We start from the raw sequence: 69,117 nt of genomic DNA on the forward strand, positions 1-69,117 counted from the left end.
TCTACATGTTGAGATGTATTCTAATATGTAACTTCACACTCCCTGTAACAAAGTATTTTAGGAGCCACCCCCAAAAGGCGTTTTTGTAGAGTTTCTTCTAATACAAAGCAAATACTTGAAAACGGAACTGTGAGTTCCGGAAACATGAACATCATACAGATAAGGGAGTCTCAAAAACAACATTCAGATCAGTGGCTTCCTAAACCATCTTGGTCACAAGTTCTCCTTAAAACAGGAAGCATTTTTTAGCTCATTCAGACCAGAATCAAGTATTTCTCCATGACCAGCCTTGCCAGTTTCTGGACCATGAGACAGGGGTATTTAAGACTGCTCCCAGGTAAGTTGAATTATGACAATGACAAGAGACAGATAATGGTAGCAAATCTTCTCAGCCTTTAACTTGATTTCTGGCTTCTCTATAAATAACAGCAGGGATGATATTTTTTTGAGATGTTCACTCTTTTTTTTTTCTTTTTTCTGTGGGTTGTGGGCCTTGAATTCTGGGCCTGGGCGCTGTCCTTCAGTGCTTCAGCTCAAGATGAGTGCTCTACCACCTGAGCCACAGCACCACTTCTGGTTTTCTGGTGTTCATTGGAGATGAGTCTCATGGGGGCTTTCCTGCCCGATGGCTTTGAACTGTGATACTCAGATCTCAGCCTCCTGAGTAGCTAGGATCGCAAGTGTGAGCCACAGGTGCTGGGCAGATGTTCATTCTCATGTTAAGTTCTCCAACAGGAAAGTCATTTTTTCCCAGTATCTGTAGTCATCATCCTGATTTGGGACTGGAGTTCTTCAAGGTGTGTCAAGATGTCAAGCCAGACAGGAGCTGATACTTGACCTCTAATACTCTAATCCAAAAGCCATCTGAAGGCAGATGCCAGTGGCTCCTGCCTGTTATTCCAACTACTCTGGAAGCTGAGAACTGAGAATCGTGGTTCAAAGCCAACCCAGGTGGGAAAGTCCGTGAGACTCTTTTATCTCCAACTGGCCAACAAAAAGCCAGAAATGGAGCTGTGGTTCAAGTGGTAGAGTACCAGCCTTGAGTGGAAAAGTTCAAGTGGAAGTGAGTGGCTCTGAGTTCAAATCCTAGCGCCAGCCATAAAAAATACTTTGAAATATTCATATGCATTGTGCTCTGGGGGAGAAAAAAATCTCATCAATATGTTTAGTGTTCATTTCCTTTAATAGTGAGAATAGTAATAATTTACAATGAGGAGCCTGTCAGCAGCTGAGGCATATATCTTAGGCACTTGTCTCTTCGGCTGTAACCTGTTTCTTGGTATTTATGAATATATTTTGTATTTATGAATATAACTTGGTATTTATAAATATAACTTCCTGTCTGATGTGTATATTATGAATATAACTTGGTACTTATGAATATAACTTCCTATCTGATGTGTAAAACATGACTTTTTTTCCAAAGCTGGGAACACTTTGAACAGCACTGAATAGTGTAGAAAAGACTTGTTTTATTGGTCCTGGGGCCTGAACTCTGGGTCTGGGCGCTGTCTCTCAGCTTTTCAGCTCAAAGCTGGTGCTCTACCACTGAAAGGAGTCACTTCAGATTTTCTGAGTGGTTTATTGGAGATAAGAGTCTCATGGACTTTTCTGCCCGGCCTGGCTTTGAACCCTGATCCTCAGATCTCAGCCTCCTGAGTAGCCTCCTGAGTAGCTAGGATTAAAGGCCTGAGCCACCAGCTTCAGGCTTTAAATAGTGTAAAAATTTAAAACAAATTCAGTGCTGTCAGCTTCTTCAAGAGGTAGGTGTGTGTGTGTGTGTGTGTGTGTGTGTGTGTGTGTGTGTGTGTGTGTGTGTGTGTGTGTGTGTTTGCTTTAGTTTGCTTTAGTTTGCTGTTGAGACAGCTCAAGCAATCCTTGTGGCTCAGCCTCCCAAACAGCAGGGACTAGAGGCACACCCTGCCACACCCAACTAGGGCACATTCTAAGTGTGTATGGGCACCATGCACAGGGACAAAGGAACGTGACTGTACATGCAGACATAGACATTAGAATTCACTTTTTCCTGTAACTCAGCCACCATCCCAGAGAGCCAGATGGTATGGAGAGCAATGGTAGAATCTGGATCCAGATTCCTAGGTTCAAATCCTGGCTTTGTCTCTTCTCAGTGACATTGATACTCATGAGCTCTCCTCTCCTTGAGCTTTGATTTGCCCTTATGTAAAATAGGGGTGATAATAGCACTATTATCTTATTTCTTATTTCTTCTGGCAGAAACTGGGGACCAGGGAGAGGGGACATAAATCAATTCATATGTTCCAAAGCTTGGCATAGTTGTATATTACATGTCCCATAGTGTTTAAAACATGATTATGTGTCCTGCTGCAATGATTCATGCTGCCTGTCAGAGGAGGCAGAGAACAGGAGGATCGTAATTTGAGGCCGCATCAGGCAAGAAGTATGTGAGGTAGTAAGGAGACCAGTCCCAGTTGCCTATAGAGTGTACCCATCCTTCTGTCCTCCTACTCTGTCTGTCTGTCTGTCTCTGTCTCTCCCTCTGTTTTCTAACCTGCTCAGTCCCTTTACTGCATCTCTCTGTTGAATGGAGACCAGACAGGACCTGCCCTGGGCAGGGGCCAACCACCCCCAGGCCCAGCATCAGGAACAGAGGGGCACAGCCCCTCCGCAGCCCATCACGGGAACTTCCCCTCTGCGGTCTGAAGGCACGGGGAGCTGGGCTGGTGGCAATTTGAGGAAATGCCCGGTCCGGGGCCTCTGTTCTTCCCTGAAGACCAGGCACTGCCTGGCCCGGGCTGCTCCTGCCCTGGTACAGGAAGGAGATGGCATCACCCCGCTCCTTGCCCGTGGCGCAGAATGAGGATGGGGTGGCCAGGCCCCCTGTCCCTGTCCTGAAGGGACCCCAAGAGTGCCGTGGCCATGGGCTCGCAGAGGCGCCCATGGGACAAACCCTGGAGCTGACATAATGCAAGCCTCGGAGCGTGGTCGGCACCCCCACCCCTCAAAGCCACCCGACCCCTCCCCCGCTCCGTTGCAGTGCTGTGCACGGTGCTGAGTCTGTGTGGAGCTGCAGCCCAGGAGGCAGGAGGTGAGTCTGCAGGGAGCACTGGAGGCTGGGGGCAGCGTCCTCCCCGCGCCCCTCAGCCCAGGGAGGACACAGGGCCGCCCCCTCTTCCCCCCCTCCCCTGGGCCCTCCCCCGGGATGGCGCTGGCCCCGCCCCTGCCCTGGCTCCTCACCTGGTCCCCCTCCCTGCCTCAGGCTGTGCCAGGTGGTGTCCTCCGAACTCCAAGTGTCTCAGTGCCGACACCTGCCGCTGTGATGCGGGATTCAGTTCAGTCGAGGAGCTCATCACCAGCCCTGACGGCAGCTGTGACGGTACAGAGGCCTGGGGTGCTGGGCACACTGGGGGGGTCTAGTCCTGTGAGAGTGGGGGACATGGGTCACAGTTGGGGTCCATCACTGAAGGAGAGAAAAGAAGGGGAGAAACAAGAAATCAATGTGCATGGCTTCCTGTGGAGAAAGGACCTGGGTGGCCAGGAGTCTGTGCGTCCATCTGCCCTCGGACTAGGAGAGGGAGGTGCTGAGCCTCCAGCCCATCCCCTACCCTGTCACTGTCCACTGTGCCTAAATCCTGCGTGTCACCCTGAGAATTCAGGGTAAAGCTGACTGATCAGCCTTGAGGAATGGCCTGCTCCCCGTGCAGCCCAGCTTCAGAGCGCAGCCCAAGATTCTTTCAAAAGCAAGATCAGCCCCAGTGCTGGGGGTCAGGCTGGGGATGGGGGAGTCTCCCTCCTGAGAGAACTCAGGTGACCTTTGGCCTGTGTGTTGCAGACATCAACGAGTGTGCGCCACCTTTGAGGACGTACTGTGGGAACTTTGCAGACTGCGAGAACACAGAAGGGAGCTACTACTGCACGTGCAGCCCAGGATATGCACTCGAGTCTGGGGACAAAATATTCAGGAACGAGAGTGAGAACACGTGTCAAGGTGAGACCCCACCCTCCTCCCCATCACCAAGGAATGGCTGTAAAAGCGCCTAGAGCGTGAGCCGGGCTGGACAGGTGCGCGCGCACCTGTGCACAAACGTCTAGCTGCAAGGCGGTGCCAAGGTCAGGACCCCACTCTCTGAAAACACCGTGGACATGTGAGATGTGTTAAGATCCTTGGATGGTGTGCTGAGACACAGAGACAGAAACAATGGAGAAAACTCCTATCTTGTCAAGATTTTAAAACTACAGTGTTAAGCTGGTAGAGCTTGGCTAGTGCTGGGCGCCTGGGTAGTGGGCGTGGGTTCAGTGGGCGTGGTTGTGGGCGGAGCTACGTGGTGGGGCGTGGCTCCATCTTGGACCACCTGTCTGGAAGGCACAATGTCTTTTGCTTTGTTTGGCCCCTTTTGTGCGAGGGAGTTGAGGGTGAACGCTGGGGCCTTGTGCGAGGGAGGCAAGCGCTCCAGCTAATGAGTCATGATGAGTCACACCTCAGCCAATGAGCTGCGGCCGTCACCAGGCCACACCCCACCCCTGAGCCACGCCCCACCGCCGGCCACGCCCCGGGGTTCTTAGTCTGTAGACCAGGTGGGCACCGTTGAGGCTGAGAGAGGCAGACTGCCTGGCTGCGGCGGTGCCAGAGGGTCGGGCAGGCTCTGACTCTCACGCCTTGTCCTCAGACGTGAACGAATGCACCTCCGGCCACCACAGCTGCCACAGCTCCGCCCATTGCCTCAACAAAGCCGGCGGGTACGAGTGCCGCTGCCGACGCGGCTGGAGGCCGATCCCGGGATCCCCCGAAGGCCCAACGCACACCCAGTGTGAAGGTCCGCAGCTTGCAGACTCTGCCACTCCCAGGCACCGGCGGGGGCCACGCCCACCGCTTAGCCACACCCTGAATGGCCACACCCACTGGCTAGATACCACTGTCTGGTCACGCCCACTGTTGGGCGTGCCTACACTTTGCCACGCCCCTCTTCATCTCGCCTCTGACTTTCCTGCCTACGCTTAGCCACGCCCACGGCTGGAGAGTCCACGGTTGGCCACGCCCCTCGCTTTGCGGCGCCCGCTTGGCCACGCCCCGTGCGCCCTGGCTGGACCTGGAGTCCCAGTCCGCTGATGACTGACATGGGACGCGATTCCAGACGCCCCACGGCCCTACGCACGCTCATCGGCGTCCGCCCGAGCCCCTGGCCCTCCGCCTCCGCGGCTGACCACCTGGAATTCCCGCGGGGCGGGGACGGGGTCTGAGCCATTCCTGTCTCCCCAGATGTGGACGAGTGCCGCTCCGGACAGCACCAGTGCCACAGCTCCGCCGTCTGCGTCAACACCGTGGGGTCCTACAGGTGCCGCTGCCCCCCGGGCTGGAGGCCGCTGCCGGGGCCCTCCGGGGACCCGAGGAGGACCGCGTGCACAGGTGCCCGAGCCCCGCCCCGCCCTCTCCCCAGCCCCGCCCTCTCCCCGCCCCGCCCTCTCCCCGCCCGCTCCCCGCCCCGCCCGCTCCCCGCCCCGCCCGCTCCCCGCCCCGCCCTCTCCCCACCCCGCCCCGCCCTCTCCCCGCCCCGCCCTCTCCCCACCCCGCCCCGCCCTCTCCCCGCCCCGCCCTCTCCCCACCCCGCTCCGCCCGCTCCCCGCCCCGCCCGCTCCCCGCCCCACCCCGCCCGCTCCCCAGCCCCGCCCCGCCCGCTCCCCGCCCCGCCCGCTCCCAGCGCCCCGCCCCGCCCTCCCCCAGCCCCGCCCACCGAGACCATTCTGTCCCCGCAGGGGTCGTCTTCCCTGCCTGGACGGCGCCCCCCGGAATCCACAGCCCGGTGAGGGGCGCAGCGGGGCCGGGGTGGGGTGAGGCCCCTCGGCCGCCCCACGCACCCCGCGCGGGCCGGGCTCTGAGCGCCCCCTCTGCCCCCCAGGCTCTGGCCGCCTTCTTGGGGGAGATGCAGAATCTGACCAGAGACTTCCAGCCACACACAGCCCGGGACACAGCGGACGCCATCCAGGTGAGCGGGGCGCGGGGGAGGCCAGGGCAGCTGCGATCTGACAGAGGAGAGGCCGCGGGGCGGCGGGGTCCTGCCGCCTGTGGAAGGACAGACAGACACACACACACACGCACATACACCAAGTGTACTCACTAGTTTCTCTCTTGCTCTCAACCTGGGCACAGCTTCCATCCGCTCTGGATTATCTTCGGGTCTCTGGGCCCGTGGCCGGGTGGTTTAGCTTCTCCATGCCGTCTCTCTGGCCTGTGGTCACGTTGCCTCTGCCCTCCATCCTCCAGAGCGTCCTGGGGAGTCTGGATGAGCTGCTGGAGACCCCTGGGGACCTGCAGACCCTGCCTCGCTCACAGCAGCACTGTGCGGCCACTCAGCTGCTCCTGGACCTGGAAAACACACTGAGAGGCCTGGGCCAGACCCTGCCGGAGGGGTCACTCACCTTCCTGGGTCCTGCAGGCACAGGTGCGGGCCCCACCCCCACCACAGACGAGTGCCTGACGGCCCTCAAGTCTCTAACAAATGCAGGATGTTTGTTGAAGGTTTTGGTGCATGATTAAGGTTGTAAGACTTAGTACTGTTGTGATATCTTGTAGAATCATTGCAATACTTTTCCCTCCTGCTGTCTTTTGTAAAGAAAGTTAGAAAGGATTCAGGTCAGTGTGCGTGTGCACACACACAGTTGCAAGACTTGAACTCAGGGGCTGGGCACAGTCACAGACTTCCAGCTTTTTGGCAGATAATTGGAGATAAGAATCTCACAGATTTTCCTGCCCAAGCTGGCTTCCAACTTCAGATCCTCAGATCTCAACTTCCTGAGTAGCTGGGGTTACAGGCATGAGCAATTGGTGCTGAGCAGTCTTTTTTTTAACATTTCTACTTTCTCCTGTGTCAGTTCTGGAAGTGTGTGTGTCCTGAGGAATTTGTCTGTTGAACCTGAGATTGTCAAACACTTGCTGTGTAAATGCTATTATTATTTTAAGCCTTTGCAAATGACAATCTCACCTACATTACACACAATATATGTACTATTGTTCTGTGACTATATACGTGACATAGAATATATACATTATATATAACACCATACATACATTATACATTATATGCATCATATATATGCATTATATATACACATGCATGCACATATTTGTCCTCATCTAACTCTGCTTGTGTTATTTCCATCTTCACAGAACTGACCCTGGAGTTGCAGGTTCCAGGTGACAGGCAAGTCACCTTGAGTCAGAATCAGACAAAGATGCAGCTGACCTGGGATCTGGCCCAGAAGCCCAGTCACCCAGGTAATGGCCAACATGGTATCCATGGCACTGAGGCCTCCTGGTAGGAAAAGATGTCATTGAAAACAGAGTTAAAGCCGGGCGCTGGTGGCTCACGCCTGTAATCCTAGCTACTCAGGAGGCTGAGATCTGAGGATCGCGGTTCAAAGCCAGCCCGGGCAAGAGAGACCGTGAGACTCCTATCTCCAATAAACCACCAGAAAACCGGAAGTGGCGCTGTAGCTCAAGTGGTAGAGCACTCGCCTTGAGCTGAAGAGCTGAGGAACAGCGCCCAGGCCCAGAGTTCAAGCCCCACGACGGACAAAAAAAAAAACGAGTTAAGCGGGGAGACAGTGGCTCAAGCCTGTAATCCTAGCCAGTCAGGAAGCTGAGATCTGAGGATGGCGGTTCAAAGCCAGCCCAGGCAGGAAAGGCCGTGAAACTCTTATCTCCAATAAACCACCAGAAAACTGGAAGTGGTGCTGTGACTCAAGTGGTAGAGCTCTAGCCTGAGCTGAAGAGCTGAGGGACAGTGCCCAGGCCCAGAGTTCATATCCCACAATCGGGGGGGGGGGGTGGAAGGGGGGGAACAGCTCTGGCAGGAAAGACTGCAAGACTCTTATCTCCACGTAACCACTCAAAAACAAGAAGTGGAGCTGTGTCTCAAAATGATTGGGTTCAGGGCTGGGAAGAAAAAAGCCGGAAGTGGCACTGTGGCTCAAGTGGTAGAGTGCTAGCCTTGAGCTGAAGAGCTGAGGGACAGTGCCCAGGCCTAGAGTTCAGGCCCCATGACCGGACCAAAAAAATACAAAATCAGGTGCAGTGGCTCATACCTATAATCTCAGCCACTCAGAAGGCTAAGATCTGAAGATTGCATTCAAAGCCAGCCTGCAAAGGAAAGCCCATGAGACTGATTTCCAATTAACTACCCCAGTAAAAGCATACACAATTTAATGGAGCATGGGAGAGGGGTGAGGCCACGGGAGGAAGGGTCCATCTGAGGAGGAGGCACCCCAAGCTCATCCTTGCGTTTGGCCCACAGGCCCCGCCATGGTGGGTCTCATCTCCATTCCCAAGATGGACAAGCTGCTGGCTGAGGCTCCGCTGGTCCTCGAGTCAGAGCAGGAGGCAACTGCTGAGACAAACTGGGGCCCACACCTGACAGCAGTCCTGCTCTCCGATGTCATCACAGCCTTCCTGAGCCACCGGGACACGCAGAACCTCAGCTCCCCGGTGACCTTCACCTTCTCCCACCGTGTGAGCTCCGGTGGACGGGCGATGGGCAGGGAAGAGCCTGAGTTCAGGACACACCCTGGTTGTGCATCTTGGCTTTGGGGCCCCCCACCCCAAGAGCCAGCCCTTCCCAGGCCAGCCTGGGCCTTCATCTCTGAGCCCGTGTCTCTCGCCCCTGTCCTGTCCCTGCAGCCGGTGAGCGCTGGGCCGCGGCGTGGGGTGCTCTGCGTGTCCTGGCTCAGTGGTCGGGGTGAGTGTGGACACTGGGTCACCGCGGGCTGCGAGACGGTGGACACCAGAAACTCCAGCACCACCTGCAGCTGCTCCCACCTGAGCAGCTTTGCCGTACTCATGGCCCACAATGGCAGGCAGGTGAGACCATGCGCAGCCTCCGCTGTCGCCGGCAGACCGGCACCCAGGGAGCTGTGGAAGTGAAACAAGTGCTCAGGGAGGAGCCGCGCGCGCTGCTGGATGCTCAGGAGGCTGAGATCTGAGGATCATGGTTCAAAGCCAGCCTAGCAGGAAAGGCCTTGAAGTTCTTTTCTCCAATGAACCGCCAAAAGGCAGACGTGGAGCTGTAGCTCAAGGGCTAGAGCGCCAGCCTTGAGCACAAAAGCTCAGGGACAGTGCCCTGGCCCTGAGTTCAAGCCCAGGACTGGCAAACACACACACACACACACACACACACACACACACACACACTTAAACTCGAGGCTGGGTGCAGTGGCTCAAGCCTGTCATTCTGTTTCCCTGGGAGGAATCAGGTAGCCACGGTGGCAGTTCGAGGCCAGCGCAGGCAAAATGTTATGAGGCTCCATCTCAACCAATGGTTGGGTGCAGTGGCACACGCCTGGCCTGTTTTCCTGGCTACAGGGGAACCAAAATAGTGGGGCAAGGACAGGGGCGTGTGCCTGTCATGCCCAGTGTCCCAGAGAAGCACAGATAGGATGATTGCCTAGCAGACCCGACCTTGAAAACAACCAATGCACCCATGTAACTTGTGAGCAGGGACGGGAGGGGAAATTGGCTGGAAAATAATGGAAGGGGTGACATCGTTCCAGAAAAGGAAATGCACTCATTACCTGGCGTCTAAAATGGTAGCCCCTCTGCACCCCACATTCATAGTAACAATGAAATTATTTTTTTAAAAAATTTAACCAATGCAAAAATGAGCTGCGGACCTGACTCATGGCAGGGGCGGGGCTCATGGCAGGGGCGGGGCTCGTGATGTGGGGCGGGGCTCATGGCAGGGGTGTGGCTCATGGCAGGGGCGGGGCTCGTGATGTGGGGCGGGGCTCATGGCAGGGGCGTGGCTCATGGCAGGGGTGTGGCTCATGGCAGGGACGGGGCTCTTGGCAGGGGCGGGGCTCGTGATGTGGGGCGTGGCTCATGGCAGGGGTGTGGCTCATGGCAGGGACGGGGCTCTTGGCAGGGGCGGGGCTCGTGATGTGGGGCGGGGCTCATGGCAGGGGCGGGGCTCGTGACGTGGGGCGGGGCTCCTGGTGAGGGTGAGGCTGGAGGAAGGGGCAGGGCTCCACAGTAGATGGGCGTGGCTCTGTGGTAGGGGGCGTGGTCCTGTGGTGTGATTTTGGGGAGGGGCGTGGCCAAGGTGGTAGACCAGCTGCCTAGGAGGAGCGCCAGGCCCTGTGTTAAATGCTCACTGCAGCAAAATATGAGTAAGAATCTCTTGTAATCTAAAACTCCAAGCCTGGTCACACTTAGCCATCAAGTTCACAAATTTCCCTGGGCCCTTCTTTCTATAACGTGCTAAGCCAAATACTAATGGGTCTGGGTGTGGGGGGCGGTCACTGACCCCAAGCGGAGGCAGTGACCACCGCCTCTGCTCCGCCCCCCCCAGGAGGCCGACCCCGCCCTGGCCCTCCTCACCCAAGTGGGGCTCGGCCTCTCCCTGCTCTGCCTCCTCCTGGCGGCCCTCACCTTCCTCCTGTGCAGGGCCATCCGCAACCTCAGCACCACCCTGCACCTGCAGCTCTCCATCTGCCTCTTCCTCGCCCACCTCCTCTTCCTCACCGCCATCCACCGCACCGAGCCCAAGGTACCCACCGTGCCCCTCGGCCCCCAGCCCCTGCCCCGCCCAAGGCCGCCCGGAGCCAGGCTGCCGCCTTGGACTGTGAAATGAAATGGCACTGAGAAAGTAGACCGGCATGGCGGCTCACACTGATCCTGGACACTCGGGGGGCAGAGTTTGGCGGGACTGTGATTCCAGGTCAGCCCAGATAAACGGGGGAAAGTCCGTAGAACCCCACTTCAGCAGAGGAGGCTGGGCACGCAGGGTGGTGCGCGCCTGTAACGCAGCTTTGATGGGCCGCACACACAGGAGGATCGCAGTCTGGGCGGGGCCAGCCTTAAAACAGTGAGAAAAAGGTGTTCCACACGTAGCTAGAGCGGAGTGGGTTAGAGGTGAGGCTCGAGTCGTAGCGCACCTGCCCAGCACCTGCCCAGCACGGCAGAACTCTGAGTCCAACCCCCAGTCTGGGCACAGGAGGGGAAGGGCGGGGGGGGGGTCTGCAGTGGGTCACGCTGGGCCCTGCAAGGTTCTCTGGGAAGGGCAGGGGGGGGTCTGCAGTGGGTCACGCTGGGCCCTGCAAGGTTCTCTGGGTGTCTTCTCCCCCCCCCCCCCCCGCAGGTGCTCTGCGCCGTCATCGCCGGCGCCCTGCACTACCTCTACCTGGCGGCCTTCACCTGGATGCTGCTGGAGGCGCTGCACCTGCTCCTCGCCGCCCGCCACCTGACGGTGCCGCACTCCTCCGCCAGGAGCAGAGGCTTCCGAGCGCTCGTGCTCCCCGTGGGCTACGGGCTCCCCGCCGTCGCGGTGGCCGCGGCCGCGGCGGCCCGGCCTCGGCTCTACGGCACGCCTGCCCGGTGAGCGCCGCCACCGCCCGCCCCAGCCCTTCCGGCCGCGCGGAACCAACGCGGATGCCGCGCGTTTACTCCAGAGCTTGGCGGGCAAACAGGGATTCTGCTCGTAGGGATGAATTCCGTGCAGCAAAGATGCAGTGGAGCTGCGCACAGGTGACCCAGCCTGTAGTCCCGGCTACTCAGGAGACTGAGGGCTGAGGGCTGTGGTTTAAAGCCGGCCTGAGTAGGAAAATCCAGTGAGACCCTTAGCCCCAATGATCCACCAAAACGTCAGAAGTGATGCTGTGGCTCAAGTGGTAGAGGGCTAGTCTTGAGGAAAAGCAGCTCAGGGACAGTGCCCAGGCCCTGAGTTCAAGCACCAGGACTGCACGCACACGCACACACACACAGAGTTACATGTCTGTGTTCTACTTTGGCCATGTTTATCTCAGGACCATTGACTTATTTGCCATCTCAAACTAAGTATGACATCCAAGAGAGATGTCACCTCTGCTTGATGGTTCACTGAGTCCTCGCAGAGGTGACATGTGTGGGACATAAACCACGTGTACTTTCTTCCCCATTAGGTCTTTACAGAAAGTCACAGAAGAGACACACTAGTATTGAGGAAGGAAGAGGAAGGAAGGGAGGGAGGGGAAAGGAAGGAGGGAGGAGAAGAGGAAGAGGGAGGGAAGGTAAGGGAAAGGAATGAAAGAGGGAAGGAATGGAGAAAGGGATGGAGGGAGGGGGGAAAATAAAGGAGAGGAGGGAAAAGGGAGAGAAGGAGGGAAGGAGGGAGAGGAGAAAAGGAGGGATGAGAAAGGAAGTTTAAAATGGAGGGGCTGGGAAGGTGGCTCCGTGGTAGAATGCTTGCCTAGCATGCATGAAGCCCTGGGTTCCATTCCTCAGCACCACAGACACAGAAAAAGCCAGAAGTGGTGCTATGGCTCAAGTGGTAGAGTGCTAGCCTTGAGCAAAAGCAGCTCAGGGCCAGTGCCCAGACCGTGAGTTCAAGCCCCAGGACTAGAAAATAATAACAAACATCATCATCATCATCATAATATAAAAGTAAAGGAAGGAGGGGAAAAGAAGAAAAAAGGAAGGGAAGAAGGAAGAAGGTTTTATCTGCACTGTCGGTTGTGTCTCTGTCAGCTGCTGGCTGAACACAGAGAAGGGCTTCGTGTGGGCTTTCCTCGGCCCGGTCTGCACCATCATCTCTGTGAGTGACTCCTCAGACCTCCTGATACCCATCTGGGCAGGGCGCTACGAACACCCAGGGAGCGGGAATGCCGCAGGCTGGCCCCGGGGTTGGGTTGTGTTCCTGAAACTTCCAGATTCTGATGCTTCCACTAGAGATGGAAAAGACTGCCATTTGCCATGGGTGTTGGGTGGCCTGACAGGAGATCAAATTGCTCAACTTCTACTCCTGTGGGGCTGGTGTAGGGCTGGGGTGTAGGTGAGGTCCTGGGGTTCACCCTCAGCCCTGCAAGGAAACAGAAGGGGCATTCACGGCGCTCCCCTGGTCTCCTCAAGATCAACATGGTGTGCTTTCTGCTGACCCTGTGGGCGGTGAAGAGCAGGCTCTCCACCCTCAGCCGTGACGGGTCCACCCTCTGGGACACCAGGTGAGATGACCCGCACGCGTGTGCTCCCCAAAGCCAAACCCACTGTGTGGCCCTGGTGTCCCTTTTCTGACTGGATACAAAGTTAACAAATGTGCGGGGCACTGGTGACTTCACACCTGTCATCCTGCTACTCAGGAGGCTGAGATCTGAGGATCTCAGTTCAAAGCCGGGGCCCCGGCAGGAAACTCCCCATAAGACTCTTATCTCCAATGAACCATGAGTAAACCAGAAGCGGAGCTGTGATTCAAAGGAGTGCCAGCCTTGAGCGGAAGAGCTCAGGGACAGTGCTCAGGCCCTGAATTCAAGCTCTGCAACCAAAAAAAAAAAGTCAACCTTCCATCCATGATCCCACTAACATCCATCCATGATCCCACTAACATCCAGTAGGGTGCTGCTAACACCCCCAAAACGTACTGTCCATCCCTGAACCCAGCTTGTGACGCCACCTCCCACTCAACCCTCCAGCCTACATGTGCCATTCCAGCCAACCATTCCTCCCACCAATCGAAGAAATCCTAACCAACATCAGACTCTCCCAGAATGCTTTGCTGGAACGACAGTTCGCATGTCAATGTTTAGTGATTCACTGTTTGAATGCACTGTCACCTTTATGAATGCAAGGATCTGGTCTTGCTTTCTTCTTTTGTTTTTATATTTTCTTTCTTTCTTTCTTTTTTTCTTTCTTTCTTTCTTTCTTTCTTTCTTTCTTTCTTTCTTTCTTTCTTTCTTTCTTTCTTTCTGTTTGTTTGCTGGTTGTGGGGTCTGGGCACTGTCCCTCAGCTCTTCAGCTCAAGGCTAGCACTCTACAACTTGAGCCATAGCACCACTTCCAGCTTTTTCTGCTTATGTGATGCTGAGGAATCTATCCCAGGGCCTCATGCATGCAAGGCAAGCACTTTACCACTAAGCCACCTTCCCAGCCCATTTATATATTTTCATGGTACAAAGGTTTGAACTCAGGGCCTCATGCTTCTTGGCTGGTACTCTACCACTTGAGTCAGTCCTTTTAAGCACTGGTGTTTGTGTGTGTGTGTGTGTGTGTGCACGCGCATGCACGCTGGTCCTGGGGCTTGAACTCAAGGCCTGTGGGCTGAGCCTGAGCTTTTGTGCTCAAGGCTAGAGCTCTACCACTTGAGCCACAGCTTTTACTTCTTGCTCTTTTGAGTGTGTGTGCACGAGAGCACGCAAGCACGCGTGCACAAATGTGTGGTGGTGTTAGAGATAAGGGTCTCACTGACTTTCTTGCTCAGGCTGGCTTTGAACTACGATCCTCAGATCTCAGCCTTCTGAGTAGCTTGGGATGACAGGCACGAGCCACAGGCACCCATGAAATTATGAGAACTTTACTACGTGTGAGCGTCCTCACAGGACCACAGGTGTCCCCCCAGGAAAGAGACTCACAGTGTGAAACGTCATGACAGTGACCCTCCCAGCTCAGCCTGAGCAGTCAGCCAGAGGAGGGCAGCCAGAACAACATCCGAGCGTTTGTTCTGGTGGTATCACGGCGCTCTGTCTCTCTGTCTGTCTCTGCTCTGTCTCCCTGTCCCAGGATGCTGGCATTTAAAGGAGTCGCCCAGCTCTTTATCCTGGGCTGCACATGGATCCTGGGCGTCCTGCAGGTGGGCGCGGCGGCGCGGGTCCTGGCGTACCTGTTCACCATCGCCAACAGCCTGCAGGGCATCTTCCTCTTCCTGGTCTACTGCCTGCTCAGCCAGCAGGTACCCCCATCCCCTGCCACCCCCTACCCCACCCCCACCCCATCCCACCTCTCCCTACCCCAGCCTCCTCATCTGGCAAGCGCACCCACCCACAGCATGCTCCCCTCCACAGGTCCGGGATCAATACCACAAATGGTTCCGAAGGACCAGGAAATCCAGAGAGGATTTGCATGCCCTGTCCATCCAGGCGTCACCTGATGCCTGAGCAGCCCAGCGACTCGCTGGCTGACCGGGTGGCTCAGCTCATCCACTCCCCACCCATCCCAGTGGTTTGATGGCCTTGGCCAGGCGCCCTGCGCAGACCTGCGGCCCTGAGCGCTTAGCAGGAAGAGATAAGCCGTGGGCTAAGGGAAAACAGGCAAGCAGAAGTTCAAGAGAATCCATCTCCACCAAATGGCCGAGAGCCTTCTTCGCCCAGTCATAGGAGAAAGCATGAGCAGCAGCCCAAGCGTAAAGCATGATCGTATCTCAAATATAAATAATAACCACCACACAGCCAGGCCAGTGGCTCACACCTGTAATCCTAGCTTCTCAGGAGGCTGAGATCTGAGGATCAAGGCCCAGAGTCAGCCCAGGCAGGAAAGTCTTTGAGACATTTCATCCTCAAAGAACCACCAAAAAGGTGGGAGGTAGAGGTGTCGCTCAGAGGGTAGAGTGCCAACCATGAGCAAAAAGAAGCTAGGCAAGTGTGAGCACTGACACAAAGAAAAAAAAAGGGAGGAAGGGAGGGAGGAAGGAAGGAAGGGAAAAGAAGGAAGGCAGGAAGGGGATAGAAGGAAGGAAGGGAGGGAAGGAGGGAAGGAAGGAAGCTTGAAGGGAGAAATTTGAAAGATTTGACTACATAGAAAGTTACTATATTTGAAAGTTTTTACTATGTATCAAAATTTCATATTATCCCAATACTGTACATAACTTTTTGTAGTTTAAACTAAATTTGTTACAAAGAGATTAATCTGCACCCCAGCTGGTGTTCCTCACCTGTAACACTAGATACTTGGGAGGCAGACAGGAAGATCACAGTTCAAGGCCAACCTAGGCAAAAGTTAGTAAGATGGGATCTCAAAAATCAAGCCAGGCCTGGGGTGTGGAGTAGAGCCCAAAACCTTGAGTTCAAACCCTAGTACCACAAAATAAAATAAGTATTAAAAAAAAAACAAAACAAAACAAGCCAAGCATGGTGGTGTGTACCTATGATCCCAACTATTTAAAAGAAGATAAGAGGATCTGGTCTGAGGCTGACCATGGAAAAAATACAAGACCCTATCTGGAAAAATAGACTTTAAAAAGCAAATAAATGGGGGCTGGGAAGGTGGCTCAGTGGTAGAGTGCTGGCCTTGCATACATGAGGCCCTGGGTTCGATTCCTCAGCACCACATAAGCAGAAAAACCAGAAGTGGTGGTGTGGCCGAAGTGGTAGAGCGCTAGCCTTGAGCTGAAGAGCTGAAGGACAGTGCCCAGGCCCTGAGTTCAAGACCCATGTGACCAAAAAAAAGCAAATAAATAAGCAAAAAGTCTAAAGGTGTGGCTCAGGTGATAAAGCAAAACCTAACCATCTAGTGTTGGTCCTAATGTGTTGTGTCTGATGTTTGCTAGGCAGGACTTACACACTGGGGCTCTAACATTTTGGCCACGCCCCTAACACAGGCCAAGCTCCTGATACTTTACATACACTCCTGGTGCTCAGGCCACACCTCCAATAATTGAACGACACCCCTAGCGTAAGAGCTACACCCCTACTTCTTTGGGTCACACTGCTGACCCCGCCTCAATCCTAAAATTATTATAACAAAGCAAATTAACCAATCAAATCACAAAGTGAGCTTTTTGACCTGAGTACAATCAACCTGATACATTTCACCTTTCTTTCCTTGTTTTTAAAGGGAACTTGTAAGTTAGCATTCTCTAGTCACCTATCATTTTATGGTCTTAGATATCATTTACTCAAATATTATCTTTCCAGGCTAACTAGAAAGATCTTACAAGCTACAACCTGTCTTCTCCTGGAAAATCTGAGCAGCTGTTCTTGGAGACATTAAAAGGAACATGAAGACTTCATGGTGTGTTTCAAGAAATCCATCCTGAAAAGCTAGGCAGCAGCGGCTCACACCTGTAATCCCAGCTACTCAGGAGGCTGAAATCTAGGATTGCAATCAAAGCCAGACCAGGAAAGAAAAATCCATGAGACTCTTATCTCTAATGAACCACCAAAATCCAGATGTGGAGTTGTGACTGAAGGGGTAGAGTGCCAGCCTTGAGCAAAAAAGCTAAGCAAGAGCACCAGGCCCTGAGTTCAAGCCCCAGTACCAGTGCAAAACTTTTAAATAAAAATGAAGGCCAGAGAAGACATGCATTGTGTTGCCAGTGTAAGGGCGTGACGGGGAGCATGGCTAGCGTTGTCCTTGCAGAATCCCAGGTGTCCTGTGCCTGCTGCTGTTCAACCAGCTCAGCACACAGCTGACCACTGCCACCCAACTCACCCCGGCTAAAGCCTCATCCACAGCCACACCCTGCACTGAAGCCTCTTCTACTCCCCACGATGCTGTGACCAAAAAGATTCACTTCCAAGGACGTTCCTCTCATGTGAACTGAACATAAAGACAGGTCTCACGATGGTGTTTCCATGCATCAGACAGTGGGTGAATATAGCCACCTCCTCATCCTCATACCCCTGCCTAGTCTTCAAAACCTGCCCCCTCCCCTCATTTTCTTTTTTGTTGGTCTTGGGGCCTGAACTCTGGGCCCGGGCACTGTCCCTCAGCTCTTCAGCTCAAGGTGACTGCTCTACCACTTGAGCGACAGCACCACTTGTTTTCTTCTGGTGGTTTATTGGAGCTGAGTCTCACGGACTTTTCTGCCTAGGCTGGCTTTGAACCATGATCCTCAGATCTCAGCCTCCTGGGTAGCTAAAATGGCAGGCATTAACCACCAGCGCCTGGCTGTCCTTGAGCTTTTGTGGAAGTGTCTCATGGACTTTCCTGCCTTTACTGGCTCTGAATTATGATCCTCAGATCTCAGCCTCCTGAGTAGCCAAGATTACAGGTGTGAGCCACTGACAAGGGGGGGAGCTCAAGGACAGCACTCTGGACTCAAGTTCAAACCCCCAGACCAACAAAACGTAATTTTCATTCTTCAAATATGCTGATTATGATTTGTCAGCTAGGTGAATATTTCTACTTACTCATTTGCCTCTGCTATGCCTTCAGAATTCTAGCACTGACTGAGATTATTATATATATATATATATATAATGTATGTATATATATGTATATATATATATATATACTTTTCAATTTCCTATGGAAATACTGAATTTTCAGCCTGTTTGTAGTGTTGGTAGATAGTTTTTTCAATCATAGTGGGACTTTTATTTCCATTTGTCCTTTTTTAATCATGATTTGCTAACCTCATACATGTTTCATATTTGTTAAGTATACATAATACATATGGACTTGAAAGGACTTAAAGTTTGATCATTATGTTCACAGAATTTCTCCAGCATGACTTTTCCTGTCTTCCAAGCAAACTGTGGCCACTGAAGGCTTCCTACATTGTTTACATGTATGGGGCTTTTCTCCAGCTAGAATTCTTTCATGTACGCCAATGGAACCGTGATGCCTGAAGACTTTCCCACAATATTTACATCATAAGGTTTCTCTCCGATGTGAATAGTTTCAAGTCATTGAAGGAAGGTGTGCAGTCTGAATTTATCACATTGCTTATCAGTAAGGCTTTTCTCCAGTATGATTCTTCATGCATTTGAAAAGACAAGGATAAATGAAGGACTTTGCACATTGTTCACATTCCCAGGGTTTTGCTTTGAGTTCATGTCCTTGAAGGTAATTGAGACTGAAGACTTTCCCACATCACTTGCACACATAGGGTGTTTTTTCCAATGAGCTTCTTGTGACTGAAGGAAATTGTTTTAACTTCATTGTTTACATTCACAAGAACTTTTCCATTATGTGTTGCTTTGTGCACTTGAAGATATCTGAGACCTTTGAAGGCTTTCTTACTGTGCTCATATTCGTGAAGGTTTTTCTCCAGTGTAGTTGTCTTTCATATCTTTATAGAAAACTGATGAATGAATGCCTTACTTTGTTTACATTCTGGTCTATGACATCATAGATGTCATTCTGGTCTATGATGTCATAGAGCAGAATGTAACTGTGAGATCTCAAGGCTTTACCAGTTTATGTCCATAGGGTTTTCCTTCTGGAGAGTTCTTTCATGTCTTTGGAGGGAACTGGAAGCAAGCTTTTCTACAATGTTTACAATCAGAACATTTTTCTACTATGTGGGTTCTGCCATGTATTTTTTGGGGGGAGGTGGGTGGGTTGTGGGGCCTGAATTCTGGGCGTGGGCGCTGTCCCTCAGCTCTTCAGCTCAAAGCTAGCACTCTACCACTTGAGCCACAGCACCACTTCTGGCTTTTTTTTCTGCTTATGTGGTGCTGAGGAATCGAACCCACAGCCACATGCATGCAAGGCAAGCACTCTTCCACTGAGCCACCTTCCCAGCTGCTCTGCCACATATTTGAAAGTAACTAAGACAAGCAAAGGCTTTTTCATTTTGCTTGCATTCACAGGACTTTTCTGCAATGTCATTTTGTTGACCTATTTGAAATGAGCTGGGAAAATCAGAAGCTTTCAAATACACCTTACATTCATACACTGCAGGGCGCTATGTGAGAGTAATGAAAGTTTTCCCACATTGTTTCTACATACCTTTCTCCATATTCCTCATAGTCATCTGGCTATAAGCAAAAGTTAAAAGGTCTGCCTATTAAAGGATGAATGACACATGAAAACAATTCCCACACACTGTACATTCATTTGTTTTTATTCCATAGATTTCTTGCTCATATTAAGATTGAAAGAAAATGGATCAATGACCCTGCAACATGGTTTTGAGATATTACCAAAACAGCAACATGAGCCAGGCGCTGGTGGCTCACGCCTATAATCCTAGCTACACAGGAGGCTGAGATCTGAGGATCGTGGTTCAAAGCCAGCCCGGGCAGGAGAGACCGTGAGACTCCTATCTCCAATAAACCACCAGAAAACCGGAAGTGGCTCTGTAGCTCAAGTGGTAGAGCGCTCGCCTTGAGCTGAAGAGCTGAGGGATAGCGCCCAGGCCCAGAGTTCAAGCCCCACAACTGACAAAAACAAACAAACAAACCAGCAACATGCATATATGCTGTTTCTTAGCACAGTTCCCAAACTCAGTACTATTTGACAAATTCTAAACATCTTGTTGCACTGAAGTATGTATTTCTGGTGAAATTTTGCTCATGTAATTCAATTTAAAGTTGTGCTTATTTGTTCTGTTTTTGTTTTAAAATTTCATAACACAGCTGGGCACCAGTGGCACATGCCCCTAATCCTAGCCACTCAAAAGACTTGGCTCAGAATTGTAGTTTGAAGCCAGCCAAAACCTAGAAAAGTACATGAAATTGTGTCTCCAAAGAAAATGGGGCTGGAGCTGAAAATCAACGGTTCACATCTGTAATCCTAGCTACTCAAACCACTGAGATCTGAGGATCGCAGTTGGAAATTAACCCAGGGCAAGTCTATGAGACTCTTATCCCAATTAATCACCACAGAAAAAGCTGGAAGTGGAGCTGTGGTTCAAGTGGCAGAGCACCAGCAAAAGGAGCTCAGGGACAGAGACTAGGACAAGAGTTCAAGCTACAACCTTGATAGCTCTGTCATTTCCTGCCTAGACTCTAAAGCACAAGGACATATAATAACTCAGAACAATGGAACAATGTAGATTGGGAGACCATTTGGGACCATCCTTGGGAATATAGTCCAAAGATGAAATGAGGAAAACAAGCTGGAACCATAGATTCTGGGACTAGAGATGGGGGAAGGTCTGAAGAAATAGCAATTGATTTTCCATCATAGAAAGGAGACTGAAGGGAGCCTGGCATTCTGGCCACCTTCACATAAGGGATTTTGAGTTCAAGGCCAGCCTGGGATACCTGGGGAGATCCTTGTTAGAACCATGTTAAATTAAACAATTAGACCAAGAAGAATGAAATTTAACTGGAACAAACAAGTCCCAGGTAACCTGATAAACAGGCACAGAACCTAGGAATGGGGCAAACTGGGGCCTAGCATTTGCTGAAATTTGCAAAGTAAGAATAGGGCCAAACTTGAAAGGCAGGCTCTCAGAGCCAGAAAACCTGGAAGGCAGTTTGATTTTTGGGTGTGATAAGAAATTTGGAATGTGGTTTTTGCTTCGAAGATTTATTGCTTTGCTTGTAGAGACTGTCATTGCTATTTTCACTACCTTGCTTCTCTGATGGGAAGATCTGGGATAAGGACTTTGCCTTGTCACTTATGGCCTCGGTTAGTGGAATCACTGGAATTATAATCGCCATTTTGGAATCACTAACTGCTAGCTCTGCTTTGTAACTTGCTTCTTGGCCGATCAAGAAACTACCACTGGCCACCTGCGCGTGGTGTCCCCTTCCCCCATGGATCTTGCCTTTAAATACCCTGAGCTATTTGAGTTTATTGCTGTTCTTCACTGTCTTGGCATAGTGGAGGTCAGACACCGTGGCCATTGATGCCTAGCCCTATTGCGTGTGGGTGACTCCTTTTGTCAATTATGGGTTCGAGTCCCACCGGTCCGGGGAAGCTGCGCTATTTCACCCTGTGTCAAAAGAGCCAATACAAGAAGAAGCCGCGGCAGACGGGGAGAGGCTGGGCCAGGGTCACACCCCACACCGCACCTCCCGAAAATATGAATCGTGAGGGGGAAACGAACAGCCCGGGGACCCCACGAACCCCGCCTGAGACGCCCCCCATCCTCCCACACAGCCCGGGGACCCCACGAGCCCCGCCTGAGACGCCCCCCATCCTCCACACAGCCCGGGGACCCCACGAACCCCGCCTGAGACGCCCCCCATCCTCCACACAGCCCGGGGACCCCACGAACCCCGCCTGAGACGCCCCCCATCCTCCACACAGCCCGGGGACCCCACGAACCACCTGAGACGCCCCCCATCCTCCACACAGCCCGGGGACCCCACGAGCCCCGCCTGAGACGCCCCCATCCTCCACACAGCCCGGGGACCCCACGAGCCCCGCCTGAGACGCCCCCCATCCTCCACACAGCCCGGGGACCCCACGAACCACCTGAGACGCCCCCCATCCTCCACACAGCCCGGGGGGGACCCCACGAGCCCCGCCTGAGACGCCCCCATCCTCCACACAGCCCGGGGACCCACGAGCCCCGCCTGAGACGCCCCCCGTCCTCCACACAGCCCGGGGACCCCACGAACCCCGCCTGAGACGCCCCCCATCCTCCACACAGCCCGGGGACCCCACGAGCCCCGCCTGAGACGCCCCCCATCCTCCACACAGCCCGGGGACCCCACGAATCACCTGAGACGCCCCCCATCCTCCACACAGCCCGGGGGGCCCCACGAGCCCCGCCTGAGACGCCCCCCGTCCTCCACACAGCCCGGGGGGCCCACGAGCCCCGCCTGAGACGCCCCCCGTCCTCCACACAGCCCGGGGACCCCACCAGCCCCGCCTGAGACGCCCCCCGTCCTCCACACAGCCCGGGGGGCCCCGGGCGCTGGGGCTCCGGCAGCGCCAGGCCGCGCCCGCGACGCCCCGGACCGGAAGAGACCTGAGGGGGCCCGAGGGGGCCGAGGCCCACACGCACCGCGTCTGTCTTCGGGCCGCCCCGCGTCCCCCTCACGGCACCCGCGCTCACGGCGGGCCACCTCCACCCCGGCCGCCTCCGGTTCGGACGTCAGGCGAGATGCGCAACAATGGCCGTGGGAACCACGAGGCGCTTCCGTGCTCCTTCCGGTACGCAGCCACAGCCACTTCCGGTGGGGCCTGACGGACAGCCGCTAGGGCCCGCCCCCGTTGCCGGAGCAACCGTCCTGTAGCCCGCAGGAGGCGCCAAGGGGAGCCTCGGGCTCAGCCCCCAGATACATTCGCGGTCGAACAACTTGTACTCAGGATTCTGGGTGGGACTCGGCTTCCACCGAACTCGGGGAACAGCACAGGTGAGTGAGCATTCGAGGCTTTTCCACCTGGAGTTACCCATGACGGATGCACGGTGAATGGAGGGTGAATGGTGAATCCGGCCCCGCTCCACTGGACCAAGGGGAAGGGCTGGCGTAAGGCCTGTCCCGGGCTGTGTGGCCTAGGCCCCCGAAACTCGAGATATGCCTACTTCAGTTGGGGCGGAAGGGAGAAGAGAACAGAAGAGAAAGGAGAAGAGATCAGTCGTCTGTGGCTCAAACCTATCATCCTAGCTACTTCGAAGGCTGATTCTCAGAATCGCAGTTAGAAGCCACCCAGGCAGGCATGTCTGTGAGACTCTGTAATTAAGCACCAAAAAAGCTGGAAATGGAGTTGTGGCTCAAGTCGTGGAGCTCTAGCCTTAAGCAAATTTAGAAAGAAAAGTAAAAAGTAGAGCTGGGAAGGTGGCTCAGTGGTAGAGCACTTGCCTTGCATGCATGAGGCCCAGGGTTCGATTCCTCAGCACCACATAAGCAGAAAAAGCCGGAAGTGACGCTGTGGCTCAAGTGGTAGAACACTGGCCTTGAGCTGAAGAGCTGAGGGACAGCGCCCAGGCCGAATTCGAGCCTCAGAGCCCTTCTCTTAATCTGCCCAGAACACTTTATCTGTCCTCTTATTTGAGCCTCTAGTTCATTCTGCACCGTTGACACTAGGTGGCGATCTAAGGCTGCTATACACTTGGAGACCTAGAAACTAGGCCATGCATAGGTGGGCTGCTGGTGACTTTAGTGTGACCTGAGCCAATCCAGGGAAGGCAGCCCCGCTAGTGGCCACCGTCCTGTAGCTAACTCCGATTAAGCCTATTTGACTGTCAGGGAATATATGTCATTCCTCGACACCAGCTCATTTTGAACAATTCTTTCAAGTCTTCCCTGGTTTTAGGTGGTATTACTGTTACCTTTTAGGACACTTTACTCTGCAAATGACCATGACAGTTACCGATAAGATGACCTGATGTGCACGTTGCACTACATCCTGTGTCCAAAGAATATTGAAATGCTAAATGATGAAGCTGGCGCTGGTGGGGCTTACGTCTGTAATCCTAGAGACTCAAGAAGCTGAAATCCAAGGATGGATGTTCAAAACCAGCCTGGGCAGGAAAGTGCATGAGATTCTCATCTCCAGTTAACCACTAAAGAGCCTGCCGAAGTGGAGATGTGTCTCAAGTGGCAGAGCACCAGCCTTGACGGAACAAAAAGGCTCAGGGACAGAACCCAGGTCCTGAGTTCAAGCTGAAATCAGTACCAAAGAAAATTCTCTTGCTCCACTGGGGCTTCATCAAGGTGACTGTGGGAGGGAAAGGGGGGGGAGTGGAGAAGTGGCATCATCTAGAAAGTAAGCCTAAAATGTCTTCTCACGTTCTCAAGAAGCTGTGGGAAGACAATGGTGTCTCATACTCAGACGGGGAAAAGGAAACATCTCAGGAAGAGGATGGAAGCAGATTCTGCTCAGCATGTTTCATTTATTTATTTTTTTGGTCAGTAGTGGGTCTTGAACTCTGGGCCTGGGCGCTGTCCCTCAACTCTTCAGCTCAAGGCGAATGTTCTGCCACTTGAGCCACAGCACCACTTCCAGTTTTCTGGTGGTTCGTAGGAGATGAGTCTCACAGACTTTCCTGCCCGGGCTGGCTTTGAACCACGATCCTCAGATCTCATCCTCCTGAGTAGCTAGGATGACAGGGGGGAGCCACCGGCGCCGGACCTGCTCAGCATCTTATTAGCTGTCAATCAATGGAAACTGAGTCCTCACGGTCACCTAGGGAACGGAGGGCGTGGCCACGTACGCCATAGTGCGTATTGTGTCATTGTCGCCAAGGGAACCGTGGGCGTGGCCAAATTATGCAAAGGCGCATGTTACATCACGTCCCATCCGAAAGTCACCATGCTGGTGAACGCGGGACCCCGAAGGGTTCTGGTGGGGAGCCGTGCTCCGGGCTCGGGCCTCTCCGCGTCCCCTCAGGCGCCACGGGGTGCAGTGGGCGCGGGTCGGAGGCCGTAGCCGGGACCCCGCTTCCCGTCCCATTCCGGCCCTGAGCGGCGACCCGGACCCGGCCAGCCGCGGCCCCAGATGCCTGTGATGGCGGGAGAATCGTGGAGAGCTCGCCTCAAGGCCCGACAAAAGAAAAGTTCATTCAGCCAGGAGAATCTCAGCATTTCCCATGACCCCAAGACAATGTGGTCAGGCAGATTTCATCACAAACTGGATTTCCTGGCTTCTTGCATACAATGATAAGAATAGACGGACACAAAAAGCAGATGAGGTGACGGCAACATCGTAGTGCACACCTGTAACCCAGCACTTGAGGGGGTCAGGCAGGAGGATCTTGAGTAACTCATGGCAACCAAAACAGACAGTGTTTGGCAACTCATGGATCTGAGGAGAGGACACACACATTCTCACAGACACATACACACACTAGGTGCTGATGGCTCTGGCCTGAAATCTTACTCAAGAGGCTGAGATCTGAAGATCATGGTACAAAGCCAGCCAAGAAAGAAAGTCCCTGAGACTCTATCTCCAGTAAATTACTCACAAAAAGCCAGAAGTGATGCTGTGGCTCAAGTGGCAGAATGCGAGCCTTGAGCACAAAGACGACAAAGGACAAAGCTGAGTTCAGGGCTGGGAAGGTGGCTCAGTGGTAGACTGCTTGCATGAGGCCCTGGGTTCGATTCCTCAACACCACATAAGCAGAAAAAGCTGGAAGTAGCACTGTGGCTCAAGTAGTAGAGCGCTCACCTTGAGCTGAAGAGCTGAGGCACAGCGCCCAGGCCCAGAGTTCAAGCCCCACACCTGACAAAAAAAAAAACAGTTCAAGCCCTAGGACTGAAACAACAAATCAGGTTTTGATTGGTTGTTTGGAGAGATTTAGTTTACAACAGAGGTTCACCGTGAGGCCCAGGCTGGCCTGGACCTCGTAATACTACTGCTGGGATTACAGGTGTACACCACTTTACAAGAGCTCTAAGAAGAATGTCTAATCTTTGTCAAATTTGTCAAATAATAAGCATTAGAAACATGTCTCATTTTTATTTTTACCACAACACTGTACCCAGGAGAGACTAAAGAGGCGGAGGCGCTGGCAGTCAACTCCCAGATGTGACCAAGGACAGCATGGGAGGGACAGCATGTGAATGCCACCGCTGTGGGAAAGCCTTCAAGCTCCATTCTTCCCTTAGGAGGCCCGTCAGATCTCACCCTGGACCTGATCATCTCAGGGGTTAAGTGTGGAGAGAAGCCGTACACAGGTAAGGAGTGTGGGATCGCCTTCAGTTCCTCAAGTCCTTTCAGAGACAGGAGAGCGCCCACACCGGGAGAAGCCCTACAAGCACAGCCAGCACGGGAAGGCGTTTGTGCAGCAGCGGCCCAGGCAGACCCACGAGCATGCGCACGCCGGGCGAAGCCCCAGCTGTGAGCGCTGCAGCAAGGCGCTCAGCTCTCACCAAAGGATGCACGCGGGGGAGAAGCCTTATGAGTGTGCAGTGTGGGAAAGCCTTCGGCTGTCTCAGTTCTATTCAAATCCACGCGCCAACCCACATCGGATAGAAACCCTGTGGATGTGGAGAATGTGGGAAAGCCTTTGTCTCCTGCACGAGCGTGCCAACGCACATGCTCACACACAGTGGAGACACACCTTACAAGTGTGAGGTGTGTGGGAAGGCCTTCATTCGGCCCAGTTTTCTACGCATCCACGAGCAAATTCCCACCGGAGGGAAACCTTATGGATGGCAACAATGTGGCAAAGCCTTCCGGGGTTCTGCATCTGTTCAGATCCACAAAAGAACCCACAAATGCCAGGAGTGTGGGAAAGCCTTCAGTGCGTGGCCAGCCTTTCCAGTCCACGCAAGGGCCCCCACGGGAGAGAAGTCCTATGGATGCAGAGAAAGTGGGAAAGCCTTCAGCTGCCTCAGTTCTATTCAAATCCACGCACTAACCCACACCCGATAGAAACCATACGGATGTCAACAATGTGGGAAGACTTTTCAATTATCCCCTGGCTTGGAAATCCACGAGAGAAATCACACGGGAGAAAAACCCTATGAATGCAAGCAGCATAGAAAGCCTTCATTTCTCTGGAGAATTTCAGGAGACACGTGATCACCCACACTGGAGGTGGAAGTCACCAATGGAGAATGTGGGAAAGCCTTCATGTTCCTCAGTGCGCTTTGAAAGGATGCACACTGGTGGAAAACCATACACACGTACACGGTGTGGCAAGGTGGTCAGTTGTGCGTTACATTCAGATCCACGAGAACGCACACTGGAGAGAAGCCCTATGAGTGTAAGGAGTGTGGCAAAGTGTTCATATATCCCACCAGCTTCCAAGGCCACGTGAGAATTCACACGGGGGGAAGCCCTACTCACATAAGGACATGAAAGAACTCAGAGCAGGAAGAAGCTTTTCCAGTGTTAGCAGAGGGGAAAGCCTTCACTTTGTCTACTTCCTTAAATAAACACAGGAAGTTACACACCAAACAAAGACCACTGAGTAGGGGAGCATTTTTTAATTTCTACTTGAAAATGCCCATTGTGGAGAAATGCTGTATATGTAACAGAGCCAGCACCAGTAGCTCACCCCTGTAATCCTGGAGACTAAGATCTAAGGGTCATGATTTAAAGCCAGCCCAGTCAGGAAAGTCTGTGAGACTCCTGTCTCCAATTAACCGGCATAAAACTAGGAATGGTGCTGTGGCTCAAAGTGGTGGAGCACTAGCCAGGAGCAAAAGAGCTCAGGGACAGTGCCCAAGCCTTTAGTTCAAGTCCCACAACCACCACCAACAGCAACAACAAATACACACACACACACACACACACACACACACACACACACACACACACACACACACACACACACATATAGGAAGCTAGATGCAAGGTTAATTCATATGAGATGTGTCCAAACATTGAAACACTGAAAGAAATAGAAAAGTCAAAAGATTTTTATCACTGCTTTTTTTATTTTTGCTGGTCCTGGGGCTTGAACTCAAGACCTGGGCTATGTCCTTGAGTAGCTTTTTCTCAAAGCTAGCACTCTACCATTTTGAGCCACAGCTGCAATTACAGCTTGCTTGCTTTGTTTTGGTGGTTCATTAGAGATGAGTCTCACAGACTTTCCTGCCTCGGCTGGCTTCAAACTGAGATCCTCAGATCTCAGCCTCCTGAGTAGAATTACAGGCATGAGCCACCAGTACCCAGTTCACTGATTCCTTCTCCAAATTTATCTTTCGCTTTTTTTTTTTTCTTTTTGTTGGTCGTGGGGCTTGAACTCTGGGCTTGGGCACTGTCCCTGCGCTCTTCAGCACAAGGCCAGCACTCTAGCTTGAGCCACAGCGCCATTTCCGGTTTTCTGGTGGTTTATATTGGAGATAAGTGTCTCATGGACTTTCCTGCCCTGGCTGGCTTTAAACTTCAATCCTCAGATCTCAGCCTCCTGAGTAACTAGGATTACAGGCATGAGCCACCGGCACCCAGCTTGGATTTCTTCTTACTTCAGCAAAGATTCTCCAAAGTGAGAGAATTCTGTAAATACTCCTAAACAATCATTTAAACACGTGTTGATGTATTATTAAATCAATAAGATTTTATATTTCTAGCTCAAAAGTTGGACCCATGGGCAAATTGAAATGTAATTCAATTCAATTTAAGGATGTTTGAGAGGTTGTTCTTTGTTTTGTTTGCAGTACTAGGCATCAAACCCAGGGCCTTTTACATGCAGGGTAAGTGCTGTAGAACTGAGCTACACCCCAAAGAATCAGCATAAGTGTGTTGAATGGTAACCCTTTGTACAGTTGCTTAAAGATAATTTAGAGGGAAAAGAAATCAGCATGTGAAGAACAAGAACAAGCACAGGGCAACAGACAACTCTGGGACCCATATCCCAGCGCTCTAGAAACAGAAGCAGGGCAATCACACGTTCCAGGCCAGCCTCGTCTACATAGACTATCTCAAAACACGATGTTTCAGGGAGTCTTATCCAGCAGACCCCATGTAGTGTGACAGCTAGATGAAGACACCTTCCTTAGGAATCTGGCCTTGCCCGAGGGAGGGTCCGTTTGGGGACGGTAACTGCCTAGTCTCTTCCCCATGGTCTGACCACATGCCTTACATTATTACGCTTAATAGGAATTACTTCTCCTTGTCCTGGTTCTGATGAAGGCATCAGCCGATCCCACATAAGGTGAAGGCTGTCTGCTGCCCTTTCTGGGTCACGCATTCTGCTCCCCCCAGCAAAGCAACACACATAGTCACTACAAACGCGGCTCTTAGTATTGGCATTTTAATGGCTTTTGTGAGTGGAAGCAGCTGGGGGAGGAGGGAGGCCTGCCCCTCTCCCAGCAGCCCTAGCTGTCCCTTTTCCATTGCACTTGGGCCAGAAAGGTTCGGATCTCCATGGGCTGCAGGGTGACTGAGGCAGGGTCCAGGACGGGCGGAGTGGGGTGGGCGATGGGGCCTGTGATGAACAGGAGGGAAGGGATGAGTCTGGGATGCCCCATTAGGCACCCGCCTCTGGGCTGAACACCTCCATACCGTCCAAATATGTCCTAAGCCTCACCCCACCCCAAGGACCCCCCAGTCTCCCCTATTTTAAGCTCCTCCTCTTACAGCCTGACAGACCCCAGAGATGGTAAGCACCATCCCAGAACCACACTGGCAGACTCTTAAATCCTGGGTGCACTACTAGTCTACAAGGCCTATTAGAGGAGAGGGGTAATCAGTGCTTGAGCTCAGGGCCTAGGCACTGTCCCTCAGCATTTTACTCAGGGCTAGCGTATTCTACTTGAGCCACCGCTCCACTTCTGGCTTTTGTGCTGGTAACTAGAAAAAAAAAAGTCTCCTGGACTTTGCTGCCCTGGCTGGCTTTGAACCTGGATCCTCAGATCTCAGCCTCCTGTGTGGCTAGGATTACAAGGCATGAGCCACCAAACACTTGTGACCCTTAAACCCCTAGCCTGGATCTGCTAGGTCCTACGTCCGCACCAGTATTTGGTGTCCACTTGAGCCTGGAAGCGCTGGCCCGGGGCTGGTTGGCCGCCAGCGTGGTTTCCTGCAGGTGGATGATGGTGAAGGCGGAGAACAGGTTCTGCGGGAAGCAGATGGGCCCAGTTTTCATCTCTGCCCCGTCTGGCCCCATTCCCATCTCTGCCGCACCTCCTCCCTCCTCACCTGCAAGTCCAAGGTCACAGGGGCGCTCAGGTTGCGGCGGGAGTCCTCTCCCTTGGCGAACTGGTGCTCCAAGCGCAGCAGCACCGTCTCTGGGCCCCAGCGGGCCAGTGTCAGCAGGTGCACCGAGGGCGGCAGCTCCCTGCGCAGCCCTGAGTACTGCAGGGGGCGGGCGACGTCAGGGCGGGGCCTCAGTAGAGAGGCGGGGCTCAGCTGCCCTCAGAAGTGTGACTGACAGGTCGGGGTTGGAAGGGTGTTGGGGGCGGGACTTGGTCAGAGGTGGGCGGGGCGTAGCCCAGGCACGGCCCAGACTCCACCAAAAAGTCCAGGCAGGTCTCTGAAGGGAGACACGCAGCCACACTTAGCAAAACGGGGTCCTCGCTTGGGATAAGCCCCCGCCGTGCAGGTCAGAGTCAGGTGCAAGTCAGAGGAAGGGGCGGACATGACCTGGAGGAGCCGGGGCTGGCCCAGGCCGCACAGCCTTGGGCAGGGGAGGGTAACAGGTGAGGCTGCGGCGGTGTGGGCAGGCTGGGTGCGTACCGGGTCTAGGTGGGTTGACAATGAGCTGACACAGGGCGAGGTCTGCGCAGTGTGGAGCTGACACAAAGGGGCGGGTCTGGTCCAAGGGGCTGAGACAAGGGGGCGGGGCAGCCCGTGGTCTCCCCCGGGCTTGTTGGAAGTGCCAGATGGGGTCCCACTTCAGTCCAGTCCTCCACCCGCCCTGCCTGCCCTCACCTGAGTCTGAGGGATGGCCTCAGGGTGGTAGGTGGTGCCATGACCGGAGGACAGCACTACTTGGGGGGCCAGGACCACCTCCTCAGCCAGAAGCCGGTGCCCAGCAGCTGCTCTGCCCACCCTGTCCAGAAGTACAAGGTGGCGTCCTCGAACCACCTGCCCGCTCCCCAGCTCCAGCAGCGGCTCCCCGACTCCCCGGGAATCATCCTCCAGCAGCCTTCGGTGCACCTGGGCGGAGAGTGGCCAGGACACGGTGAGCATCTCCAGGGTATCTCGGGGCCAGTAATTTGGACTTTTCAAGAGAAACAGTAGAGGAAAGAAGGTGTGCGTAGTAGTACCCATCTGTAATCCCAACACTCAGGAGGCTGAGGCAGGAGGATCTTGGTTGGGCTCTGTCTCAATTAGCAAACAAGAGAGGCAAACAAGAGGAACATCGATGGTTTGAAGCAGTCTGCACATTAAAAATCGAAGAAACTCTCATCTCCAATTAGCAAAAAGCCAAAGCAGTTCAAGTAGTAGAGCACCACCCTTGAGGGAAAGTACCAAGCACAAGCACAAGGCCCTGAGTTCAAGTCCTAGTACTGACATGAAAACAGAATATCCCAAGATCCAGCAGGAGGATAATATGGGGACAGAAGCCTGTCTTTTTTGTGTGTGTGTGAAAATACTGTACAGAGGGGTCACAATTACATGGGCAAGATAATGAGTACATTTCTTACCAACACTGTAGCCTCCTCCTTTGTTTCCCCTTCCCTTCCCTTCCCATCCTCTCCCCACCCCCCCCCACCCCCAGAAGCCTGTCTTGAATGCCATCAGCCACTCACCATGAGCTCCAGCGAGCCGTCCTGCAGGCTGCTGCCCCCCTGGGAGCGGTCAGTGAGCACCGTCAGCTGTGTGGCCCCATCCTGGGGGCAAGGAGTGAAGGACAAGGGAGAATGAAGGGCTGTCCGTCTGCTCTAGTATTAGGGAGATGCTGGGAATACAGGGAGACACACACACACTGCAGGGCGATTACATGAGGAACCGGGTACCGTGATATAAATTCGGCTGTTGACAGGATAATAGTTTCCAGCCACTGGCTCTGTCTGGTTCAGTTTCCAAGTAGGTCGATAATCCCGCCTGGGTCGGGTGATTTGGTCAAAGATGGTATCGGGCTCCTCCATTTCTCTCCTTCCCTCCCTCCTTCCTGTGATCAGCAAATTCCCACACCTCCCTGGAGGCCCAACACACCCCCTCCCCCCATCCCCCATCCCATGGGGTTCCCAGCCTCCCTACCTCCTCTCCAGGATCTCCCGGCCATTGCTGTCTGTGTAGAAGCGGCCCTTGGTGTTCAGCCGGGTGTCAAAGCGGCTGATGACCTCCTTCCCCCAGCCATCGCTGTGCCCAAAGGGATGGCAAGGTTAAGCCTGGCCGGGGCCCTTATTCCCCCACCCCAGTCCCAGCCTGGGCCACTCACTCAAGAGGGATCGGTCCCACCGTCCACTCCAACTCCAGGTGGCGCTGTCTCAGGTACAGACGAATCACCTGGGAACACCAGGCTGAAAAGTTCTGGTGTATTTCCTGCACTAAGGGCGTCTACAAAGACCAGGGAGAGAGCAAGTCAGCCTGCACTAGCTCAGGAGAGCCCTGCAAAGGCTCCCCACCCTGTTCTAAGAACCCCAGAGACCTATGTCGGAGGTCATGCTACCAACCAGCCACCTCTCTTCCCACCAGAGTCAATATTACTGTGTAGATTATTTTTTAGAGGGGGGGGTCATATATATGTAGTGTAAGGAATAGAACCCAGGGCCTCACAAATGGCAGCCAAGAGTTGTATCAAGAGTTGTGGGAATACAGCCCTAAGCCCAAGATGTCAACTACCAATGTGGTTGGATTGTTTAAGCAGCTGCACTTGGGTCTCCCCCATTCACCCCAATTTCCACCATTACATCCAATCCTGACACCTACAGATATTAAGGACAACTACTTCTTTGATTTTTAATTTATTATTGTGCCAGTCTTGGGGATTGAACCCAGGGCCTAGGTGCTCTCCCTGAGCTTTTTTCATCAAGGCTAGTGCTCTACCACTTGAGCCACAGTGCTGCTTCTGGCTTTTTGCTGGTTAACTGGAAGTAGGAATCTCACAGACTTGCCTGCCATGGCTGACTGTGAACCTCAATCCTGAGATCCCAGCTTTCTGAAGAACTAGGATTACAGGTGTGAATCACTATTTTTTTGAGCCAGTACTGGGGTTTGAACTCAGAGCCTTGCATTCTCATTTGGCTTTTTTGCTCAAGGCTGGTGCTTTTACCACTTGGGCCACAGCTCCACTTCTGGCTCTTGACTGATTTACTGGGGGTTCAAAATCTTAGGGACTTTTCTGCCCAGACTAGATTCAATCTGCAGCCCTCAGACCTCAGGCTCCTGAGTGGCTAGGATGACAGGGGTGAGGTACCAGAGCCTGGCCTGCTGGCCTCTTACACAAGCAGCTACGAACACTGGCCTTAGAGAAGACCCCTGGGTCGGACCCCATCTCTAAGAAAATGTAAACTCTCGCCACATCTGCACCCTCCCTTTGCACATCACATTTCCGGGTACCACCACACCCACCCCCTCCCAACTCCAAATGTCCACTCATCAACCCTGTCTCCAGACCTTCACCACGCGCGTCCGGGCCCAGCGGCTCACGGGCATTGGTCTCTTTTGGCTGGGTCTGAAGATGTAGGCACCAGATGCCTGCATGCTTTCCTTGTTACCTGTACTGGCGTTGTACCTGCAGCCAGAGCAGAGCAGAGCAGAGTCGGATAAAGGAACTCGGCTCTGTGTGAACCCTTCCACCGCCCGTGACCCCAGCCCGGTGGTCTTCCCTCACCAAAAGAATCCTTGGTCCACAGGAAGCCAGAGTTTCTGGTCTATATTCTCAATCTTCATCAATAACCCTGTGTCAGGGTTGAAGGTAGCCCGGATGTACTGAGCAGGGAAGGGTGGACAGTGGGAAATGTCCATCACGTGAGCCAATGGCAACTCCAACCTCCTTCACCCTGATCCTCAATCTAGTCATGGCTCTCCAGGATGAACTGGGCCCTTGCAGGTCCCCACTTCTGTGTCCCCACACCTGGTTAATCCTGCTGCAGCCACATCACACCTGTGACATGCTGAGTCCAATCAAAGCCTTCATCTGCTCCAAGCCACGGCCACCTTGAGCATCTCACACGGGAGCTGCCGACTAGGACCCTGGAGATTTTTAGGGGCCCATGGAAGTATTTTTATTTCTTTTAGAATCCAAAGGAAGCAGGGATGGGATTATAGCTCAGTAGTAGAGTAATTGCCTATCATGTGTGAGGCCTGGGGTTTGATCACTAGCAACACACACACACACACACACACACACACACAGGCCTATAATCCTAGCATTTTATGAGACTGAGGACAGGAGGATTGCAGTTCTAGGCCACCCTAGGAGATACCTAGAGCTAGGCACAGGGAGCATCTGTCATCCTAAGCCAGAGAGGATGCTGACACTGGAAGGATTGTGGTGCCAGACCCAAGCAAGGTGCAGGCCAGGTGGGAAGCAGGACCCTATCTCAAAAATAACCAGTGAAGAGCTAGAGATGCCAGCCTAGCAAGCGCAAGGCCCTGATTTCAAACTCCAGTAGATTGTGAAGTGAGGATCCAGGTTCAAAGCCAGCCAGAGCAAGAAAGTCCCATGTGACTCTTATCTCCAATTAACCGCCAAAGAGCCAGAAGTAGAGCTGTGTTTCAGGTGATAAGAGCAGTAGCCTTGAATGAAAAAGGGAAGGGACAGCACCCAGACCCTGAGTTCAAGCCCTAGAAGCAACAACACAAACACACACATATACCAAGAAAGAAAGAGAGAGAGAGAAGAGAATGCAAAGAAAACTTGAATAGAGCAACAATGAGCATATTACAAGATGACTATACTTGTCTTCCTAATCATCACAAAATACAATGTTGAGTAATTTTTACGTAAGGTAAAAGTACAAAGGTAAGAATCTAAGGCCTATGACAGTATCTTTTGTTTTTGTATTTGGGGTGCTGGGAATAGAATCCATGGCCTCATATATACTAAGTGTTCTACTACTGAGCCATGCCCCCTACATCTGAGCCATGCCCTAAGCCTCCACTGCCCCTCACCCCCCCACCTTCTCCACTCCCCACCCCCACTTCTGCTAGGTCATACCTCCTATTGCCCAGTCACACCCCCAGCCAGAAATCTCTTACCTTAAAAGTCACTTTCACTCCCTTGATCCTCCTGCCCTAAAATTACACACACACACACACACACACACACACACACACACACACACACACACAGCCACACCTGTCAATCACCACTAATTGCCACACCAGATCCTCACAACAGCCCCAGGAAACATACCAAGGCTCAGATGAAGGTCACTCAGCAAATCACTCTAGGACACACACAATCATGGAGAGAAAATGGGGTTCCAAAAGGCCCTCACCTCATTCTTGATGACCAAGACCTGGCCTTGGGATATCTGGGGTCTGACAGCCTTTGTGCGGGCCTTGGGGCGCCGGCTGGACACACGGGCTACTGAGTAGATGCTGAAGCCCAACGCAGGCACCCGGGCTGCAAACAGTAGCTCTGAGAGGTCCTCCTGATGATAGAAGCCGGGAAGGACCACCACCTTAAGTGAGAGAGGAGGGAACCAAGTCAAGCTGTGCCGACACCTGCAGAACTCTTAACAGGGGAGGAGGGCAAGGAGTAGATGGGGAAAAGAAATCGAGGCGTCATGATTGGCAGGGGAAGATTTCAAGAGAAGCAGGCTGGGGGTGTAGCTCAGTGGCACAGCCCTTGCCTGGCATGCCAAGACCTTGGGTTCATCCCCAGCATGAAGCAGCAGATAGACGGGAGGAGGAACAAGGAGGGAAGAAGGATAAAAGGCGGTAGAGGAGGAGGTGGTGGAAAAGGAGGATTCCCAAGGAGTGGGAGCCTACAGGGAGGGTACAGATGAGGACTTGGGGAGAAGTCATTGAGAAAGGAAAGACTCTTGAGATCGGGATTGAGCAGTCAGGGAGGAGACCTTCAGGAGTCAAAGGCAATTTCCTGGGAGGAAGAAGACATGGCTGGTCACACCTGTAATCAATCCCCAGCATGTTGGAGATTAAAGGAGGAGGGTTAGAAGTTCTGGGCCAACCTTGGCTATATAAGAAGACAGGCCAGAAAAAGTAATTTAAAAATAAAGAGAGAGGAGAAAAAAAAAAGAAGGGAGGGAGGGAGGAACTAGTAGCCCACATTGGCCTCGACCATACAATCCTTCTTCCTCAGCCTCACAAGTGCTGTGATTACAAATCGGCACACCACAACCAGCCCTGGAAGTGTGTGTATGGGGGTGAGGGAGATTTAAAAGATGGGCTACTCTTTGGAAGATGTTCCAAAGGTGGAGGGGGTGGTATTATGGGACAATGGAGGAAAATAGAGAGGGAGACAGATTCAAGGTAGAGATCTACATAAGCAGCAGGGAGGAATGCCCAGGGAGAGGTCCAAATGGGCTTACTGCACTGGGCACAGTCTTGCCATCGGGATCGTTGACAGCAAAAGCGCCTTCACTGACCGGCAGCCGAACCATATGGTCCACCGTCCTCCCCAGGGGATTGTATATGATGACCTGGAACTACAGGGGAAGTTGGAGAGGGCCTGGGTCATATCACATCCTCTTCAAACCCTCCTAACCTAACAGGGGGAACATATTCCAGGTTCACCGCCCCTAAAGATGGTACACACACACACACACACACACACACACACACACAGGCCTGAGATCTAAGGATCAAGGTTCGAAGCCAACCCAGGCAGAAAAAGCCTCTTCTGAGACTCATCTCCAATTCACCATCCAAAACAAAGCTGAAAGTGGAGCCGTGGCCCAAGTGGCAGAGAGCCAACCTTGAGCGTTAAAAGCCAAATGAGAGCGTGAGGCTCAGAGCTCAACACACAGCAAATACAATAATGCCACCGCCCCATCTTCTGCACCCCAGGCCCAGGCCCTCCTCTGCCTGCCCGGGGGTCCTCGGGCCTTGCTCCCGGGGTCCCACCCCTCCCTGACTCACGCGCGAGGCTGATTGGCTGAGGGGACACACGCTGACGTTGAGGCTCCGGCAGAACGAGAAGACCTCCTTGAAGCCGCTCAGCCGCGACAGCGCGTTGCTCAGGAGAACCTGGGAGAAGCGCCAAGCCCCGCCCTCAGCTGAGTCTCCGCCCCCCTGAAGCCCCGCCCCGCTGCCTGGGCTCCACGGGGTTCCTACAGCCCCTGTAAGCTCCGCTACCCTAGGCCACGCCCCACGCCCTCTCCACTTATCTCCTCTGAGGCCCCGCCCTGTTCCCCTGCTCCTCTCAAGGCCCCTCCCCTAGAAGCTCCATTAGGCTCCACCTCTACCCTAAACCACGCCCCATACCTTCTCCACCACTATCCCCAGGCCCTTCCCCTGAGGCTGCGCCCTGTGCTGTTCCTCCCAAAAGCCCCGCCCCCACAAGCCCTCCCAGGCTCTTAACCACGCCCACACTGGCTCCACCACTTACATCCCACACCTGCTGAGGACCCGCCCCCACAGGCCTTCTAAGTCCCACCCACCGCCCCAAGGCACGCCCACTCGTGCATTTGTGGTCCGATTCGGTCCCGCCTCTTCCGGGCTCCGCCCCCGCACACCTCGCAGGGCCCCCAGCCGGCCGCCAGCTGCCATGCGTAGTCGTCCGTCACGTGCTGCTTCGCGGTGCCGCTGACCGCGTCGTGATGCTGGAGCACGGCCATGGCCTCCTCTGCCAGCACGAAGTCGGGCAGCGTGAGGGCCCGGCAGAACTCTCCGCCCGGACCCCGAGAGACGCGAAACGGCCGGGGTGTGTTCGTAGGGGCTTTGGGAAGGGACCCCAGGGGCGGCCCGACACCTACGGAGCGGCGCGCTGCTTCCCGCGCCGTACGGCCCCGCGGCGGCCGCCGGGCCCGCCAGCGCCTCCAGCTGATTGCACACCTGGGAAGGGGGGAGGGGGGAGGGGGCATGCTGGGCACCGCCCCGCCGGCCTCCCGCGCCCCCCGGCCCCCCCGCCCCCCATCCCCCCCGCCCCTCCCCGCCTCCCGCGCCCCGCCCCTCCTCGTCTCCCGCGCCCCCCGCGCCCCCTCCCCCCCCCGCCGGCCTCCCCTTTCCCCCGCCACCCCCCATCCCCCCCGCCCCTCCCCGCCTCCCGCGCCCCGCCCCTCCTCGTCTCCCGCGCCCCCTCCCCCCCCCGCCGGCCTCCCCTTTCCCCCCGCCACCCCCCATCCCCCCCGCCCCTCTCCGCCTCCCGCGCCCCCCCCCGCCCCGCCGGCCTCCCCCATCCCCCCCCCGCCCCTCCCCGCCTCCCGCGCCCCGCGCCCTCCCACCTGCAGGAAGTTGTAGCTGAGCCGCTCGTAGCGTTTGAGAGCCGGCCTGCTGGAAAAATAGCCGGTCCAGAACATGTGGGGGCCGTCGGCGTAGGGAAAGAAGTCGTCCTCCTTCACCGACCTGCACAGCCGGGGCTCTGAGGGCAGGAGCGAGGCCCGCAGGGCTGCCCACACACCCCTGCTGCCCAGCCCCCACAGCCCACCCCCACAGCACCCACGAATACCAGGTGAGATTGGCCTTGTTCAGCTCCCAGAGATAACAAGCAGGAGTGGAGTAGAGAACATGGACGCGGCTCCCGTCCACCTGCTGCTGGAGGGAGTCAGATGTGAACCTCTGGCCTCGGGGTAGGGCCTGTGTGTACAGCGCTGCTCCCAAGAGTGTGTTCGCTAAATACACCCCGCATGCACGTGCTAGTACTGGGGCTTAAACTCATGGCTGGGCACTGTCTCTAAGCTTTTTCCCTCGAGGATGGGGCTTTACCATTGGAGCCACAGCTCCACTTTGTTTTTTTCTGGTTCATTGGAAGATAAGAGTCTTGTGGACTTTCCTGTCCAGGCTGGCTTTGAACTGGGATTCTCAGTTCTAAGCCTCCTGAGTAGCTAGGATTACAGGTGTGAACAACCCGTGTTGGATCAAGTACGGCTGGCTGTTTTTCTTTCTTTTTGGGGGTGATGCTGGGTCTAGAACCCAGGGCCTTGAGCATGCTAAGCACACTATCACTCAACTACTTACATGATGTGACTTCTATTATGAATGAAGGCTTATTTATTTATATATTTTTCTCTTTGGCAGTCCTGGATTTCATTGCTCTATTGAGCCACACTCCTAATCATTTTTGCTCTAGTTTCTTTTTCAGATTGGATCTTGCACTTTTTGCCCGGTGGGCAGGCACAATTTTCCTAAAATCTTCCAACCTCCATTTCTCCCATAACTGAGATTACAGATATGAACCACCATGCCCTACCTGGGGCCTCACTCTGAACTTCAGGGAGGTAAAGAAGCAAGGCAACCTCCATGCTCGTGTTGTACCCAGTGTACTACAGGTGCTGAAGAAACATTTGTGTGAAGGAATTCCTACGGGTGTATACACACATTTACACAGGCACAAGCATACACATACACAGAGGTATCATTAGGCATTCTTTTCTTTTTGGCAATACCAGGGCTTGAACTCAAGCCAAGCAGGCATTACACTACTTGAACCATAGTCCCAGCCTTCAGTAGCCTTGAAAGTCTGTGTCTAGGACTTCTCCCCAGGTTACCAGAACTCTAAAATGTTCAGGTTTCATGCGTAAAATCACTGCCCCTCAACTGGGTGCCAGTGGCTCATGCCTGTAATTCTAGCTACTCAGGAAGATGAAACATGAGGATCCCAGTTCAAAGCCAGCCTAGGCAAGAAAGCGTACTAGACTGAGTTCAAGCACCAGAACCAGCCCCACTTCCTTACCCCCCCCCCAAAAAAAAATCTGCCCTTCCCACCATGTCAATAAGTACTGGGACATCCCATCATACACTGAACCTCCAGCTCTGTAAACCAAAGCCACCCTTTTCTCTTTAAAACTTAGACACTTACAAAGGTCCAGGGATAGCAAGGTGATTCTCACACATGCGCACAAAGGTACCACAGGGCGGGCACACTCACCTCTTCATTGACCAGCCGAATGAGCTTGTCCAGGTTCTCGAACCACAAGTTGGCCTTCTCATATTGGAAGTCGGAGCCCATGGTCATCACCGTGTGCTTGGTGCGGTAGTACTGGCCCTGGAGGCCAGAAAGGAGTCCTCAAACCAGAGTCCTGGACCTCCTATGTCTAGCTGGTTCTCTACATGGCCAAGAATATATACGGGAGTGAAGCCTGGTGATACATGCCTGTATTCCCAGCTACTTGGGAGCAGAGGTAGGAAGGTCATGGATTAAAGCAAAATCATGAGACCCTATCTAGAGGGTAGGAGGGAACTAAATGACAGTGTGGCTCGTTTTACAGGGCTTGCCCAAAGGTGAAGACCTGATTTCAAGAAATATACATGGGGGGCTGGGAAGGTAGCTCAGCGGTAGAGTACATGCCTTGCAAGCATGAGGCCCTGGGTTCGATTCCTCAGCACCACATAAACAGAAAAAGCCGGAAGTGGCGCTGTGGCTCCAGTGGTAGAGCACTAGCCTTGAGCTGAAGAGCTGAGGGACAGCGCCCAGGCCCAGAGTTCAGGCCCCATGACCGGCAAAAAAAAAAAAAAAGAAAAAGAAATATACATGGGGCCATAGGAACATAGGTTTAAAAAAAAAAAGCCAGGGCTGGGAAGGTGGCTCAGTGGTAGAGCGCTTGCCTTGCATGCATGAAGCCCTGGGTTCGATTCCCTAGCACCACATAAGCGAAAAGGAAAAAAGCTGGAAGTGGCGCTGTGGCTCAAGTGGTAGAGTGCTAGCCTTGAGCTGAAGAGCTGAGGGACAGCGCCCAGGCCCAGAGTTCAGGCCCACGACCAGACCCAAAAAAAAAAAAAAAAAGCCAGAAGGCAAGGAACTGATGGCTCAGAGCTGTGATCCTAGCTACTCAGGAGGTTGAGATCTGAGGATCTCAGTTCAAAGCCAGCCCAGGTGGAAAAGTTCCCTTAAGACTCTGATCTCCAGTTAACCACTCAAAAACCAGAAGTGGAGCTGTGGCTCAAGTGGTATTGTGCTACCCTTGTGCAAAAGAGCTCAGAGACAGCTCCCAGGCCCTGAATTCAAGGCCAACAACCAACAAATAATAACAAAAGTAATAATAATAGCCAGTGGTATTCAAGTAGGTCTCATGGACCCATAACACAGCTAAGGGCCACTACATCACTGTGCTATGTTTTGGGGGTGTTTCAGTATGTGTTTTGTGTGTCAGGACGGGGACCTGAACTCAAGGCTGATGCTCTAGCACTTGAGCCACAGCTCCACTTCTATCTTTCCTGCCTAGATTGGCTTTTGAACATGATCCTCAGATGTCAACCTCCTGAGTAGCTAAGACTATATGTGAGCCGCCATTACCCAACCTGTTTTACATTTGTTGTTATTTTAGCAGTACAAGGGATAGACTCAAGGCCTCATGCTTTCCCGGCCCACTCCCACTTGGACCACCACCCTTTTTTGCTTTTAGCTTGTTTTTTTAGATAGGATCCCAGCATTTTGCCCTGGTCAGCCTGAACCTTGATTCTCCCATCTCTGCTTCTGAAGTACCTGGGATTATAGGCATGCACCGCCATGTCCAGCTATCATGCTGTTTTACCCATGCTTCTAATGAAGGAGACATGCCATGAAGGAGGTGGCCATGGTGGTAGTGAGTGGAATGGTAACATTTGGTCTCCCTCCTCCTACCCCTTGGGCTGTGGAAAGGCCTCGGTGTATGCTCTACAACCTCCCCAAAGTCCTGGATGCAGGAGTTACCTGAGTCTTAGCCAATTTTAGGAAGTAATGGACCAGCTCGTCGGCGTTGTACTCTGGGCTTTGGGGGTCTTCCACCACAGGCGCGTCCACACACAGTATATCCCAGCACAGATTGTCCGGTGGGTTGTAACCGTTGGGGAGCACACCTGTAAGCCACACTAGGTTCAGGGGAGGGAGATGCTCGATGCCCCACACCTGCCCTGGGCTCAAAGCCTGCCACGACCACCCAGGATGGGCTTCTCCGCCGGGAAGGCCCGCTGCAGAAGGAAAATGGAGGCTCGCGGGCACAAGTCATTCGAAGATTTCTTTTTTCTTTTGATGATTGTGGGGATTGAACCCACAGCCTCACGCTGGCCAGGCAGCCGCTCCACCCCTTGAGTCACAGCTCTAGCCCCTTTTGCGTTGCCTCCTTTAGCCGTAGGATTTCAGTTCATCCCCTGGCTGGTCCGGGCCACCACCCTCCTACCGCCTCCCACGTCCCATGTCCCTGGGGGTGACAGGCCACGTCAAGACGGAGACCAGTCTCCCATTGCAAACATCCCAATCTCCTCCAGGCCCCAGTACAAAGAGTTCTCCGGAGGCAGGACACCGCTTAATGATTAATGGTCTTAGGACAGTATTCACAGATCAGTAAGTCAAGCCAGGATCCTCCCTTGCTTGGGGCCCTGTGACAGCCCTGCCCCCACGCTGGCCCCTCACCTGTGAAGAGGTCAGCAGTGGGTGGCTTCAGGCTGCTGCTGCCCCTCCACAACTGCTCCATCTCTAGCTTTTCCTTCCGCACCTGTTTGTCTTGGTAATCAAGCCGCCCAAAGAAGAAGCCATCAAAGCCCATCTGGGAGTGGGGTGCGAGGGAAAGGATGAATCAATACATGCCCAGCCTCCAACCACCCAGTTCCCCTTGGGAAGGGTGGATGTGAGCACAGAAACTAATTACTGAAACTTAGGAGGCTTCCAGTTTGGGAGTTTGTTCTTTGTGAGGGTAGAGTTATTGGTTCTGCAGGATGGAGCTCTGAATTCCAGGCCTTGCACTGGCCAGGCAGACACTCTACTGCTTGAGCCATGCCACCAGGCCCTTTTGATGCTGCATTCATTTTTTTGGGGTAGAGTCCTCCTCTCCCTTTTTGTCCCTGTCGGCTTCAAAATACCTTTGTCTCTCTCTCTTAGCTAAGATTCAGACGTGAAGCACTATACCTAGTTTATTCATTGAGATGGGTCTCAGTAATGTTTCCCTGGCAGGCTTAGAACTGCAGGCCTCCCAAGTAGCTAGCATTACAGGCCTAATTTTCATTTTGCTTTTTTTTTTTTTTTTTTTTGGTTGGTTGTGGGGCTTGAACTCTTGGCCTGGGCACTGTCCCTTAGCTCTTCAGCTCAAGGCGAGCGCTCTACCACTTTTGCCACAGCACCACTTCTGGTTTTCTGGTGGTTCATTGGAGATAAAAGTCTCATGGACTTTACTGCCCAGGCTGGCTTTGAACTGCAATCTTCAGATCTCAACCTCCTGAGTAGCTAGGATGACAGGGGTGAGCCACCGGTGCCTGGCTTCATTCTGCTTCTTTCTGAGATTGGATCTGGCTATGCAGTCTTTACTGGCCTCACATTAATGATCTTCCTCTGCCTCAAGAGTGCTGGGAAGGTGGCTCAGTGGTAGAGCACTTGCCTTGCATGCATGAGGCCCTGGGTTCAATTCCTCAGTGCCGCATAAGCAGAAGAGGCCAGAAGTGGTGCTATGGCTCAAGTGGTAAAAAAAGTGCTGGGACTGCAAGCATGCATGACCTTGCATGGCAAGGTATCTGAGCTTGGGAAGGACCAGAAGATTCTGCAGGGCAGCTGAGAGGGAGTAGGCCAGACCCATCCCTGCCCTTCAGTTAAAGCTGAAAGGAGACCAGGCTCTGGTGGCTCACACCTGTAATCCTACCAACTCAGAAGGCTAAGATCAAAGGAGCCCGATTGGAAGCCACCAAAGTCCCCAGGAGATTCTTATCTCCAATTAACCACTCAAAAACCAAAAGGGGCCCTAGCTTTGAGCAAAAGAGCTCAGAGACATCGTCCAAGCTCTGAGTTCAAGCCCTGCAACCACCAAAAATAATAGCTGACAGGAGGCTTTCCTCCTCCCGCCTGAGCCTGGAGCATGGAGGGTCAGGGGACAGGAATGGGAGCTGGTTTCAGGATGGGGCCGTTTGTTTTTTGAGGTACTGGAGTGTGAACTGCTTGAGCTGGAACTCAGCTAAGCAGGTGGTCCACCGCTTCAGCCAAGACCCCAGCCCATTAAGGAGGCCGGGTCTGCGCGTGCCACGCGGCTCGAGGTGCAACCACGGTCCTGGCGGGCGGAGGGTGACCAGCCCCCTGGGCAGTCTGGTGAGGGCGAAGGCAACAACTGGACACTGGAGGACTGCGGGGGGGGGGGGCTCAGCAGGCCAGGGTCTCCCTGCGGATGTGGCAGGGGAAGGGCGGGGCCTGACGGCCGGGGAGGAGCCAGTGCGGGCCAGAGGTGAGGCCCAGAGAGGTCAGGATTGCACCTGAGCGAACAGCGAGGCCTGTTCCCGAGAGTGGCCAAAGGGGTCGATGTGCCAGGCCACGCGGGGACGCCCGTCGCTGCCGAACGTGTCCTCCAGAAAGCGCAGCCCGAGGGTCATCTGGTCCACGATGGCGCCGTAGTGGGTGGCCGCCTCGTCGTTCATCACCCAGCCGCCGTTGGCGAACTCCAGGCGTCCTGAGCCAAGAGGCGCGGGCTAGGAGCGCGGGTCCGCGGTCTGGGAAGGGGAGAGGGGCGCTCCCGCTGGGAAGGGGGGGCCTGGGACTGGACGCGCACGGCCGTGGCGGTGCGGAGACGGCTGGGCACGCGCTGCGAGAGCTCGGAGGCGGCTCGGCCTCCTCTTCCGCTTCCTGGGGCCACTCACCCTGGCGCACCAGGTCCCGCACGATCTCCTGCGTTGCGTTGGTCTGCTGGCGCCACCAGCGCGAGAAGAAGGCCATCTCCACGTAGACGAAGCGCCGGGAGGGCTCGGCCGCCAGGGCGGAGAGCACCGAGTCCAGGATGTACTGCACGCCCGCGTGATGCATGTCGTTCCCGACTGTGGACACAGCAACGTCGGGAAGAGCCCGAGGCCGGGCCCCGGGGGGAGAGCCGCCCGCCCTACTCACTGCCGTAGAAGTACTGGTCCACGGTCTTGAGCCAGCCCACGTCATCGTGCGTGTGGGCCAGGAGGTGGACGTTCAGCATGTCCGGCTTCACCGGGGGACATGTCTGCAGGACCCCGAACACACGGGCCGTCAGGGGCCCGCCAGCACTGAGCCAGGCAGGCCACAGGCAAAGCCCCGAGGTCCAGGACGATGGCCTCGGAGCCGGAGAGGCCCGGTCCACTCCCGGCGCCCCTCCCGGCGGCCCCCGTCCACGCCCGGCGCCCCTCCCGGCGCCCCTCCCGGCGGCCCCCCGTCCACGCCCGGCGCCCCTCCAGGCGCCCCTCCCGGCGGCCCCGGTCCACGCCCGCAGCCGGCCCTGCGCGTGGATGTAACGTGGGGTTCGGTGTGTCCCATGCTGGTCCTCGGGCTTGAACCTGGGGCCTTGTGCGCTCGCTCGCCTTTTCTACTCAAGGCTGGCGCTCTACCGCTTGGGCCACGGCTCCCCTTCCGGCTTTTTGCTGGTTCATGGAAAGCAAGGACTTTCGGGTCTAGACCGGCTCAGAACCACGATCCTCAGACCTCGGCCTCCCAAGTGGCCGGGATTACCGGCGAGAGCCGCAGCTGCTGATTCCGTTTTCTCACCAACGACCCTAAGGCTGATTCTTGGCCGAGCAGCAGCGGGACAGCGGAGGGCGGCGCCGCGGCCGCAGGCAGGTGCAGGGGGCGGTGGGGCGCGGCGGCCGGGGCGCCTCCAATCCGGCCGGAAAGGCGGGTGTGCAACAGGCGCCCCGGAGGGGCCCCGGGGCTGGGGCCTCGCGGGACACCGCGTTCCCCGCAGAGACTCCGTCAGAAGGACCCGCGCGCGCCCGCCGGGCCCGGGCGACGGGAGCCCGGAGCCCCAGCCGCACCGCCCTCGGCTCCGCCGCCCGCCCGGCACCGCGGGCCCCCCGCCCCGCCCCGCGACCCCACGCGGGCTCCGTCCCGGTCCTCCACTCACCTGGTAGCCCGCGGCCCGAGCGCCGGGCGCCGCCAGCAACAACAAGAAGAGGAAGCAGAGCGGCGGGCGCCGGGCGCTCCGGCAGCCGCCAGCGGCCATCCTGAAAGCCGGCGCCGGGGAGCCCGCAGTTCCGCCGCCGCCGCCACCGAGGGGCTCCCCGGCCCGGGTAAATCCGGGGAAACGCTCCGCCCCCGAGCCCGGCTCTGCCAATCAGCGACGGGGGCGGGGCCACGGGTGGGCGTGGCGCGGCCGTCGCCCTGGCTACAGCCCGCCTCCTTAGCCCGTAGTTGAGGACAGCGCGGCTGGGGCGGAGCCGCCTTTGGTATCTCGCTGGACCTGGGGCCACGGAGGACCTTGGTCTCCGGCGGAGCCTAGTCAGCTTTTCCAAGAGAGGAGTCGTTCCTACCGAGCAGAACACGGGGACCCTGGGCGTCCCCCCCCCCCCGGCCAGCGTCAGGGATGGGGTCCTGGAGCCGCCCAGCGTGGCTAGAAGCCGGGGCTGAGAAGTGTCCTGTTCCGTCTCCTGGGGACTGGGACGTTGCCCGAGGCCAGAGCCCGCCAGCCTGGCGAGGAAGCACACCAGGATCTTACAGACAGGTGGGGCCGGAGTAGCCAGGCAGGATCCCGAGTCGCGCACGCCTTCCCTCCAGTGAGCAGAGATTATTGAACGAGTGAGCTGCGGGGCTGGGGTGAGATCCGCAGTGGCGCTCCGGGACCGCGGCCAGGGGCCGTGCGAACCGTGCGACTAAATGGTGAGCGCCCCCGAATTCCCCCCGGGGCCTGAGGCGCGAGGCCCCGTGACCCTCCCCGGCCTGGTGTCCCCCAACGGACGGCCAGGGGAACCTCTCACCTTCGACCTTCTCTACTCCTTGGACCCCCTGTGCTGTTTCATTGTTGGCTTTTGTGCCGGCACTGGGGCTCGAACTCAAGGCCTGGACGCTGTCCCTGAGGTTTCTCACTCAAGGCTAGTGATCTGCCACTTGAGCCACAGCTCCGCTTCGAGCATATGGTGGTGAATTGGAAACAGACTTTCCTGCCAGCGCTGGTCTCCATCCGTGATCCTCAAGTGTCAGCCTCCTGAGGGAGCTAGGACTACGATTACAGGCATGAGCCACCGGCGCCTCTGGGACCTGTTTTTAGCCCGGTCTTCCAACGCCTACTTCCTATTGAGTAGCAATGTCTCTCAGAGAGTGAACACGGTGCAGTTTAATGAAGAGGCCACAGTCATCCTGTCCGGGTGAGTCTGAAGCCTGGTAGGAGGAAGTAGGGGGCTGTCCAGCACCCCAACCTGACCGCCTTCATGCTGGCCTCCCAGGCTCTATTGATTCCAGTATCCGCTGCTGGGACTGCCGGTCTAGGAGGCCCGAGCCCGTGCTGAAGCTGGACGAAGCCAGGGACGGCGTATCCAGTGTAAAGGTGTCAGACCATGAGGTCCTGTCAGGGTGAGTGGGTGCAGGACCTCTGTCCACCCCTGGTGACCACTGGAAACCAAATCGCTTCTCGGTGCTTAGATTCTCATTTGCTTTCCTGAGCTGATGGGATACTGAAGGCACTGGATTTGGATTGCGGGGGGGGGGGGGGGGGGGGGGGGGATTCGGAAGGGCCTGTAGAGCAAGCTCTAGAGCCAGAGCTGAGGGATAATGGGATAACTGCAGGTGGCAGGAGGTAGACAGAAAGTTGTGTGGAGAAGACAGGAGAAGGGAATGCGTAATTTGGATATAATGACAAGGGAGAGGAAGAAATAAAGCAAAATAAGGACAAGGAGAATCCTCTTTTTAACATATATTTTTGTTTTATAAGTGACGTACAAAAGGCTTACATTTGCATTTTCTCCCACCCCTTCCCCACAAGTTGTAGAATTGATTTTTAAGTGTCTGGCATCACAGCTGCCTTTGTTCACCCTTATTCCCACCATTTCTGTGGTCCCATTTTGCTCCCCAAAATAAACTTTCATACAAGATAAAAGGTACAGAATTTTTTTAAAGCAAAGGAGAGGGAAAAAAAAACTATCTGAAAACCTCTTGTTTCCATGTTTTGGAGTTAATAAATGGTATTTTATATGATCATATGCACATAGCTATTGAACCTTTGTGATCCTCCCCTAAGAATTTCCTCCTTTGGTCTCACTCTCTCTTATATATCATGTCCAAGTGTACTTTTTTCTCTTTTACCATCCAGTGTGTTTACTTGTAGATTTGTAGGCATATTCTAGTTACAACAAATGAGGAAAACCATGCAACATGTGTTTCTTTAGGTCTCGCTTATTTCACTTAATATAATTTTTTCCAAGTCTTTCCATGTCCTTAAAAATAGTACAATATGGGGCTGGGAAGGTGGCTCAGTGGTTAGAATGCTTGTCTTGTATGCATGAGACCCTAGGTTCAATTGCTCAGCACCATATAAGCAGAAAAAGCCAGAAGCGGTGCTGTGGCTCAAGTGGTAGAACACTAGCCATGAGCTGAAGAGCTGTGGGACAGTGCCCAGGCCCAGAGTTCAGGCCCCACAACCGACCAGAAATACATAATCTTAAAAAACAATGGTACAATATCATTCTTTCTGATTGAAGCATAGAATTCCATTGTGTATATATACCACATTTCTTTCATTTTTCAATTTTTATTGTAAAGGTGATGTACAGAAGGGTTACAGTTACATAAGTATTGAGTACATTTCTTTTTGAACTGTCACACCCTCCCTCATTTTCCACCAGTTTTTTTTTTTCCTTCAGCAACCCTCTCTCCCAAGTTGTATAGTTCAATTCCAACCCAGTGTCTAGTATCACTGCCAAACATGCTTTATCCATTCATCTGTTGAGGGGCATTTAGTTTGATTTAATATCTTGGCTAGGGCAAACAATGCTGCAATGAACATGGTTGTGCTGGTAGCTTTAGTGTGGCCTTTTTTTTTTCTCTAAAGTATAAATGTCCAAGAGTCAAGTTGCTGGATCCCAAGGAAGCTCAATGTTGTTTTATGAGGAATCTCCATACTGCTTTCCAGAGTGGTTGAACAAGTTTACATTCCCACCAACAGTGTAGTAGCATTCCCTTTTGGCCACATCCCTGCTTGTATATGCTAGTTAACTTTCTTGATAATGACCATTCTAACTGCAGTGAGGTAAAAACCTCAATATTGCTTTATTTACATTCATTTTATAGCAGGATTATGTCAAACATTTCCTTGTGTGTCTATTGGCTGTTCTTCTTCTGAGAAGTCTATCTTTAACCCATTAATTGGGTTGTTTCTTTGAGGATTTTGGGAGGGGGTTTGTCCCTTTAGGGCTTGAACTCTGGGCCTCAATGCTGTCCCTCAGCTCTTCAGCTCAAGGTGAGTGCTCTACCACTTGAGCCACAGAGTCACTTCTGGATTTCTGGTGGTTTATTGGAGATAAGAGTCACAGATTTTCCTGCTCAGGCTGGCTTTGAACCATGATCCTCAGAGCTCAGCCTCCTGAGTAGCTAGGATTACAGGTGTGAGCCACCAGTGCCCGGCTTGGAGGGGTTAATTTTTTTAGCTCTGAGTATATTTTAGATATGAGGCCTTTGTCTGATTAATAGGTAGTTAAAATCTTCCTCCATTCTGTAAGCTTTTTATCTTGCTAGCTAGATCCTTTGCCATGAGAAACTCTTCAGTTTGCTGTAATCCTATTTATCTAGTCTTTCTTTGATTTGTTGTGATTCTGGATCTTAGGAAGTTCCAAGCAATGCCTAGGACTGCTAGTGTTTCTCCTTCCCCATCTTCTAACATTTGCAGGGTATGCGGCCTTACACTGAGATCTCTGATCCATTTGGAATTGATTCTGGTCCAGGGGATATATAAGGATCTAACTTCACTTTTCTCCATTTGTATAGACAGTTATGTCAGCACCATTTATTGAAGAGGCTTTCTTCCATCCTGTGTTCTCTGCTCTCATCAATTATGAGGTGGCTATAGCTCCGTGGCTTCCTTTTTGGGTCTTCTATTCAGTTCCAATGGTCCTCAGGCCTATTCTGTGTCAATCCCAAGCTGTTTTTATTGCTATGTCTTCATAATAGAGTTTGAAGTTTGGTATTGTTATTTCTCCAACACTGTTCTTCCTTCAAAGAGTTGTTTTGCTATCTGTGGTCTTTTATTATTCCACATTTATTGTTGGAATACTTTCTCTATATAGGAAGAGTTGCGATTTTGATGGGCATTGGTCAATATTGCCATTTTCATAATGTTAGGCCTTCCAATCAAGAAACATGGAAAATTTTTCCATTTCCTTAAATCTGCTTTAATTTCTTTTTATCAAATTCTTCAAGTTTTCATACTAGAGATCCTTCACATCGTTGGCTAATTACCAGTTTTTTTTAGGCTGTTACAAATGGAGTTGCTGTCCTGATTTCAGTCTTGCTCTTTACTGGCTACAGAAAGGCTACTAATCTTTTGTGAGTTGATTTTATACCCTGCTACTTTGCCAAAGTTTTGAATCAACACAAGCAACTTGGGGAAAGAATCTATAGGGTTCTTTAAATATAGGATCATATCATCTGCCAAAAGGGAAAGAAGGCGAGGGAGAGACTGAGACACACGGAAACATTACCTGGCAGAAAACAATTCTCTCCTGGCGCTGTGGAAGCGGGGAGCCGGGGCATATTCGTAGGGGAAAGCACACCCTGAGCCGGGCTGAGTTCCAGACGCACATCGACAAACGCGCCAAGTTGAAGGTTAGAGCTCAAGATGGCGTCCTGAACGCTCCCGATTCACAGGGAGGAAGGCAGGATCGTCGCCGGCGCACTTAGTTTACGTCATAGAAATGGTGCAATGGACGGTGGTGGCGTGCTGCGTGCGTCATAAAGACCGCGACCGGCTTGCCTCTGCGCGCTTAACACGCTTGGCTGGCGGCGTAAAGATGGCGTCCGCAGGGGGAGAGGTGGTTCTCTGTCGACTTCGGGCCGAGCGCGGGCGCCTCGCTGCGCGGCGTGGCAGCTTGGCTGCTGCTGGGGCCAGACATTTTGGGATTGGGGGCCACGGCACAAAGCCAGCGGAAGGGTAATAACCGGTACTGTAGCTGCGGCCACAGAAGACAGCGTGGCCTGGCTGTGTGGAAGGATCCCGGCCCTCCGCCGTGACCGCGGCCAGTACTTCCCCGTGCTGGCAGACCGGCAGAGCGCACCGGACTGCCCAGTCATCAGTCACGGCCCAAGGGATCCTGCTTGACATAGGCGGGAAACCGTGTGGGGCCCTCCGCGGAGGCGGTGGCCGCGTGCCCGCGTGCCCACTCTGGCTGTGGTGTGGGAGCTGAGGCCCCAGGCCTGGCCACCGTCACCGCCCACCAGCCGTCACCCTGCTCTGGGATGGACGTGGCGTGGGTGGCTAGGACGAAGGGCATCCTGTGTCCTCAATTTCTCCCTCGTGATACAGTTCATATAGTATTTGCCCAAATAATTTTTTCTTTTTACATTTGCCAGAGGCAACCATTCTGCCATTTGACCTATACCTCCATCCCTTTTTGCCTTTTTTGGGGGGTGGGGTAGGGGAAAGGGGTTAAAGAGGTTGAGGGCTTTTTCTTGTTTGGTTTTTTTGGTGCCGGTTCTGCAGCTTTAACTCAGGGCCTAGGTGCTATTTCCGAGCTTTTTAGCTCAAGGCTATCGCTCTACAATTTGAGCTACCTTTCCACTTCCAGTATTGATAGTTAATTGGAAAGAAGAGTCTCACATGCTTTCTTGCCCAGTCTGGCTTCAAACTATAATCCTCAGATCTCAGTCCCCTGAGTAGCTAGGGTGACAGGTGTGAGCCCCTGGTGCCCGGCTGTTTGACTCTGGTACTGGGGCTTGAACTCAGGATCTTGTGCTCAAGTCTGGTGCCCTACCTCTTTTTTTTTTGGGGGGGGGGTCCGGTCATGGGGCCTGAACTCTGGGCCTGAGCGCTGTCCCTCCGCTCTTCAGCTCAAGGCTAGTGCTCTATCACTTGAGCCACAGTGCCACTTCCGGCTTTTTTCTTGTGATGCCGAGGAATAGAACCCAGGGCCTCAGGCATGCAACGCAAGCGCTCTACCACTGAGCCACCTTCCCAGCCCTGGTGCCCTACCTCTTGAGCCACAGCTATACTTTTGCCTTTCTGGTGGTTAATTGGAGAGAGGAGGCTCATGGACTTTCCTGGCTTTGAACTAAGATCTTTAGAGCTCAGCCTCCTGGGTAGCTAGGATTACAGCCAGGAGCCACCAACCTGGCAACTAGGGATTGTTCAGGCTAGTCTATTATTCGTGTGTGTGTGTGTGTGCGTGCCTGCCGGCCTCAAGGCCTGGGTGCTGTCCTTTAGCTCCACTTCTGCCTTTGTTTTGGTGGTTAATTGGAGACGAATCTGGCCCTCAGATCTCAGCCTCCTAAATAAGGAGGATTACAGGGGTACACCAGCTCCTGCCTTGTTTTTGTTTCTTCCAGTACTAGAGCCTGGGCACTGCCCTTTAGCTTTTCTGAGATGAAGTCTTGAGGACTTTCTTGCACTTTTTTTTTGTCGGTCATGGGGCTATAACTTTGGGCCTGGGCACTATCCCTCACCTCTTCACCTCAAGGCAAGCGCTCTACCACTTAAGCCACAGCACCACTTCCAGTTTTCTGGTGGTTTATTGGAGATAAGAGTCTCATGGACTTTCCTGCCTGGGCTGGCTTGGAACCGTGATCCTCAGATCTCAGCCTCCTGAGTAGTTAGGATTACAGGTGTGAGCCACCGATGCCTGTACTATGTCTATTCTTGATACTGAAAAGATTCAGACAAAACACAAAATGTAGTGAAAGTAATAAGGTCTCTTAGGACAGGAATATGAAACTAGAATTTTAGACCCCGAAGGCCCAAACTCCTAAGATTGCCCAAGTTGGGTCCAGCCAGTGTCCCTCAGTAAACAGACTTGAACTAGGGAACAGAGACATGCAAGTTAAAGTCCTAGTTACAGATGTGATCTGGTCATTATGTGATCTATAATGAGTGCAGCCTATTATAGACAGCTGTCCTAATTGGAGGGGGTGTCTGTCCCACAAGGTTCTGCTGTACCTTAGGGGTAGTTTATGACCTTGTCAGAAAAATGGTATCAGTCCTTTCCAGGAACCCGAGGTGACTGTAAAGTGACTAGCGAATGACTTAGAACATATTTGCCTTGAGCACAGAAAGAAGTTCAGCAACAGTGCCCAGGCCCAGAGTTCAAGCCCCAGGACCAGCACCAAGCAAAAAATAATAAAGATTGAAGGCCTTGAAGATTTTTCCATTGTAGGTCTTCATCACATATTCCCATTGATGATGGCTAGCTGCCCTGTCAATCTGCTGGGGGGGGGGGGGGGGGGGGTTGTGGGTCCTGGGGCTTGACCTCTGGGCCTGAGCGCTGTCCTTCAGCTCTTCAGCTCAAAGCGAGCCCTCTACCACTTGCGCCACAGTGCCATTTCCAATCTTCTGGCGGTTTATTGGAGATGAGAGTTTCATGGCCTTTCCTGCCTAGGATGACTTTGAATAGCAATCCTCAGATCTCAGCCTCCTGAGTAGCTAGGATTACAGGTGTGAGCCATCGGCGCTGGGCCAGTCTGCTGGTTTATGTAAGTCTCTCAATTCCTTTAGATGTTTTAGAAGTATTGAAAATATGAGAGGGTGTTTATTCAGCTGTGTCCAGGGATGAATGAAGTACAACTTTAGTAGATGCTGGGAATTGAACCTATGGCCCAACCCCATCATCTGCTCTTTGAGTTGTTTAATAATGTTGATATGAAGGCCTTTCTGTTGCTCCTAAAGCAAACCTTATATGCACATCTAATCCTCTAATGACATTCTTATTGTATTTCCCAGTTCTCTTATATTACAGCTTTATGTTAGTGTTAGGTAATAGTAGCTATTCTTGACTCTTAATGCAGGAATCAGAAGTCTTTTTTTGTTGTTGTTGTGGGGCCTGAACTCTGGGCCTGAGCGCTGTCCCTCAGCATTTCAGCTCAAGGTTAGCACTCTACCTCTTGAGCCACAGCGCCACTTCCGGCCTTTTCTGCTTATGTGGTGCTGAGGAATGGAACCCAGGGCCTCATGCATGCAAGGCAAGCACTCTACCACAGAGCCACCTTCCCAGCCCTGAATCCTAGAATTCTGTCTTTTGCTTCTTCCATTAGAAAATTGCATGCTGCCATGGACTGGGATGTAGTTCAATAGCAGGGCATTTGCCTAGCAGACAGACATTCAATCCCCAGTACCCACACAAAAATTAAGTATGATGAAATGTTTGTAGGCTGCTATTATAAATTTCTGGGAAGATGGTAATCTCTGTAGTGAGTTTTAGCTACATATATGTATAAAACACAGCCACAAATGAAACACTGTATGTAGCATTTATACTAAGGTTAGGCAAGGCTTTATACTGTTGGTTAAACTGGACTAAGGCCTAGAATGAGGCTCACCCTTAGAAAGTATCTCATACTATTCATTTTCTCTTCCTCAATGTACTTCTTGTTCCACTCCCTGGCTTCAATTCCATGAGTGGGTATTGCTTTATATTCCTGTTATCAGGATACACATGTACATTAATTACTGTAATTCTATGCAACAGTTGTCATCTCCAATTTCCATAAATGAATAATTCATTACTCTTCAATTTATGTTCCATAGCTCCATGTCTTCCCCACTACACTTACCTATTATAAATGCTTCTCATTTTGGTTGCTCATAACCTTCAAAGTAGCCTTACCTGCTACTTTCCACTTAGTATTATATAGTTAAGATTCATCTTTGGGGGGGAGGGAGGCAGTCCTGGGACTTGAACTCAAGGCCTGGGCACCATCCCTGAGCTTTTTTGCTCTTCTAACACTCTACCACCTTGAGCCACAACTCAAAAAAGTTTTTCAGTTTTAGGTAGTTAATTGGAGATGAGTCTCACAGACTTTCATATCTGAGCTGGCTTTGAACCATAATCCTCAGATCTCAGCCTCTTGAGTAGCTAGGATTACAGGCGTGGCACCCAGCTGATTTATCCAATTTCTACTAGCATATATTAGCTGTACAAGAGATGTTATTATGACCCTTTCCACTAATGAATGCAAGGTAGTCAAGCTAATTCCTTTTCCCCCATCACAGTTCCTAATACCACTTCAAGAGATGTGTAGATATGTGCTAGCATCAGAGATGGAATTCAGGGTCTTACATTCTTGCACAGCTTTTCTGCACACGTCTGGCACTCTACCACTGGAAGCATACCTTCAGCTCAGCATCTTTTATGGTAAATTGGGAGATAGATCCAGGCTGGCTTCAACACTGTCCTCCAGATTTTAGCCACCTGAGTAGCTAGGAACTTTAACAGTGCCCAATATGCAGGAAGTTGATGAAAATCATTAACATATTTATAACTTCAGCTACAAATCTGAACAATAGCAAAGGGCAATGAAACGGAACCCTTTGCCTAGATTGCCCTTACCATGGTACTGGGTAGTAAGCTTAGGACCTCAGACTTGCTGTAACTCTACCACTTGAACCACTCTACCACTCGCCAGCCCTGGGTCTTGAACTCAGGGCCTGGGCACTGCCCCTGAGCTACTTTTTGCTCTACTTTTTGCCCTACACTCTACCACCTGAGCCAGGCCACTTCCAGCTTTGTCTTTGTTACGTGGTACTGAGGAACTGAATCCAGGGCTTCATGAGTGCTAGGCAAGCACTCTACCACTAAGCCACATTCCCAGCCCTCCTAGAGCTTCTTAATATACTGTTTTCCAGATAGGGTTTCTTTCTTTTGTTTTTCCCAGTCCAGCCTGTACAACTCTTCTATTTACACCTCCTGCATACATAGCTGATATATTTATTGGTTTGAATGGCTTGGGGGGGGGGGGAGGTCTCATTTATTTATTTTTTTCCTGAGATCAAACTTCACTTTTCAGGTAGTAGCAATTACTGGCATGAACCACCATATCCAGCTTTAAGTGATTTATTTCCATAAGAAGCGAAATGCCAAGTGCCGGTGGCTCACACCTGTCATTCTAGTGACTCAGGAGGCTGAAAGCTGAGGTTCACGGTTCAAAGCCAGCCCAGGCAGGAAAGTCCCTGAGACTCTTATCTCCAATAAACCACTAGAAAACCGGAAGTGGCACTGTGGCTCAAGTGGTAGAGAGCTTGCATTGAGCTGAAGAACACAGGGACAGCGCCCAGGCCCAGAGTTCAGGCCCCACGACCAAAAAAAAAAAAAAAAAAAAAAAAAAGGAAAGGAATATCTAGTCCTTGTCATAGAAGGCAATTGGAAAATCCCAACAATTAGCCATTTGTCAGTAGCCTATTAATCACAATTGAACTATGTAAAAAATAAACCAAACATACTGTAAGGACCCTATCATCCAGTCAGACACCGCAGCCCAAAAGAAAAGGGAAAATTTGTATTTTGTCACTTTAGGAAAAAAACTTGGTTAAGCTCACATTACAAGTGCCTAAAGAATACCCCACAAAATATTTCACTCAATACTCATCCTAAAAGTAGAAATCATGAACCATTGATAAACAGAACACTTGCATGCCTTTCAAAACATCTCTTACTATGGTGGGGGGGGGGGTGAGTACTCAAAAAAGGTCCATTTTCATAAAGTTTTCCGTGTTGCTTACAAAGCTTCTCCAGAAAATTTTCACATGACATACAAAGTATTTGTCAAACTGGAAACCTGTGGCTCATACCGGTAATCCTACTCAGGAAGCTGAGATCTGAGTATAGTGGTTCAAAGCCAGTCCAGGCAGGAAATCTGTGAGACTCTTATCTCCAAACACACACACACACACAAAGCTGGTGCGACTCTTATCTCCAACACACACACACACACACACACACACACACACACACACACACACACACACACACACACACACACACACACACACACACACACACACACACACACACACACACACACACACACACACACACAGCTAGAAGTGGAACTCTGACTAACCTTAAACAAAATAGTTCAGGAATAGTGCCCAGGCCCTAAGTTCAAGCCCCAACACTGACACCAGAGAAAGAATTTGTGTAATGTTAAAAAAAAAAAAAAGTATTTTGGTCTGGGAAGGTGGTTCAGTGGTAGAGTGCTTGCCTTGCATGCACAAGGCCCTGGGTTCGTTCCTCAGCACCACATAAGCAGAAAAATAAAGCCAGAAATGGTGCTGTGGCTCAAGTGGTAGAGCATTAGCTTGAGGTGAAGAGTTGAGGGACAACATGCAGGTGCAGAATTCAAACCCCACAACCACCACTACCAAAAACAACAAAACTTATTTTCAAAACCAATGGGGGTTTAATTGGTAGTGTCCCAGCCAAGCAAGCCAATCAGGTGCAAGGTCCTGAGTTCAAACCCCAATACTGGCATAAAAAAAGAACTAAAGGCATTGAAAACTACTGTGTCTTCTTACATGTCTTTGTCAGGATGCCTGGCCTTGAGCTATTATTAATATTCATGGAATGTCAACACTTTTTCATGGTTTCCATTTGTACTGAGATGATATACTTTGAATTTTCACATTTGGACTTTCTTCATTATGTACTTGCTTCTGTGCTGGAAATATTACAACATAAAATGTCCCAGCTCCTTCCACAGCTCTCAAGGATGAGCTCATTCATGAAAAGGAACTTGGGATTTGAAGAGTTCTTCAAATTCCTTATATTCATAGGATTTCTGCTATATGAAATGACTTACAATTGAAGGCTTCACTGTACTATTTCCATTCTTACTATTTTTATGTTTCTTTGGTTAGTCCATCCATGCACTAGCAATCGCCTAGATTTTTGTTTTGTTTTTGTCAGTCGTGGGGCTTGAACTCTGGGCCTGAGCGCTGTCCCTCAGCTCTTCAGCTCAAGGTTAGCGCTCTACCACTTGAGCCACAGCGCCACTTCCTAGCCTAATTTTTAGAAAAGGATCTCCCACTTATAACATGAAGCCCTGGGTTCAATTCCTCAGTACCACATACACAGAAAAAGCCAAAGTGGCGCTGGGGCTCAAGTGGTAGAGTGCTAGCCTGGAGCAAAAGCAACTCAGCGACAGTGCCCAGGCCCCGAGTTCAAGCCCCAGGACTGGCCAAAAAAAAAAAAAAAAAAATTAAGTATTCCTATACTCATTTTCAGTGTCTCTCCAATGAGTTCGTTCATGTTTCTGAAGATGACTAGAACAAATAAAGGCTTTCCCACATCGCTTACAACCATAAGGCCTCTCTCCAGTATGAGTCCTTGCATGTACTTGAAAAGAACTCAAATATATGAACGCTTTCCCACACTGCTGACATTCATAGGGTTTCTCTCCAGTGTGAGTTCTTTCATGCACTCGAAAAGAACTAGAGTGTGCAAAGACTTTGCCACACTCAGTACACTTATAAGGTTTCTCTCCGGTGTGAGTCCTTTCATGTACTCGAACAGAACTAGAATGTGTGAAGGCTTTCCCACACTGCGTACACACATAAGGTCTCTCCCCAGTATGAGTCATTTCATGCACTTTCAAAGTACTATAGTTTCTGAGGGCCTTCCCACAGTCCTGACATTCATAGGGCTTCTTTCTTGAATGAGTCCTTTTGTGGTGTAGACAACACATAGGCTTCCTGGTTTCCTCACAAAATTCACGTTGCTGGCTAACACCTGTGTTGAGTTCCACCACCTGCCCTCTGAGCCTTCTGGGACCAGGAAAACCTTCAGTGCATTTCTTGCATTCGTAAGTTTTCTCTCTGGTGTGAGTCCTTCTCTGGATTCTGATAGAGTTGTAAAGTGTAAAAGCTTTCCCAGGTGCCTTCCATTCAGAGGGATTTTGTCTAGTGAAAGGCCTGTTCCGTTCTCGAAAAGAACTTGAACAAGCACAGGGTTTCCCACACTGCTTACATTCATAGGGTTTCTTGCCAGTGGGAATCCTTTCGTGGACTTGTAAATAAGCAGCACCTGAATGGGCTTTCTCACACTGCTTACATTCATAGGGCTTCTGTCCAGCGTGACACCTTTCATACCTGTAAACTAAGCTAGGAAATAAAAAGTTACATTTGTAAGGTCTATCTCCATGGTGCACATCCGTGGATCTTCTAAACTTCCTGAGAGAAAAGGTTTTTCCGCATTCTGTACAATCATAGGGTTTCTCCTCATGAAACCGAAAAGAACTCAAATGGCTGCAAGCCTCCACGCTTTTTTTATGTTTGCAGCATGTATCTACAGTGGGAGCTATTTCTTTGACCGGAAACGCAGCAGAATGTGTGAGTTCATTCCCATCACCCTCAAGTTCACCTGGACTCCCTCGGGTTTCGGCACTTTTGTGCACTGCCAGTGCACTGGTACAGGGAAAGGCTTTGCTCCACAGGAGACCTCCACAACCTCTGTCCCTAGTGAGCACCACTGTGTGCCATCTCTGGGTTTTAAGAGGAATGGAGGATTTGCTACATTCTTTACATTCACAGAGCTTCTCTCCAGAGTGAGTTTTTGCACTTCTTTGAAAGGCATGGTGATTATGGAAAACTTTCCCACATTGCTCACAGTTCCATGGTTTCTCTTCACATTCCAGCATCTCACGCTGTTTGTGTCCAGTGTCAGGAACAGAACACCTATTAGAGATGAGTGACACATGAACATTCCAGGCACACTGTATTTCGAAGGTTTTACTCCAATAGGACTTTTTTGGGTTTTTTTGCTCAGAGTAAGCTTTAAATCTGATTAGTCATTTCTTTACAGTGACAATGTTCTCTACTTTCATAGGCTTTCCCTAGAACGTTATTGCTTTACGAACTGAGAAACAGACCAGGCACCAGTGACTCTTGCCTGTAATCCTAGATACTTAGGAGGCTGAGATTTGAGGATTGCACTTCAAAGCCAGCCTGGGCAGGAAACTATAAGAGACTCTTATCCGCAATAAACTAGCAAAGAAGTGGAGCTGTGACTTAAGTCTTAAGCAAAAAAGCTTAGGAACAAATGCCCAGGCCCTGAGTTCAGGCCCCAGGACTACCAGAAGCAAATATTGAGAAACATTATTTTTGGTTATTATTGATACTATATTTACTAATATATAATCATATTATTTTTACTACTATCAAGTAAAATGTAGGTTTAATGATATAGAAATTATAATTGAAACAAAATTAATTTTCACATGTGGAGTTTTGGTTTCTATTTTGTAGAGAAAACATCTATTTCATGTAAATATATATTTAACATACTTTACTTTTATTTCACCAAAATGAGTTGGTGAATGATGAATGTTGATTTTGAAGCTGAGCTCGTTTTTTACTTGTTTTCAAAGTTTCATCAATATACTAACATTTTCACATAAGACACTGAGGACCCTAGGAAGGCAGGACAGGAAACCAGAAATAATAACAGGGACAATCTCAGATACTTCGTAAATAGTTTGCAATTTAGTAATATGCTCCCAATCAATGAATGAAAAATTAAAAAAAAAAAACCCAGAGGTGGGGTGCTGTGGTTCAACATTCTAGCCAGACCCTGAGTTCAAGACTGGCACATGCACACACAGATACAAAAGGCAACTTGAAACAAATGCAAACAGAAAAACTGAAAGCCATGGATGCAGCACAAGCAGTTCTGACTAGAAATGTCTGATGATAACTGCCTACAAGGAAAAGAAAAATCCTAAATTGACCCATTACACCTCAAAGAAGTAGATGGAGAACAAACTGAATCCAAAATTATAAGAAAGCAACAATACAGACCAGAATTCCCAGCTGGGCAGGAAAGTCTGTGAGACCTTGTTTTTTTTGTTTTGTTTTGTCAGTGGTGGGGCTTGAACTCTGGGCCTGGGCGCTGTCCCTCAGCTCTTCAGCTTAAGGCGAGCGCTCTACCACTTGAGCCACAGAGGCACTTCTGGTTTTCTGGTGGTTTATTGGAGATAAGAGTCTCACGGACTTTTGTGCCCGGGCTGGGTTTCAACCGAGATGCTCAGATCTCAGCCTCCTGAGTAGCTAGGATTACAGGCATGAGCCACCAGTGCCCGGCAGTTTGTGAGACTTTTATCTCCAATAAGCCACCAGAAAAGCGGAAGTGGTGCTTTACAAGTGTTTATAAGGGCTGGGAAGGTGGCTTAGTGGTAGTGCTTGCCTAGCATGCATGAAGCCCTGGATTTGATTCCTTAGTACCACATACACAGAAAAGGCCAGAAATGGCGCTGTGGCTCAAGTGGAAGAGTGCATCATTGAGCAAAAGAAGCTCAAGGACAGTGTTCAGGCTTGAGTTCAAGTCTCAGCACTGGCCAAACAAAAAGGCGCAAAGAGAAATTGTTCCAAAAGATTTTTATGAAGCAAACAAAACCTCCCAATGATATATAAGCTACATAAGTCATAACAAGATTTAAAACAAAAACAAAAAAACCTACATCTCAAGAGCTGGGATCAGTTATACAAAAATGCTCAATAAATGTCAAATTCAACTCATATCAAAAAAATCATTGTGCATCAGATAAGTGGGAATTATTTCTGGCATGCATGGATGGTTTTACATAAATTTGCCTGGTGCAGAAGTACCTGCCTGTAGTCTAATTAAGATAATGACAAAATAATTACATGAGACTAGGCATCTTTTCAGATCAGCCTCCACAACAAATCAAGGCCATTTTTTTAAAGACTAAATAAAAATGGGACTTGCTGGCTCACATTTGCTATTTCAGTTACTTAAAGTGGAGATTGGCAAATCTCAGTCCAAACCAGAATGAACACATTAGCAAGACCTCATCTCAGCCTTCAAGCTGAATATTGTGTTATGTAACTGTAATCCAAGCTATGCAGAAGACATAAATATGAAGGTCACTGTTTTTGATATCCCAGACAAAAACACAAGATTCTATCCCCAAAATAACAAAAGCAAAAAGGGCTGCAGAATGGCTTAAGTCATAGAATGCCTACCTAGCAAGTGTGAGGTCCTGAGTTCAAAACCGAGTACCACCAAAAAGAAAAAGAAAAAAATATCAATACGTTTACATTGGAGAGAAAGCCTCAACATCAACTGCCCTGTTTCCGCTATATTTGATGTTGGTATAATTTGGGGAGGGAAAGGGAAAAAAATTGTTTAAACTGGGATGCAGGTTGACCCATTGCAACAATGAGATGTACAAGGCGCTATGTTGAAAAACCAACTTTACAATTTAGGTGGGGTGTGGGGGGAGTGTAGTTGTGGAGATGGGAGGGAAGGGATGGTAGGGGAAAAACAAAGGAGGAGACAACAATGCTTGATAAGAAATGTACCTTGCTCATGTAACTGTAACCCCTTCTCTGTACAGTATTCTCACAATAAAAAACTTATTAAAAAAAAGAACATCAACCGTACAGAGGAGGCAAATCATACTCATACGACTAAGGGTTACTATACCCAAACTGCTAAAAATGAACTATATACCACCTGCAAGTGGAGATGGGAGGGAAAAACTGGATGAGAGCAACGGACAGGCACTGTCCAACTGTAACCTTTACAGCAACAGTAAAAATTTAAAACAAAATGTCAGACACAGACAAATAGTGCAGGATCTCACATGTGCAACCACTCAAATATACTATTAAAGAACACAACAGTGAATAGGAGCTGGGAGAAAGAAAATAGGAAAATGTACATCTGAGGACACAAACCACCATATGAACAATTCTAGAGATTTAATGTATGTCTTAAAGAACAGCTAATAAAACAGTACTATATTTGAGATTCTTTTAAATACTATCTATTGGCTCTTATAATGAACACAAAAAGTGAGTAAATTGTGAGATTATAGGAATATTACTTATTTCACTAAAGCAACCATTTTACTATCTATTTGGATCCCGCACCAGTCATGTTATATACTACACAAACTCATTGTTAAAATGAAACGATGTACGTGTGGCATTTTGTTAATTTTTATTTGCTTGGTTTTTACTTTTGGCTGTTCTGGGGCTTGAACTGAAGGGGCCTTACACTCTGGTTCAGCTTTTTTTTTTTTTTTTTTTTTTTGGTCGGTCATGTGGCTTGAACTCTGGGCCTGGGCGTTGTCCCTCAGCTCTTCAGCTCAGGGCCAGAGCTCTACCACTTGAGCTACAGCGCCACTTCCGGTTTTCTGGTGGTTTATTGGAGATAGGAGTCTCACGGTCTCTCCTGCCCGGGCTGGCTTTGAACCGCGATCCTCAGATCTCAGCCTCCTGAGTAGCTAGGATTACAGGCGTGAGCCACCAGCGCCCGGCTTTCTGGTTCAGCTTTTTCACTCATAGCTGATGCTCTACCAGCTGTGCTACACCTCCAATTAACCAGCATTGGAGATGAGTGACTCAGACTGTTCTGCCTGGGCTGACTTCAAACCAATATCCTCAGATTTCAGTCTCTTGAATTAATAGGATTTTAAGTGTGAGTCACAGGCAGTTGATGACGGATATGGCTTTTCTTTTCTTTTCGTCAGTCATAGGGCTTGAGCTTCTGGGTCTGAGCACTGTCTCTCAGCTCAAGGCGAGCGCTCTACCACTTGAGCCACAGCGCCACTTCCAGTTTTCTGGTGGTTTATTGGAGATAAGAGTCTCATGGACTTTCATCCCAGGCTGGCTTTGAACCCCAATCCTCAGATCTCAGCCTCCTGAGTAGTTAGGATTACAGGGGTGAGCCACCAGAGCCCAACTTGATATGGTTTCTTAATATGTTTTGCTACTGTGTAATCTCTGAAAACATGTATCACAAACTATTGCTAGTGAAAAACATTTTACAAATAAACTGGAAACTTGTTTAACATGTTGTTTCTTTATTTGTAATTTTTCTTTTCTTTTTTTTTTTTTTTTTTTTTACATATTAGGTCCTAAACCAGGACTCAAACTCAGTTTCACTCATTGGTTAGCACTCTAACCACTGAACCACAACTCCAATCCCATCCCAATTTGTAAATTTTTATGTCATAATACCAGTGCAGTGACAGTTGCCTGCCATCCCACCTGTTAGAGACTGAGGTAGGTTGCTAATTTGAGCCCAGAAGTGGGGAGGCCACTGATAAACACAGCCAGACCCCTGTGTCAAATAAACAAGTCAAATCAAGATTCCCTTCTAGGGGCTGGGAAGGTGGCTCAGTGGTAGAGCGCTTGCCTTGCCTGCATGAGGCCCTGGGTTTGATTCCTCAGCACCACATAAGCAGAAAAAGTCGGAAGTGGTGCTGTAGCTCAAGTGGTAGAGCACTAGCCTTGAGCTGAGGGAAAGCACCCAGGACGAGTTCAGGCCCCACCACCACCAAAAAAACAAAACAAAACAAAAAGAGATTCCCTTCTAGCACATTACTGGCATTGTGCCTACAATTACCTTAAATACCTTCCTGAATTTTGGCTCCAATCATCAAAGTTCTCATCTTCCCACTTTTGGCCTAAAATACATAGAGAAAAGTGTAAATGATCGTGCTGTAGTTTTATGATGGTCTGGGAACAATCCTGTTTTATTCACCAAAGTATTCCTTTTCCATGTTTAATACTGGAAAATCTTGATGGGCAAGAGATACATTTTTTCAATTTAGAATTAGATCAACAATGAAACATTTGCCTTGCTTAGTGTGGGAGGGGCTAGAATCAATCCCCAGAGGAAAAGGAGGGAGCAGGGAAGTGAAGGGAAGACTGGGGAAGAGAGGGGAGAGAAAAATCTTGAGAGGGGAGAGAGACAATCCTGGGAGGCAGTAAGACGGAGGATGTACTTTAGTGATAGTGACTGATCCAAACTCCCAATCTCAAAAGGAAAAGAACACATCCATTTAATTAAGTGAAAGCTTTTCATCCTTACCAAGAAAGGACAAGTTCTGCAAGGTTTCCCACATGACATCTCTATAGAGTTCCTTCTGGGAAATATCCAGCAAAGCCCACTCCTCAGGGGTAAAGTTCACAGCCACATCGTCGAAGGTGAAGGAGTCCTGAAACAATCCAGGCATGCTGACAGAAGGAAGCAGTCACCTGATACACAGGAGTGTGTAATGAACTCATGAAGAGTTCACATACATAATTCTTTGGCCTCCAAACATTTATCATGAAGAAAAGGATGTGGTAATCGGGACACATTCACCTCCTCAAGAATTACCAGCAATAAGAGCTTATAGAACTGATCTGTACATTTTTACTCTGGTCACTATGAGCCCTATTGCTCCCTAATGGACGCATGCATCTCACCTTGTAGATATGAAAAACATGCATGCCAGACGACGAAACAAACTTTAACACTATTGTCTCCTAGCATGAAAAACTTGCATTTCATTTAGTTACTATCCCATAATGGCGCGCAGCACCTCATGAGGCACATGTTGGCTAGATGCGGTGGTCACATTCCTGATATCTTTATTATCTCCAGTATTTCATTGACTATATAGACTGATCAAGAGGAAACAATTATTCTAATCCCATCATTCAACCTGGGATAAAAAAAAAAATGTCCACAAGCAGGGTGCCATTGGCCCTGCTACTCAGACTATTGAGATCTGAAGATCACAGTTCAAATCCAGCCTGGGCAGGAAAGACCATGAGACTCTATCTCCAATTAACTACCAAAAAACCCCAGAAGGCTCAAGCGGTAGAATGCTAGCTTTGAGCTAAAAAAGCTAAGGGATGGCACCTAGACCCTGAGTTCAAGCCTCAGGACTGGCACACACACACAAAAAAAAAAAGACAACAAAAATATATGATTAAACAGGAGAAAAAAATTAGAACATTACACAGGAGAGACTATATCTTATGCAAAAAGACATTATCTCTTAAGAAATGAGTAATAGGGGCTGGGAAGGTGGCTCAGTGGTAGAGAACTTTGCTTTGCATGCCTGAGGCCCTGGGTTCGATTCCTCAGCACCACATAAGCAAAAAGAAAAAAGCTGAGAGTGGCGCTGTGGCTCAAGTGGTAGAGCGCTAGCCTTGAGCTGAAGAGCTGAGGGACAGCGCCCAGGCCCAGAGTTCAGGCCCCACGACTGCCCCCCCCCCAAAAAAAGAAATGAGTAATAGAACACTCAGCTCTCACTAAGTACAAGGACAAAAATGAATTATATAATCCTTGTACATCGCCTTTATAATAGCAATATGTGTGTGCACATATATACATATGTGTGTGTGTATATATATATATGTATATGTATACATATATATATATATAAAAATATAAAATTCAAGACTCAGGGTCTGTGTTGGAGGAACAGAATGATGCAGGCTCCGGCCTCAGGATTATCTGAGGACTGTGTTTGTGTATGTGAAAAGCTCTTGGCATGCTGGGCTAGAGAGGGAAAGTGTTCTCTCTCCTTATCTCAAAGCACAAGTCACAGACTCCTGGGAGCTGAGGAAGTAGCTCTTCTGCTTACTTAAGCATAGTCGAACAGCTAGTCAAGCATTTTCCAGATTGGGGAAGTGGTTTGAGCTTGTTCTAAAATAGTTAAGATAAAAATATACAAAGACATTGTCTCATAGTTTAAGTAAAATTGTGTTTGTTAAAATTCTTTGTGTGAATATCTCCAGACCAAATCTTGGCAAAGACAATGCTTGCTTGTCTTTAAACACCCACTAGCAATAAAGCACAGTGCTGTGGCAATTGCTATTTGCACTCTTCATCCCCTGTGTCCTGGTGATTTCGCGACCCTTACCCAGGAACCCCAACGCCTCAGACCTTGACACTATACGTTGATAAAACTTCCATGAAAAAAATAAATGGAGGGCTGGGAAGGTGGCTCAGTGGTAGAGCGCTTGCCTTGCATGCATGAGACCCTGGGTTCGATTCCTCAGCACCACATAAGCAGAAAAAGCTGGAAGTGGCGCTGTGGCTCAAGTGGTAGAGTGCTAGCCTTGAGCTGAAGAGCTGATGGACAGCACCCAGGCCGAGTTCAGGCCCCACAACAGGCAAAAAAAGAAAGAACTAAATGGAGGAGTGGAATTGAGGGTAAACTGATCAACTCCACTGCTACTTCCTGAAGTTGTAAATTTGATAACTTTCTTTTACTGTGTTGAGAAACTGGTACAGTAAAAGTATTACGAATCTTATTTACAAGGTCAAAAACTAACTTCAAGCAGGGCACCAGTGGCTCAAGCCTGTAAGCCAAGCCACGCAGGAGGCTGAGCTCTGAGGATTTAGGTTCAAAGCCAGCCCAGACAGAAAAGTCCCTAAGAGTCTTACCTGTAATTAACCACACACGCAGGACGTGAAAGTGGAGTTGGGACCCAATTGTTAGAGCTGGTCTTAAGCAAAAAGCAGCTCGGGGGCAGTGCACAGGCACAAGTGTCCTGAAAAAACCAAGTCGCTGTGTGGAGGGGGAGGACTGGACGGAGGGGCCGCGGGGAGCCCGAGGAGCGGGGCCGCGGGCGGGGTGCGCGCCCTGCACGGGGGGGGGGGGGGGGGAGGGCGGAGGGGCCGCGGGCGGGGTGCGCGCCCTGCACGGGGGGTCGGGGGGGCCGCGGGCGGGGTGCGAGCCCTGCACGGGGGGGGGGGGGGACGCGGAGGGACCGCGGGAGGGGTGCGCGCCCTGCACGGGGGGGGGGGGGCGGAGGGACCGCGGGAGGGGTGCGCGCCCTGCACGGGGGGGGGTCGGGGGGCCGCGGGCGGGGTGCGCGCCCTGCACGGGGGGGGGGGGGACGCGGAGGGACCGCGGGCGGGGTGCGCGCCCTGCACGGGGGGGGCGGAGGGACCGCGGGAGGGGTGCGCGCCCTGCTCGGGGGGGGTCGGGGGGCCGCGGGCGGGGTGCGCGCCGCCAGCCCTGCTCGGGGGGGGGCGGGGGGCCGCGGGCGGGGTGCGAGCCCTGCACGGGGGGGGGTCGGGGGGCCGCGGGCGGGGTGCGCGCCGCCAGCCCTGCACGGGGGGGGGTCGGGGGGCCGCGGGCGGGGTGCGCGCCGCCAGCCCTGCACGGGGGGGGGGTCGGGGGGCCGCGGGCGGGGTGCGCACCGCCAGCCCTGCACGGGGGGGGGGGGGTCGGGGGGCCGCGGGCGGGGTGCGCACCGCCAGCCCTGCACGGGGGGGGGGGGGTCGGGGGGCCGCGGGCGGGGTGCGCGCCGCCAGCCCTGCACGGGGGGGGGGTCGGGGGGCCGCGGGCGGGGTGCGCGCCGCCAGCCCTGCACGGGGGGGGGGTCGGGGGGCCGCGGGCGGGGTGCGCACCGCCAGCCCTGCACGGGGGGGGGGTCGGGGGGCCGCGGGCGGGGTGCGCACCGCCAGCCCTGCACGGGGGGGGGTCGGGGGGCCGCGGGCGGGGTGCGCGCCGCCAGCCCTGCACGGGGGGGGGGTCGGGGGGCCGCGGGCGGGGTGCGCGCCGCCAGCCCTGCACGGGGGGGGGGTCGGGGGGCCGCGGGCGGGGTGCGCACCGCCAGCCCTGCACGGGGGGGGGGTCGGGGGGCCGCGGGCGGGGTGCGCACCGCCAGCCCTGCACGGGGGGGGGTCGGGGGGCCGCGGGCGGGGTGCGCGCCGCCAGCCCTGCTCGGGGGGGGGCGGGGGGCCGCGGGCGGGGTGCGCACCGCCAGCCCTGCACGGGGGAGCGGGGGCGGGGGGCTGAGGCAGGAGGATCTCAAGTTCAAGGCCGGCCTGGCCTGCGTGGGGAGCCCGAATCCCACAAGCCGCCCCCCCCACCCCCCGCGCGGCCGAGCCTCCCTCCACCCCACCCGACCCGCGACCCTCAGCCGCCCCGCGCGGTCCCGGGGCCGGGCGGGACCGCCCGGAGCTCGGCGGCGACCCCGGCCCCACCGTAACCCTGCGACCGGGCCGGGCCCCGCCACGCCCGCACTCACCATGTCCCGCGTCCCTCCGCAGTCACGGCGGCCCATCGCTCCCGCCCCACAGCCATTTACGTCCGGAAAGACGCGAAAGGTCGGCCGAGAGAGCCGTAAAGCACCCCCGCCCTCCTTCCAGGGCAACGCCACACCCACTTCCGGTTTAGTCCGCTAGACAATTCCTAGTGCCCCCCCGTTTCCAGGGCAACCATCGACGCTGGCGTTTGGGCCTCATCCCTGGCTCTGTGCGTGCGCGCGCGTCTGCGCTTGAACTCAGGGCCCAGGCGCTGTCCCTGAGCTTTGTGGCTCCAGGCTGGCGTTCTACCACGGGAGCCACAGCTCCACTTCCCACTTTTTAGTGATTAATTGGAGATCAGCGTCTCAGACTTTCCTGCCCAGGCTGGCTTTGAACCGAGATCTTGAGATCTCAGCCTCCTGAGTAGCTGGAATGACAGGACTGAGCCACCAGCACCAGCATCTGTTTACTTCTAAACAGAAACCACTCTGCCCTCTGGGTGGGACGCTGGAACTTTCCAGAATATTCAAGGCAGTTTCCACTTTATGGATGGGGCTGGGAACTGGGAAAACTCGGGAATTCCTGGTAAGGCCACAATGAAACGACTCTGCTGCCTTCCAGGAAAGGTTTTGGCTTAAGGCTCTCAGGCCTTCGTGGAACTATGATTCAGAAAGTCCCCGATATTATCCAAGTGCCTGTGGCTCACACCTGTAATCCTAGCTATTCAGGAGGCTGGGACCTGATTATCAAGACTTGAAGCCAGCCAGGGCAGGAAAAGTCCACAAGACACTTACCTCCAATTAACCAGCGAAAAACAAGAAGTGGTAGAGTGCCAGCCTGGGGAGGTAGAGGGGACGCGGAGAGAAAGACAGCACCCAGACCCTGAGTTCCAAGCCCCAGGAACACCCCCCCCCAAAGCTGGAAGTGCAGCTGTGGTTCAAGTGGTAGAGCACCCGCCTTAGCAGAAACAAAAACAAAAAAACAGTGAA

At 52.1% G+C, this 69,117-nt stretch overlaps 3 protein-coding genes across 7 annotated transcripts; 1 reads left to right on the forward strand and 2 right to left on the reverse strand.

Annotated features, from left to right (window-relative positions):
* The first annotated feature begins 220 nt into the window (after positions 1-220).
* Positions 221-16,488, forward strand: LOC138813756 (adhesion G protein-coupled receptor E2-like). Its single transcript, XM_070002156.1, has 18 exons — positions 221-337; positions 3,017-3,067; positions 3,239-3,355; positions 3,812-3,967; positions 4,647-4,793; positions 5,237-5,383; positions 5,731-5,777; positions 5,874-5,960; positions 6,239-6,416; positions 7,142-7,249; positions 8,268-8,482; positions 8,651-8,830; positions 10,317-10,514; positions 11,106-11,341; positions 12,470-12,536; positions 12,851-12,942; positions 14,492-14,660; positions 14,773-16,488. The coding sequence occupies exons 1-18, from the start codon at positions 280-282 to the stop codon at positions 14,863-14,865; spliced, it is 2,346 nt and encodes a 781-aa protein (XP_069858257.1). The 5' UTR covers positions 221-279; the 3' UTR covers positions 14,866-16,488.
* Positions 16,489-28,964: 12,476 nt separating this feature from the next.
* Positions 28,965-45,612, reverse strand: LOC138813770 (lysosomal alpha-mannosidase-like). Of its 2 annotated transcripts, none has more exons than XM_070002181.1 (24): positions 45,499-45,612; positions 44,523-44,625; positions 44,279-44,452; positions 43,898-44,091; positions 42,081-42,213; positions 41,382-41,527; positions 39,621-39,737; positions 38,202-38,284; positions 37,978-38,098; positions 37,510-37,588; positions 37,270-37,379; positions 36,674-36,781; positions 36,124-36,240; positions 35,068-35,253; positions 33,456-33,553; positions 33,239-33,356; positions 32,061-32,179; positions 31,880-31,981; positions 31,636-31,723; positions 31,429-31,509; positions 30,605-30,832; positions 29,873-30,028; positions 29,687-29,789; positions 28,965-29,159 (listed from the first exon to the last, which is right to left on the reverse strand). In XM_070002181.1, exons 1-24 carry the CDS (start codon positions 45,595-45,597, stop codon positions 29,050-29,052), a joined length of 2,973 nt encoding a protein of 990 aa, XP_069858282.1. In that variant the 5' UTR covers positions 45,598-45,612; the 3' UTR covers positions 28,965-29,049. The 2 variants fall into 2 exon arrangements, with proteins under 2 accessions (XP_069858282.1, XP_069858281.1); XM_070002180.1 differs by having other exon boundaries at positions 38,202-38,287.
* A 4,727-nt stretch (positions 45,613-50,339) lies between these two features.
* LOC138813772 (zinc finger protein 124-like) lies at positions 50,340-68,184 on the reverse strand. 4 transcript variants are annotated; one of them, XM_070002183.1, is made up of 5 exons: positions 68,131-68,182; positions 66,536-66,642; positions 64,181-64,307; positions 63,713-63,773; positions 50,340-59,013 (listed from the first exon to the last, which is right to left on the reverse strand). In XM_070002183.1, exons 3-5 carry the CDS (start codon positions 64,212-64,214, stop codon positions 57,540-57,542), a joined length of 1,569 nt encoding a protein of 522 aa, XP_069858284.1. In that variant the 5' UTR covers positions 64,215-64,307; positions 66,536-66,642; positions 68,131-68,182; the 3' UTR covers positions 50,340-57,539. The 4 variants fall into 4 exon arrangements, with proteins under 4 accessions (XP_069858284.1, XP_069858283.1, XP_069858285.1 ...); XM_070002182.1 differs by lacking the exon at positions 66,536-66,642 and having other exon boundaries at positions 68,131-68,184; XM_070002184.1 differs by lacking the exons at positions 50,340-59,013; positions 66,536-66,642 and having other exon boundaries at positions 62,135-63,773; positions 68,131-68,184.
* Positions 68,185-69,117: the final 933 nt, after the last annotated feature.

The sequence above is a fragment of the Dipodomys merriami genome, unplaced genomic scaffold, assembly GCF_024711535.1.
Source record: "Dipodomys merriami isolate MVZ:Mamm:240054 unplaced genomic scaffold, mDipMer1.0.p SCAF_6, whole genome shotgun sequence".
NCBI lineage: Eukaryota > Metazoa > Chordata > Mammalia > Rodentia > Heteromyidae > Dipodomys > Dipodomys merriami.

Bases quoted from the DNA above. Each gene is read 5' to 3' on its own strand.
- LOC138813756 (XM_070002156.1), top strand. From the start codon at position 280: ATGACCAGCCTTGCCAGTTTCTGGACCATGAGACAGGGGTATTTAAGA. The intron at 3,356-3,811 runs GTACAGAGGCCT...TGTGTGTTGCAG, and splicing joins CCCTGACGGCAGCTGTGACG to ACATCAACGAGTGTGCGCCA. The intron at 11,342-12,469 runs GTGAGCGCCGCC...TGTCTCTGTCAG, and splicing joins CTCTACGGCACGCCTGCCCG to CTGCTGGCTGAACACAGAGA.
- LOC138813770 (XM_070002180.1), bottom strand. From the start codon at position 45,597: ATGGCCGCTGGCGGCTGCCGGAGCGCCCGGCGCCCGCCGCTCTGCTTC. The intron at 36,782-37,269 runs GTGTGCGGGGGC...CGCTTCTCCCAG, and splicing joins CCGGCTGGGGGCCCTGCGAG to GTTCTCCTGAGCAACGCGCT. The intron at 33,357-33,455 runs GTGAGGGAAGAC...CTCTGGCTGCAG, and splicing joins GTGGACCAAGGATTCTTTTG to GTACAACGCCAGTACAGGTA.
- LOC138813772 (XM_070002182.1), bottom strand. From the start codon at position 68,166: ATGGGCCGCCGTGACTGCGGAGGGACGCGGGACATG. The intron at 64,308-68,130 runs GTGAGTGCGGGC...GGATTGTTTCAG, and splicing joins GCGGAGGGACGCGGGACATG to GACTCCTTCACCTTCGACGA. The intron at 59,014-63,712 runs GTAATTGTAGGC...CATCTCTAATAG, and splicing joins AATTCAGGAAGGTATTTAAG to GTGTTCTGTTCCTGACACTG.